Below are 72,089 nucleotides of genomic sequence, written 5' to 3' on the forward strand. Positions count from 1 at the left end.
AGTGGTGTGCATCAAGCAATGGCGCCTTAGCGTCTATAGAGTGTTTGTTGATTTTGACGCCGATATTCTACTTTGAGTTGATTAAAGAACACAACTGCCAGTCTTTTACAAATCAGAATACAAATTAAGATTGGACACATGAACCCACTTCAAGTAAAAAATGTTGCATTGTATGAAGTAATTTGACAAGTTTATTTGTTCAGTATTAAGGGTAGCTTGTATTTGAGAAGGACCACTTGTACCTTCTATACATGATTAGTCAAAATCTATGTGGCCCATTGCTCATCAACAGTCCTAGTTCCTAGCATAAGTCGAGATATTTTAATTTCTTTTGAACAGGCGTTGTTGAGGAGATTCCACATACTATACGCACTTACCCAAGTTCTTGTGATGTGGTCAACTCGACTCCCTTCACTAGTCGATTATGGAACATGTGGGGATTGTGTGTGTGTGCACCCACGGCCGCACATGAGGCGAGTGAAATGAAATGAGATGTTATATTAATTAAAACATTGAAATGAAATGTCTTCTAAAGGCCAAAATGACCTATGAAACCAAAGAGTTACATCATGGAGAATCTGATACAAGGTTTGAATAAACTAAAACACTACTAGACTTGTAAAAGGTGGGTATCAAGAGCTTGAGGAGTACATATAAAAAAAGGTGGGTAGGTACCTCAAAGAAAGTTACAAAATGGTAGATGTGTGTATCAGAATCATCTAGAGGCCGAAATCAGCCTGAGACAAATCTAAAGTATATGTGGTGGCTGTGCTCTATGCAGAGAGAGAGAGAGAGAGAGAGAGAGAGAAGCTTTGGTGGAACATTCACAGTAAACCTGTTGTGCTTGTGCTTGAAGAAAAAGGAGATGAGGGGGAAGCTCTTTGATTTTGTACAAGTATAAGCTAGTTTTGTGTTATGTTTGCAGAACTAGCACCACGGATCAGGGTGCCATTTTCATCATAAACATCAAGAGAATCACAAGGACGTGGGTAGGTCTTTCCGATCACCTTCCCATGCACATAGTGACATTGGAAAATGTGCTTTTTCTTGTTCGTTACTCCCACAACAAGATCTTTAAACTCAAGTCCAATCACAGGCACTTTTGCACTCCCATAAATGCGTACCGGAATTCTTATACCCGTTCCATGTACACCCACAAATGAGATATCATGCACACGAGGCAAAGCCTTTGGATCATATCGTTTGTCAGGATGCTCGTTGTAATCAGTTTTGATTACAATCCCCACCCTTACTACATCCAGCATTACATTTCTGAAAATTATATTGGAAACATAACCACCTCTACCTTCCGCTGTCTTGATCCTCACACCACGCTTCGAATGCCACACATATAAATTTTCCACGGTCACGTTGCTGACACCCCCAGACATTTCACTTCCAATGGAGACTCCTGCACTGAAAGCATGAAAAAAAGGGGTAATAAATAGTAAGGACCCCATTGGACATCATTTCTCAATACCAATCAAAACAAACTCTAGTTCAATGCGAACATTATTGAAAATTGGCACGACTTGTAACTTCTCTACCAGTTACTAGTAGCAGCCGTTTCTGGGGATATCACTGCTTAGAACTAATGTGCTAAGGCATATATCATGTGTGTTTCTGTTTTGACTCTTCTTGAACTCACAACAACATATAATCATCTACATTACATATCATTGTGTCACTTGGAAAATTATTTTGGCTAAGGTGGCAAGTTAGGCAAGCATACTATCTTCTTAGCCTTCCCATCACTCTGCTCTAGGCTAGATTACTTATGCCACTTATAGTGTCGTATGAAAATGCGTTTGGTCAACAAACGTGAGAAACTACAAATAGCTGAGCAAACTTGAAGAGAAGAGAAGAGAAGAGAAGAGAGAGAGAGAGAGAGAGAGAGAGAGAGAGAGAGAGAGAGAGAGAGTCAACATGGCACGGCGGAGTTCCACACCTAGATGCACTTGGAGATTCCGACCCCAAGGAAACCCTAGGAACACGGGTCCCGCCTCCTTCCAACCCATCCGGTGGGCAACATCGTGGAACGCACCGCCGACAAGTACCTCTACCTCAGGTACGGTCAGGCACAACCACAAGACAACCCTCACTCTCTGATCTGATCCTGGGAGATATTGGAGCCACCACTAGACAAGAATCTAAAACACTTAACACCCCTTCTCAGCTCCTGGACGGAAAACCAATCCAAAGGGAGCTAGCATGAGAGGATAATGTCGCCTGTGGTAGAGGTTTGATGAAGATAGCAACAAGGTTGTCAGACATTAGAATACTCCAGTCAAATAGAGTCATCTTTGATCTTCTCACAAACATAATGGTCCTGTATCTCTATATGCTTGGTCCACGCATGAAGAATTGGGTTCCTCGCAATGGGTATACAATTTGGTTGTCAGAGTAGATCGAGGTGGTCTGTTGACGCAAACCAATCTTTGAAAGTAGCCTCCATAACCACACAGACTCACATATAGCAATGCAAACAGCCCTATACTCTATCTTTGTGGATGATAAGGCAAACGTAGGCTGTTTCTTACTACTCCTAAGACAAAAGAAAAGGTGTAGACTCTTGATCGTCGTCCATTTGGGTTTCCCTCCCAATTTGAGTCATCCATTCTCAAAGAACCTTGGAGTTGTTACCTCCAGTTAAGATTCACCAATCCTGCCTCATTGAAAATATACAAATCTTGGTCTGCAGAAGAACGACGAAAGGAGCGCCTTAGAAAAAATGAGTCTATCTTCTGGTACCATGCTCGAGAGATTTGTTTCAGGCCATGGAGAGCCTTCTACAACTAGCAAACCATGTCATTGAAATCTGGATCCAAGAACCCTTGAGGTTCCTCCACATACAACTCCTCTAAGCCACCGTTGAGAAAAGCCGCGACGACAACCACCTCATAAGCGGGCCACCTGACAAAGGCAGCAAGGGCACAAACTGTCCGAAGGGTCGCCGTGCAAAGGTCTCTCGTTGTAGTCCACACCATGAATTTGAGAGAAGCCCTTGGCAACAAGGTCGTGCCTTGTGCTCATCCAAAGAACCAACAGACTTGTACTTGGTCTTTATCATCTGCATCATTTGAAATGGGTGCATTCTCCTTTGGAGCCTGAAGGACAAATCTAGAGAAGAGGGTTCATAGGAACATCATCATCGCATCTCCAAGTATCGACAAATCTAGGGTTGTCATGGAAGACTTGGGAGCGGAAGCCTTCTTAAAGGAATATGCTCGTCGAAGACCACATTGCAACTTAGTTCAACATCCTTCTTCAGTAGATCATAGAGTCGATATCCCTCGGAAAGACTATTGTAGCTGACAAAGAACATTCTGTTAGACTTGGGGGTCAAACTTCCCCCTTTGCTTCTTTGGTACATGGACGTATGCATCGCTCCCAAATGAGAGACGTTCTGCTTTCTACCAAAGTAAGCCTCAAACGGATCCTTCCCTGGAATTGAAGTGGTCAGAGATCGGTTTATAGTGTGAACTATCGTCCCAACTATCTCCACCCATGAAGACTTCGGCAAATCTCGATGCTCAAGCATAGTCCACCCCATCTCAACCATTGTCCTATTTTTCCACTCCACAACTCCATTCTTCGAGGACGATCCGGTATTTGCAAGCTCCCGCTTGATGCCATGGTCCGCACAAAATTGAATGAAACTTTAAAAGTAAACGTCCCACCTTTGTCTGATCGAATTGTCTTCAGCACTTCATTGTTCTCCTTCTCTACAAGAGAACGCCAATCCTTGAAAGGATCAAATGCCTCTACCTTGTGTTGTAGAGAATATACCCAAGTAAGGCAGTTGAAATCATGCACCAACAACATGAAGCAAAGAACTCTACCCAAAAACGGAGTCTGCATAGGTGCACAAAGGTCGGTGTGAACCAACTCCAAAACCGCAGTAGCTCGGCCTGTAGAGTTCTTCTGAATAGCCTCTCTATTGTTGATTCCCACAAATGCAAGTAATGCGTTTCCCTTGCTTACCCCTAGCATCTAGTAAGCCTTCAATCATCTGTTTGCAAAAAGCACGACAAAGAGCATCAATGTTCAAATGGCCAAACATGTAATGCCATAGATTACCTGAGGGAGTATCAAATCACTAAAGAAAGAGCATGGAGCCTGTGGAGACCATTCTCTACCATGCCCCCTCTGACCTTCTTGCGGCCAGAGTCTCAATCCCAAACGAACACCACATCCTCTGTGAAAATCACCTCCATGCCTCCTAGCTTGCACACCTTGTGCATAGACATAAGATGAAAACCCAACTTCAAAGCATAAAGATAGCCCCTCTGCCATCTCGGATCTACTCCGTGGAACCCTCATTGTGAATAGGAATTTCAGATTTGTCGCCAATGAAAATAGTACCATGGTGTCGCCGCCTATTGGACAAAAGATCCTTTGAAGGTTTCATGTGCCGTGAAGCACCACTATCACAAATCCAATCATGACCGTCTTGAACCACAAGAGTTGTCTCAACCTCTGATATCCCTTGAGAGTCCTCTAAGGGTAGAATCTCCAAATGAGCAAAAGGCTCGTGATTGTACTGCCGCAAAGAAGTCAAAGCATCGCCAACTTGCTTTGGACACTCTCGCCAATAATGGCCTTTTCCCCTCGATGATTGCTGTAAGGTGCAGCGGAATGAATGTTTTCGCTTTGCTCAAGATGAGTGCTCCGAACTGTGCTCAAGATTCCTTTTGTTCTTATGGAAGGGAGAGCCTTCCGTTCTTAATGAGAGAATGCTATGATCACAAACAAAGTGAATGGACATTGTGTGTGCAAGTGTATGAGACTGAGAGATAGAGAGAGAAAAGAGATACGACACCAGAGACGTTGAAAAACCCTCCTCCGAAGGCCCCAATCTCGTCGGCGAGAGTGGTCTACTTATGATTGCACAATATGGTACAATGGTGATGCATGAATGTCGACGATGATGACGGTGATGACGAAGTCGACCTAAGGGCTGAAATTTGCAATCTTTCTACTGCTGTCCAAAAACGCTATGGACTGAAATCTGCGACTAGTCCAAAAATGCTGATTTGGGGGCTGTTTTCTATGGGTCTTTGTCGCTGAAAAACTGAGGTCTCTTTAGGCTAAAAACTGATGGTCTTTCCGGTCTGAATCTGCTACTTCTTTAGGGCTGAATCTTGATGGTCTTCTACTGCTGAAAATCACCAGGGCTGAATGCTTGTAAAGGCTGGAATCTGCAAACGCTAGAAGATGCAAAACGCTATCTGATGGGGGTTCTGGCGATGGTATCTGGATGTGAAAACGCTAGCTGATGGGATCTCTGTGGCGATGATGCGGAGGCAAAAATGCCAGGCTGATGCAGCTTTCCAAAAACGCTAGTGTAAGGGATCTTCAAAAACGCTAGGGGATGTTGCTTCTTCTTGCTTGGAGGGGAAAACCGCCAAGGGGTCTTGTTGAGAAGTTGCCTGCTGAGCTTGGCTCCTGTTGCCTCTTCTGCCAGAAAGTGCTAACTTTGGTTTGCTTATATATTATCTTAGCAAAATTGCCCTACCTACTTTCCAACAAAAGTCACTTAAACATAATAAGTGAAAAATGTCAAAAATAGGTAAAATAGGCTAAATGCACTGGAAAATTCCCCTGAAGGATTCTGATGGGAATGCTTATGATCATGCTGTGTGCAACCAGAGGATATGCATCTACACTAAGTGACTGGACATGCACGGTCTGCTAACAGACTCACAAAAGTGCCGGATCACTTTCTATTCTAGACTGACTTCACTGAATTGAACCCTGGTCATGTTGTAGCTTGTCCACGGACACATAGGGTTGGATGTGTCACGTGACAATTGCATTGCCGATCTGCATTCAAAGCATCCTTTTCAGCAGTGCTCTTCTTTGAATTGGTGTTGCTTTTCATCTTACGCTTCTGCTTCTTGTTGTTGTTGTTGTTGTTGGGAGAACCGGCCAAGGCTTTGGAGCTTGACTTCTTCCCCGCATTGAACCGCTCCTCTTGGTCCAACACATTGGAACAATCTCGTCCCAAGAAATAGTCTTCAACCTGCCACTCGCAATAAATGAAGAATAGAAATTGGAATATTGAGGAAGTGACAGGGCCAAAAGTTGGATGGTTATGTCCTTTGAACTGATCAGCTTTCCCATACGAAGTATCTCATGTTGGCGGTCCTGCATCTTGTTGATGTGATCCCTCATGGATGATTGCTTGGTATCCACGGTCCTCAATTGCACCTCCAGAGCAATCTGCTTCATCGGATAAACTCGATCATATAAAGATGAAAGTCGACCCCAAGAGTACATCATAAATCGCATGTGACCAATGACCAATGGTGTACTACTGAGGATAATAAATGATTGGATTTGAGCAATGACATGCTCTTATAGCTTCATTCCTACGGAATCCTTTCGCCTTTGAAAGTTACTGTTGACAAAACCTCCAAGTTCGCAAGAGTCGAAGACCACAGCCTGGTCACTTTCCAATGGCATAATTCTCGCCATTCAATGAGCGATCCGAGGAAAAGGTAGGAAGGGTAGGTATTTTGATTGGTTGATCACCCGCCGGAGTAGAACTCGGACCAATCTCCCCACTCCTCATTGACAAAGGCTCCATCATGAGCTTCCTATTGTTGTAGTTCTTTATCATGGACCGAGTTAAATCAGAATCAGCATCCCTCCCCATTGTATGGGAGAACTTAGGCATGTGATAAGGCTAGATCGAGGTGGATGAAGGAAAACCTACTAAAAGCAGCCCCAAATGAGTAAAACACAACAGCAAAACAACGAACTGTCTCTTTTCATAACGAAATTTTAGCACCAAAAAGTCGCACAGATCACCAATCCGACTTGAGAGCACGCCGTGGCTCTAATACCATGTCAAAGATGAAGCAAAAAAGGGTGAATCGGGTGACGACCTCGTCTACAACCACGAGAAAACTTCCTCTCGGGACGAATCAGCCAATGGATCTCGGATCTATCGTGATAGATCTCCTTGAAAAACGTCCTCCACTCATGTACCGCCAATCGAGTGGGCACGGATAGCAAACCTGCAGTAAAACCTACAACAAAGGTTACCAACACAGAGGATAGAGGAAGCGCTAGAGAGACAAAGGAGATCGCTGGCAAAACACGAGAGAAACAATGGTGAGAGAAAACGCTAGAGAGAGGAGGTCTGACACACGCAACAGCTAGACAGAGAAAACACTAAGAGAGGGTGTGACTCAAAACGTTGGCAAGCTCTGCTATACACTAATATATGCTCATAAATGGGGGGAGGGTCTCCCTATATAGGGAAACCCAAACTATGCCCTACCTACAGCTTTAAAACACCACGACCCACAAATATGAGAGAGGCCCTAATAAATGTTCAAAGTCACAAGAAAGTGACATACTGCACACATTTAATATGGAATATGCAAAACATTGGAGACTCTCACCTCGAGAAACCCTAGGAACAGGGGCCCGCCTCATGCCAACCTATAGGGTGGACAACATTGTGGATGCACCGCCAAGAAAGTACGTCTACCTTAAGTACGGTCGGGGCCCGAGCATAGCCACATAAAGCAACCCTCACTCCCTAATCTACTCCTGGGAGATACTGGAGCCACCACCTTTGGCCTCACCTCAAGAAGGAAGTGATTGATTTTGTGCATACTTAGATGGTATGTCAAAAAGTGAAGTACGACACACACAAAGCGAAAGGACCCTAGAGCCTTTACCAATTCTAGATCAACCATGAGAGAGTTTTGCTATGAATTTTGATCTTCGATCTCTTGAAGCCTTGAGGCGGACATGCTGGTATCTTGACCAGCTCATTAAGCAGGCTCACTTTGTACTAGTGAAGATGGCAATGAAGGCCGATCATTTGGCTAAGCTGTTCATTTGACCTATCTTTCGAATACGTGGGATGCTTAAGCCTACTCTGTCAGACAAAGACCGTAGATTATGAATTTGTTTTGGAAAGCAATGTGCAAGAATTTGGGTACGACACTCCAGCTCTCGTCGTCGTTTCATCCACTCATTGTGTGGGCAGTGGGCAGTGGCCAATCAGAGATTACCAACTCAATGGTGTTAGACCTGATCCAAAGCCTCATAGGGACGAGTATTTTCCATTGGTGGAGTTTCACATATCGCATGTTGACTAGGAAGGTGTCAAAGTTATGCATCTCAAGTCTATGTCCAATGCGATCCTATTTATTTAGTTCATCACTATTGGGTATTTATTTTACTTATTTGACATGAGTCTGGGTTGTGCAATTTATGTGAGAGATATATAAGACCCTGGAGGGGTATATAAGTACTCTTTGTCCCCATTGTAATAATGCATTGCCTACTTGGTTGGTTTGACTCTCTTTATCTCTCTCTAGTATTCTCCCTCTATCTCTATGCTTCCGCAACGGGAACTTCGATATGATATCATAACAGGCGGCTCTGTTATCACAAGAGCAAAAGGGAACTGGTGCTTTGCGATCTTCCAGCCAGCTACGCTCAGTTTGTTTATTTATGCAACATCTTATTAACACTACGTGTGCAGTTGGGTTGTTCAACTATCTATCTACGATTCCTAAGAGAATCCTCTAGGTAGCGAAAACTAGGTCCTTGAGATGGCTCTCCCGTGTTCGAATGCCAACCACAAGCTCACTGGAGACATCAAAAATTGATCGTGCTCCTATGAAAAAGCTTGTGGGACATCATCAAGGGCGTAAAGACAAGCTCTGTGAGGTCTAGCATCAATAGGTAGACTCGACTTCAAGATGACGAGTTTATTCAATCATGTGTTGATTGCGACACAAATAATGAGAAGACCAGTCTTTGCAAACTACCAGCAAAATGTGGTCAACGTTTGGAGATATGTTTGATCGAGACTCTATGATATGAGCGGTCACCCTTCTTGAACAAGTACAGGTCATCCATGATCAACTCTTGGCTCCAAAAAGTACTCAGTTAGCTGTCTTGGTACTTACAAAGTTGCTTCTAGAATAGGAGATGGTGGCACGCTTATCACGTAGCTAAAGATGGAATTTGATGATCTCAGCTCTTTCCTCATTAAGGAGGAGGTCGTCTTAGTCTCCCAAGGCAAGGTTGGAGTTTTGATATAGGTAATATCTTACGCACATTCTTGCACATCTCTTGCCAAAGAAATTGTGGCCGATTGATGATAATCCCTAGATCTACATACATTAGGAAGAGAATGGAGTCTAGGAGGGCCTCTTTATTTGCCACTTTATCGAAGTCAAACCTCTAGTCTTAAGAAAGAAATCAAAGGATAGCTTTTGAATTCAAACAGGCTAAACGGCTAGTTTATTTCAATTCAAAATTTCCCCCCAAAATGAAATTAAAATCTAGCAAGCAAAACCATGTCATGTAACATGTCTACGGAAAGAGCTCGGCATGTAGATTATAGATCTTTAACCTCTGCTCAAATCGGAGATCATATGTAGGAGTTATGGAAGGCCGAAAATCACAAAGTTGTCCACCCCCTTTTTGGGGGGAAAAGTGCATCCTTTGACCAATCTTACACCTCTCTTACATACCCACCATTCTTGCACACATGGCATACATCTATTTGTCAAAATGTTAGTCACCTCCTCAATCTCAGGGCAAATAAAGAGGCCCTCCTAGACTCCATCCTCTTCCTAATGCTTGGTAGCAAACCCCACTGGCTCCCCACTAAAGTAAGGTGATATGCAAACCTTGTTACAACTTACGACACAGCTGAGATGCTGAAACCCAGAGCCCTTGTTTTTGGAAATTGTTTGTGCAAAAGGCTTGTAATGCAGATTGCATTCGGATGGATTTGTAACCCCTTGGGTGAGTCTGATGAAAGTACTATTCCGCATATTACAATATCAATATCAATAGCAGACACCCTAGCTAGGCTAGATCCAGCCCCTCCTCTCTCGATATTTCTCAGAGCTCAAAGCCTTGTATATGAGTGTGCGTAGCAATAAGACTTTTACACTTACTCTTCTCTGATTAGAAGGGCACCATGCGCTATTCAAAACTAACAACTGGAACAAACTTTAATCCTTGAGACACTTGAACTGAAAAAAAAAAACACTTCACTGTTGAGATGTGGCAGAGTTCCACTTCCAGATGCATTGGTCCCTCACTAGGCACCCCTTGCGGTATTTCTTTATTATTGATCTTCACAAGTGCAACTGTCGGTGCGAATTTCGCTCCACCTTGATGCCTAGAACTCGCACAAGGCTTCTCTTTTATACGAACTTGGCCTCTTCTTTTTCAAGAAAAAAGGCCTAGAATCAACTATTATCAAAAGCTGGCACTCCAAAAATTCAAATGCTTTATTATTGGCGCCCAAAAGGTCGAGAGTCTACACTACCACATCATCATCCATCCGTACGGATGCCCTGTCAGCATCGGGAAAACGCGTCGCCAATTGCACCAGATGATCATCACAATTTCCATGTTACTAGACTCAAATTTGGCTATCAGGTCACACTCCAGCTAGGCTCTAGCTTCTCTACGAATCGGATCAAATGCCACACCTCCAAGTTGTACCATAACCCCCCCCCCCCCCCCCCAAAAAAAAAAAAAAGTTAATTGTTCCCAATTATACTTGCAAAAAGAAATTTGATTCTTGAATAGACATCGACTTCATGCATACATGCAAATGACTATTTCTGCTAGATCGTACATTCATCCACACAAAATCCAGTTCCACAATTTCATCCTTTCTAGTCATCTCATCCTTTTCGGAATTCTTAATATTCCGAAATGATGATTTGTCTAGTCATTTCATCCATGCGCTACTCTCTATGAACTAATTTTACTATACATCCAAGCAACAACTCTTGATTCACTAGAGCTAAAGTTCCATTTAGTATGCTTCACAAATGCAACACAATACCTTGCCATGTCATGCAAATCATAGTTACCCGGAACGGGAACGGGGAACAGGAACGGGAGGGTCCGGAACGGGATGGGAACGGGGAGGAGGAGGGGAGTTGGAACGGGAACGGGGCCGGAACGGTCGACTAAGGTAAGGCTTGAATTACCTCCATTCAGCTTAGTCCCAAATCAACTCCTAAACAACCCCAAAACTGCTCCCAAATCTGCCCCGAAACCTGCCCTCAAACTGCCCCAAATATGTCCCTCAAACAACCCCAAATCTGTCCCCAAATGCCTACTTTTGCCCATTTCGCCCCGCGTTCCGCCATTCCGCTTCACGTGCCGCCCTGGTTCCCCCCCCCCCGGTTCCGGAACACCGTTCCGGTTACACCCTGTTCCGGAACGGTGTTCCTTTCCCGACTCCGTTTCGGGAACAACACTCGTCCGGAATGTCATTTCGGAACGTTTAAGCTGTGTTCCGCCCGTTCCCTGTTACACTGATGCAAATGCCTTAGATGCAAAACTTATGGATGCATTCACATAAACATGAATACATAAAGTCCATCCACTCGAGGCGGGTCAACTGGTTGGAGCCTAGACTCTTGTTTGACCACACAAGAAAAATCAGTTGCTCAAGTGTCAGAGCTTTACGCTCACCTTCTAGATGCTTTCACTCCTGCTTACAGCTTTTCTCACATGCACTGAGGTCCTTGGTTGTGGGTTGGCCACCCTTTCACCCTTCAAATTTGGATTTTAGGCACATATAGGGTTTGCACCAGACATTTTGCCCATTTTTATTTTTTTTTCCAAAAGTGTGGAATTCTGTGTTGGTTATTTTTAGAGGTTTCGCTTGACCCAAAGTTGGCTCACTATTTCAATACAGCCCTAGTCCATTTACTAATCATCTTGTATCATTTTGCCTCTGGAGTTATCCCAGCTTCACCTCTCTCTCTCTCTCTCTCTCTCTCTCTCTCTCTCGGGTTCTCACATGTTCCCATGTTCGTGTTTCTCTTCCACTACACACTCTGTTGGTATTAAAGCGCTAGGCTCACTCCTGCAGATCTGCCATCACTTGTGCCAATCGCTTCTCTCGCGTGCTTCTCCCTCTCCTCGATTGCCTTGCATCAGCACTTTTCCTCACCAGCGTTTTATTAATCTACGCTCAACGTTTGCTTAAAAGAAATTCTGTGTTTCACCATGTACATACTGGTAGCTCTTACAATATATCCGATTCATGCTGAGATACCTCAGAAATCTCTTTCTTGCCCCTTAGGTAGGGATTTGTACAATTTCAAAAGGGAGGGCAGGGCTCGAACCCACACCACTAGAGCGACGAGTATTCAATTTGCTCCTCTAACCACTCGAGCAGGCCCTGTTCAGGCTTCAGCTGATGCAAATAGCAAGCCATGCAATATAAAAAAAATTACCTCCACGTCTCCTACTCCTCTGCCTGTTGCCCTCAATCTCTGCGCGCATCGCGCTCATTTGCCCGTCGCCTCGCCCGCACCTGCTCGTCCTCTGTTGCTCTCTGCCTGCTGCATTGTCCGACAGCTTCCATTCCCCTTCGAAAGAGACCTCACTTGATTCCCAATTTTTTCCGAATTATCTCCGACCAGTACCCCCTGCTCGCTTCCTTCTTAGCGTTTCTTTTTAAAAAACTGGCCAATTCGCATTTTTTTCACAAACGCTGGTTACAATATTTTTTCTCTTCCACACTGATTGCTGGTTTTCTGTAGTGCTTCCTACTGGCTAGACACTCCCTCCACCCCATGCTACCCGTTTGTCCCCCTCCCGTGTCGGTTCTCTGAACTTCAGCATCAATCCCTTGCAGCCTCCAGCGCAGGCTCTCCCTTCGCTCAGCTTTAGTGAGTTCCTTTGCGGTTGCTCCATCCGTGCGACCTCGTCATCATCTTCAGATCCCTTTGAATTTGCATTTTTCAACCGGGTATTCTCTCTCCTTACTCATCAGTTTGGTTTTCGGAATTGCTTTATCATCTGTTTCGACTTGTGCTACTAGCCCCCATTGTGTGGACATTGGACGGATACCCTTGCTCTCTCAGAGATTTCCTGGACCTTGTGACTCAATTCCAATCACTTCTCTATCCTTGTATCGACTTCACTGATTTTCGGGCACGGCTTTCAGATATACTTCGAACATGTGCTTCTACTTCGCAAGACTTCGAGATTTTTTGGTGCACTTACTTTTCCTTGCAGTTATGTCAGCATTCAGCAACGGGATGCCAATGTTTCACCCATCGGAGAAGCTGGATAGCTCCAACTTTACGATTTGTAAGATGAAGATCATCTTTATTCTTATGGTGACCAATGGGCTTATCGATATCAAGAACGCGTCTTGTCCTTCCATTTCGGCTTCCTCGACTACTGCATTTGCATTGGCCACTCCTACCTATCTCCGTAACTGGCGTATTATTTACTAGATCTAGTACTTCACCATCAGTTGTTATGCAAGCCATGGTTGATACTTGGAAGGAAACCAACCGCAAGGTGTTTATATTGTGAAAACAAGTTGTCAGTTACAAATGCAAGTATGAACCCACTCACATATCTTAGTGCTAATGGCACTCTGGCCTCATACTTGTAGGCATGTGACCCCAAAAGCAACCCACTTAATCAGTTATCTTTATAAGAGTGCTAAAAAGCACTAAAAGTGATCTGCTATCCATAACTGGCACCCAAAAAGCAATCCAACGTCAAAATATGCCACATCAGCAGCATCCGTAGAATCTGCTACTCAATCATGCCACATCGGCATCGTCAGTACAATCCCTTGAATCACGCCATGGTTTATGGGCCGGCCTGCTCGGACTTAGGCATCAGATTCCGAAGTGTCTATAAACTGCACAAGTTCATTGAAACACACACTCCAGCATTCAAATCTTCAGAAACTTACAGGCTCCTAGGCTTTGATTAAAAGGTCCTAGCATGAAGTCTATAATCATGGCACATAAGGATGCTTCACAATAAGTGCACTGAGTACTGACAAGTGAAGACACTGCGGAAGATAATCAAAATTAGACAAGAAAACAGTGTTCCCCAGAAAGGGTAAGAACAGAAGAATCTGTGCAAACCTGACAGGTGAGTGAGCTGTTATGTTTCTTATGAATATGTTGCTTGATGCCCGCCCATACTCGATGCCATACTGATCCCACCCACTCTTAATCGCAATGCAATCATCTCCAACACTAATGTAGCAGTTCTCTATTAGCACATCCCTACAAGAATCTGAAAAACAAAAAGTCAAATAAATTTGTTTCCAAAAAACTGACAGAATGAGAACCCCTGTTCCATTAAAGAATTGCAATGGAGGTGGATGAATGAATAAACTGCATTAAGCTTCTTGAGAGTCTCCTACCTGGATCAATCCCATCTGTATTGGGAGAATCAACAGGGTTTACAATTGTTATTCCTTGGATAACTACATCATCACAATCATATGGGTGGAGCGTCCAGAAAGGAGAATTCCTCAAAGTAATGTTCGTAATTCTAAGGTGCTTAGACCACATGAACTGGATCAAGCGACCTCTTGTGTATTTAAGTTTTCCTGACTTCTGCTTCTGCCACCAGACTTTGCCTTGCCCATCAATGGTGCCATTGTGTCCTGCATGTCCAAATAATCAACTAGAAGAGTTTGCCAGCCCAAAACTCATATGCAAATTCTAACACTATTCAGCAAATAAAGCAGCTAAGACACCAATATATCCAGAAGAAAACAGAAGTATCCTACCTGTGATAACAACGTCTTCCAAATGCTGGCCATGAAGTAAACTTCCATACCGTGGGCCTGGATACTCTCTACCTCGTCCATACGATGGCAAAGGAGGCATGAGTGGCCAGTAAGATTCTTCCTAGTACACTTTTCTCTCAAAATCTCAATCTCAATATCTCTCTCTCTCTCTCTCTCTCTCTCTCTCTTCGCTTTGCTTTAATTTTCCTTGCGGAAAGCACTGCCCACCAAAAAGCAAAAAGAAAAATCACAAAAATCAGAAAGGCCGATTCTCCTACAGGTGCTAGAACAGGAGCAGACCCAGGGCTGCTTTGGTTGTGTGGGACAGCTTGGACAGGTTCGGATTTGTGGTGTATGCAGGACAGCGTTAGACAGGTTTGGGTTCAGGACATTGGGCGCAAGGCCCCTCCATTATTTTGGCTTTAAGGCTGACGCCCGCAGTGGGCTGTGGTTGTACCTTTACCCGCCGTGGAATGCTTGATGCGGATGTATGCTTGATGCGGGAGACAATGTATGCATAGTGTGGATGTATATGTGCGCTTAGTGGCTCTTTTCCGGACAGTGATTAAGCATGAGAAAGCTGAGTGATAAAGCCGACCCCCTAGAGGATGCCATTCAAAAGTGCAAAGAGGAAATGACGGAGACTATTACCAAGATGAACCGCAATCTATTGGGCACAATAAAAATGCTAGAAGGACGCGTCCTGATCCAAGAAAGCAAGATAAACGCACTGGAAGACTGAGTCACGACTCAGGACGAAGAGATTGCGTCACTCAAGAGAGATCTCGCCGAAGCACGATCAAACAACACACTGGAAGAGGGCGAATTGCAACCTTCAGTAATCGAAGAAATCAACACTATCAAGGAGCAAGTATGGGCCATCAAAGAGGGAGAAGAGCAACACAAAGAGATGATGACTTCTTGGGCGGATGTTCTTACAAATACTCAACAGAAGGCGGATGATGCCAAGAAATGGATCGAGGTGGCCAAGAAAGGAAAAGGCAAGGAGATAACGTCCACGTCCACACCCACTATCATTAATTAGACACTAGAGGAGGAGCAAAGAAGACGTGAGCGCGCTTTACATGTGAGAATTTGCGGTCTTAAAGACAAAGGCAATGTGGACGAAGAGGTAAAAGAACTCATGGCCTTGATGGGGGTTCATGAGCCGACGCACACAAGAGCTTGGAGAATGGGCAACATAAAGAAAAATGGAAGCAGTGGGGAAACCTCAAAAGAAAGGGCACTCATCCTCCGTTTTCCCTCCATGGAAGCGAAGAAGTCCTTGAAGAAAAGGCCAACTCTTAAAGAGACAGGCATATTTCTCGGGGATGATCTTACCCTATCGCAGATCACTCATATGCAGGAAGTAATGCCGGAGATTAGAGCGGCAAGGGAAAAAGGCAAGATTGCCTTTTACTGAGATGGAAGAGTAGTAATACTGGATCGACACTCCACATGAAGGTGCGAGACTTATGGGACCACACTCAAAGTGGCGGCCTAGAACTGTAATGGATCCATGCGTCTTGATGTGGGTGCTTTTGAGGATAGCTTTACTGGAAGAGACATCATCTTTTACTTTGAGACACACTAGGCCCCTGGGCAATCCATGCCTCACATCAGTGGATACAGATGGGAGACAGCTTACAGACAAGAGACACGCTCAGAGCACAGAGGACGGGGCTCGGGGGAAGTGGAAGTGTTATTTAGAGAGGATTTGCAGCCATTGATACATATAGCCCGCAGGGATGAGCAGGCTAGGTACATGTGGGTGAGATTGAAAGCAGAGACAGGCAGATATCTCTACATTACTAATTGCTACTTTCCCCCGAGTACGTTGGTCTATGCATCACCCAGAGGACAGTCCCCCTTTTCTATTTTGGATGATGACATATGGGAGTTCTCTAGAGATGGTGATGTTATCATCTAGGGGACTTCAATGCTAGGACTGCCCATCACCAGACACATTGCTATTTGCTACTTTCCCCCGAGTACGTCGGTCTATGCATCACCCGAAGGACAGTCCCCTTTTTCTATTTTGGATGATGACATATGGGAGTTCTCTAGAGATGGTGACATTATCATTCTAGGGGACTTCAATGCTAGGACTGCCCGTCACCAGACCTGTTGGTGTGGCAGTGGATCATGCTCTTGTATCACTGACCATTTCTTTTCAGTTTAGTGTAGCACACAGGCTATGGGGAGCAGCCCCACTCACTACACCTTCACGCGGGAAACGGACTTTGTATACATAGATGGGATCTACAGACGCCTGTGCACAGAGGAGCCAGGGCGACCTCTTGAGGAGCTTACTACTATACTGACACAGACACTACGTGATGCAGCAGCAGAGGCATACCCACATACCCAGCCTGAGCAGAGATGCCGTTCAGGGACACTAGAGCTAGACTTCAGAGGGAGGTGCTTTTGGGGAACATCACTCATAGGCAGTCACAGATTGACTTCCGACGCCTAGTGCGGCGGAAGAAGAGGGCATTTTTGGCTCGCCTAGAGCAGGATCTATACCAGCTATTCTTGAGTCAAGACTCACGTGAGGCGTGGAGGCTCTTTCATGAGCACTTCCCCCCCCCCCCCCCCTGCCATCACTTCTACAGAGGCCTAGGGCCAGTATGCATCATCTTTGTACACAATTCCTGAGCAACCCCCCCTTCCCGACCCCCCCGATCCATGCCTGCACACATGTGTTTTTTTCACCGCTGAGATGGTGAGGAAGGCCATTGATGACAGGATGAAGACTGGGAGAGCATATGATCATGATGGCTTAGTAGCTGAGCATTTCATGCATGCCAGAGACTTACTAGCAGAGCTTCTAGCAGTTATGTTTAACCGTGCCATGTGTAAGGGGTTACATGATACCTGGAGCCTATCTACTATTGTACCTATCTTCAAGTCGGGAGACCCTATGGAGTCTGGGAACTATCGCACTATCATGATTGGACACACATTGGCACGGTTGTACGCATCTATTCTTGAGCAGCAACTGAGTAGACGGGCAGGTAGGTTTCAGGAGGGGTTTTACTACTCTTGACCATATCTTGACACTCAGAGCCATCATTGAGGAAGGCAGATCGCGTGGGAGACGGAGCTATTGCAGCTTTGTGGATTTCCGTAAAGCATTTGACACAGTGCCCAGAGCGAGATTGATGCGTAGATTACAACAGATGGGAGTACCCACAAAGCTCATTTGGGGGGTCATGGCATTATACAGGTTAGTAGTGGGGCATGTACGCACCCCATAGGGTCTATCCACACTGGTTTACTCCACTATTGGGGTGAAGCAGGGCTGCCCGCTCTCTCCTACTCTATTTGGTATGTATGTAGATGAGGTTTCTAAATACATTGAGAGAGATGGTGATAGAGGTGCACAGCTGGCGGGGACATGGATTCCACTATTGTTATATGCTGATGATATTGTTTTGATTTCTGACTCTCCGGAGGGGATGCAACGTCACATGGGGATGCTTTGCATAGGTTTGCCCAAGAAAGTGGTTTGTCCGTCAACCTTGCTAAAACCAAGGTCATGGTATTTAATACCACCCCACAGTGGATCAGGAGGTCAGCGCCCGCCTTCACATACGGACAGGAGAAGGTGGAGTATACAGATGCTTACACTTACCTTGGAGTGGTTTTTAGTGGGCCAGCATTTTCATTGAGGAGGGCAGTAGAGACTAGATTGACCAGAGCCCATGCAGCATTGGGTAAATTGGAAAGGATGTGTTCACAGGTTCACTTTCAGGAGCCTCGGACGAAGCTCTGGCTCTTTGACACTTTGGTGGCCTCTGTATTGCTCTATGGAGCTGAGATTTGGGGACCTTCACTGGACCATCACGGGAGGATAGGCCGAGTGATGGATGGGGGGACATGGAGAAGCCTCTGGTCTCTATGATCTCGTGGCTCATTAGGGCCAAGACTTCAGTACCACGTGCTATTATACAAGCAGAGCTAGCTGCCTCCCCACTGGTGCTTGAAGCGCTCACCACATCTGTCTCCTTCATACACCGCATGTGGGAACTTCCCAGAGACAGATATGCATGCCTTGTACTTGAGTCCTCTTGACAGTTAGCCGTGCAGGGGGATACAACATGCTGGTATGGGGAGATGACGTCATGGTTTCAAGCGCATGGGTTAAGCATAGACAGATTGCCTCCTTTCCAGTACTCACTGGATGCGCCCTTTGTGACTCTTACACAGTCCGAGATCACCAAGCTCATTCGCTAGGACTTGACTCAGCTAGATACCAAGAGGACATGGATACAGCCAGTACAGGAGCTAGGCACAAAAATGGCTTTCTACAGAGAGCATCTCCTCCAGCTTAAGGAGGATGGTTTTGTGACGAGGCCCAGATACATGGACACTCACCTGTCTTATGGGATACGATGTGCTATTGGCCAGATATGCACATCTTCACACCAGTTGCGGATCGAGACTGTGAGATACAGCGGAATACCAGCAGAGGTCAGAACATGCCCCCTGTGTGACATCGAGCCTGAGATAGAGTTGCACTACACATGCCACTGCCCCGTCTACTACGAGATACGAGGCCGCTTCCATTGCTTGTTCAGAGAGGGCTTTGGACCATTATCTAGAGTCATGCCGTACGAGGATCAGAGATGCCTGGGTTTGTTTTTGCTCGAGCTGTGCAGACACAGAGAGAGATTGATGAGAGGAAAGACCAGCAAGTCTCAGAGACAGATCACAGACTTCTTTAGAGCTGCCACTAGACACCCGAAGGAGTTACTACCACAGCAGAGCTCGTCGCTTTACACCAGAGGCATACTGATCAACCGAGCGACTGAGCTGGGGAGATCCAGACGCCCACGACTGCAGAGGACTACACAACATCGACAGAGGTTGCATCAGAGGATCCGGGTTACTTTGGCTCGACATGCACGACGCCCGGTCAGACTACTGACCATGGAGGAGATTGATGAGATCCGCCAGCGATCGATGTTCGATCTCCTGTGATCTAGCTATCCCAGCTACCTGTTTTAGCTGCTTAGTCCACACCCAGCAGTCTAGGATTCCATAGTATTTTATTTTGTCATTTTGTCATTTTGTCAAAACAGCTGCTTAGTCCACACCCAGCAGTCTAGGATTCCATAGTATTTTATTTTGTCATTTTTTCATCTTGTTACTCTGACTTTGTATCAGATCCACCACATTGTAACTTTCTAGTCTCATAGGTCACTTTGGCCTTTTGAAGACGTTAATCTAACATTTCATTTCATTTTCATCTCTCTCTCTCTCTCTCTCTCTCTCTCTCTCTCTCTCTCTCTCTCTCTCTCTCTCTCTCTCTCTCTCTCTCTCTCTCTCTCTCTCTCTCTCTCTCTCTCTCTTTTTTGTTATATGCGGACGATATTGTGTTGATCTCCGAATCCCCAGAGGGAATGCAACGCCAATTGGATGCTTTGCATACGTTTGCCCACGAAAGTGGTTTGTCAGTCAACCTTGGTAAAACCAAGGTTATGGTGTTTAATACCACCCCACAATGGATCAGGAGATCGGCACCTACATTCACATACGGCCAGGAGATTGTGGAGTACACAGACGCTTACACTTACCTTGGAGTGGTTTTTACTGGACCCACATTCTCACTCAGAAGAGCAGCAGAGACCAGACTGACTAGAGCCCACGCAGCATTGGGTAGATTGGAGAGGATGTGTTCACAGGTTTAGTTTCAGGAACCCCGGACGAAGCTTTGGCTCTTTGACACCTTGGTGGCCTCAGCATTGCTCTATGGGGCTGAGATATGGGGACCTTCATTGGATCACCACGGGAGGCCGGGTCGCACAGACGGATGGGGGAAGATGGAGAAGCCTCTCGTCTCTATGATCTCGCGGCTCATTAGAGCCAAGGCATCAGTACCACGGGCCATTATCCGAGCAGAGCTGGCGGCCCCCCCACTAGTGGTAGAGGCGCTCACCAGATCAGTCTCCTTCATAAACCGCACATGGGAACTTCCCAGAGACAGATACGCTCGCATTGCACTTGAGTCCTCCCGACAGTTAGCCATACAAGGAGATACAACATGCTGGTATGGGGAGATGACATCATGGTTTCAGGCGCATGGGTTCAGCATAGACAGGCTGCCACCATTCCAGTACTCATTGGACGCACCATCTCTCATTCTCACACAGTCGGAGATCACCAAGCTCATCCGCCAAGACCTGACCCAGCTAGACACCAGGAGGACATGGATACAACCAGCACAAGAACTGGGCACGAAGATGGCTTTCTACAGAGACCACCTTCTCCAGCTTACGGAAGATGGTTTTGTGATGAGACCCAGATACATGGATACCCACCTGTCTCATGGGATACGGTGTGCTATTGGCCAGTTACGCACATCGTCTCACCAGCTGCAGATTGAAACCGGGAGATATAGCGGAGTACCAGCAGAGGCCAGGACATGCCCCTTGTGTGACATGGAACCTGAGACAGAGCTGCATTATACATGCCCATTGCCGCTGCCCCGTCTACTACGAGATACGAGGCCGCTTCCATTGCTTGTTCAGAGAGGGTTTTGGACCACTCTCAAGAGTAATGAGATACGAAGATCAAAGATGCCTAGGTTTGTTCTTGCTCGAGCTGCGCAGACACAGAGAGAGCCTGATGAATGGCGAGGCTAACCAGTCTCAAAGACGGATTACAGACTTCTTCAGAGCAGACACGGGACAGCCGCAAGAGCCACTCCCACAGCAAAGCTCCCCCCCGTCTCACACCAGAGGCACATTGATTGACCGAGCGATTGAACTAGGGAAATCTAGGCGCCCACGACTGCGCAGGACTACACAGCATCGACGAAGGTTATGTCAAAAGATTCAGAGCACGTTGGCCAGGCATGCACGACGCCCGGTCAGACTACTAACCATGGAGGAAATTGATGAGATCCGCCAACGACCGATGCTAGATCTTTTGTGATTCAGCTATCCCAACTAGCCGCCCATTTTTTCTTAGTTTTTCGGCTTAGCTCACATCGACCTATCTAGAATCCCATAATATATATCTTTGTTTTGTATTGTTGATTAGGTTATTTTGTTACTCTGACTTTGTATCAGATCCACCACCTTGTAACTTTCTGGTCTCATAGGTCACTATGGCCTTTTGAAGACGTTAATATAACATTTCATTTCATTTCATTTCTCTCTCTCTATCTCTCTCTCTCTCTCTCTCTCTCTCTCTCTTCAAGTGAAGGAGGGGGAGAATCTTCAAGGGAAAGAGCACTCATTTTACGTTTCCCAACTATGGAGGCAAAGAAAGAATTTTTTAAGAAGAGACCCACTCTCAAGATCTTCCTTGGAGATGACCTCATGCTAGCACAACTCGCACACATGAAGGAGGTCATGCCAGAGATAAAAGCGGCAAGAGAGAAGGGAAAGATTGCTTTCTATAGAGATGGGAGAGTAGTGATTTTAGAGCGCCGCTCCGCATGATGGTGCAAGACCTATGGGACCACTCTTCATATGGCAGCATGGAAGTGCAATGGATCATTTCGGTTGGATGTGGGTGCGTTTCAGGACAGCTATTTTGGGAGAGACATTGTTTTTTACTCAGAGACACACCAGGCTCCGGGACAGCTTATGCCACATGTATCTGGATATAGGTGGGAGACGACATGCAGAGCAGGAACTAGATCTGAGCTTAGAGGACGGGGATCTGGAGGAGTAGCTGTCTTATTCAGGGAGGAGCTCCAACCACTCATACACATTGTTCGCAGAGATGAGCAGGCCAGGTATATGTGGGTGAGGCTGAGGGCAGAGACTGGCCATTTTCTTTACATTGCCATATGCTACTTTCCTCCTAGTACTTCAGCCTATGCTACGTCCAGAGGACAGTCCCCCTTCTCGGTCTTAGATGATGATATCCGGGAGTTCTCTAGAGATGGTGACATTATCTTGTCGGGTGACTTCAATGCTAGGACAGCTCAGATGCAGACAGCTTTCTATGATACTTCAGAGGAGATGATGAGGGAGTTGGAGACCAGCAACTTGGGCTTGTCTAGGACTTCACAGGACTTGGAGCACACAGAGTACGGGAGATTCTTAGTAGAAATGGGAACTTCACATGGTCTTGCCATTTTGAATGGCTTGCAGAGATTTCCAGAGGCAGGGGGGTTTACTTGCTTCCCACATAGGCATGGCGCCAGTACAGTGGACTATGCTATGACCCAGCCCAGTTTCATATCTTCTATTCATGACTTCACGGTCGGCTCCAGACCTATTGGTATAGCGGTGGACCACGCACTCCTGACTTTCACCATATCATTTCGTTTCAGTTCAGCATCTCTGGCACGGCCACCCACACATGCCCGTTACACCTTTACACGAGAGACTGACTCAATTTATATGGATGGGATCTACAGGCGTCTATGTACAGAGGAGCCAAGCCGCCCTCTAGACGAGCTCACTCAGATCTTGACAGATACACTACATGCTGCAGCAGTCGAGGCATACCCTCACACCCAGCCTGAGTCAAGACATTGCACTGGGAGTATGCCCCAGAATAGCTGGTATGATGATGAGTGCAGAGAGATGCGAGCTACACTTCAGAGGGAGGTACTTTTAGGGATTATCACACACAGACAGTCGTCGCAGGTTCTCTTTCGACGCCTAGTACGGCGAAAGAAGAGAGCTTATCTTACTCAGCTCGAGGAGTTGTTATATCAGCTTTTCTTGAGCCAGGACTCAAGGGAGGCGTGGAGGCGTTTTCACGAGTATTCTTCTACACTTGCCATTACATCTACAGAGACTTGGGGTACATATGCAACCTCTCTCTACTCGATCCCAAGGCACCAGTCCTTACCTGATCCCCCAGAGCCTTGTCCACAGACTTGCACTTTCTTCACTGCTGAGATGGTAAAGAAAGCCCTTGACAGGATGAAAACTGGGAGAGCTTATGACCATGATGGTTTGGTGGCCGAACACTTTATACATGCTAGAGATATGCTTGCAGAGCTGATTGCAGTGATGTTCAACCGAGCCATGTGTGAGGGATTTCCTAGCACTTGGAGCTTATCCACTGTTGTGCCTATCTTCAAGGCAGGAGACCCTATGGAGCCAGGGAACTACCGTACCATCATGATTAGACACACTTTGGCTAGGTTGTATGCATCTATTATCGAGCATCACCTTAGTAGATGGGCAGAGAGACAGGGCATACGGGCTTTAGGACAAGCTGGCTTCAGGAAGGGACTCTCTACTCTTGATCATATACTGACGCTCAGAGCTATCATTGAGGAGGGTAGAGCGCACGGCAGGAGGATCTACTGTAGCTTTGTGGATTTCCGCAAAGCCTTTGACACGGTCCCTAGAGCCAGGTTGATGCACAGATTACATGAGCTGGGTGTGCCCACAAAGCTGATTTGGGGGATTATGGCCCTGTACAGCACAGTAGTGGGACAGGTACGCACTCCAGAGGGTATGTCTGGTCTAGTTCACTCCACCATTGGGGTGAAACAAGGATGCCCACTCTCCCCTACTCTCTTTGGGATGTACATTGATGAGGTTTCAGACTACATAGAGAGGGACGGTGGAAGCGGAGCACAGTTGGCGGGCACATGGATTTCCTTGCTGTTATATGCGGATGATATTGTCTTGATCTCTGACTCTCCAGAGGGGATGCAGCGTCATCTGGATGCTTTACATAATTTTGCTCACGATAGTGATATGTCTGTAAACCTTAGCAAGACTAAGGTTATGGTGTTTAACACCACACCGCAGTGGGTCAGACGGTCAGCTCCTGCATTTACTTATGGCCATCAGCCAGTGGAGTATACAGATGCATACACATACCTGGGGGTGGTCTTTAGCGGCCCAAGGTTTTCTTTGAGAAGAGCAGCAGAGATGAGACTGACAAGAGCGCATACAGCTTTGGGGAGATTAGAGAGGATGTGTTCACAGATCCAATTTCAAGAACCTCGTACAAAGCTTTGGCTCTTCGATACCTTAGTGACCTCAGCCATGCTATATGGAGTTCAGATATGGGGCCCTTCTGTGGCTCATAGCAGTCGCCCTAGTAGTACTGATGGGTGGAGATGCATGGAGAGACCTCTGGTTTCCATGATTTCGCGGATGATTAGAGCCAAAGCCTCAGTACCACATGAGATTATCCGCGCAGAGCTGGCTGCCCCCCCGCTGATGGTAGAGGCACTAACTAGATCAGTCTCCTTTTTACATAGCATCTGGGAGCTCCCCAGAGACAGGTATGCACGTTTAGCACTGGAGTCTTCTCGGCAGCTGGCTTCACAAGGAGATTCAGCATGTTTGTATGCACAGATGACCTCTTGGTTCCAAATTCATGGTTTTAGCATAGACAGGCTACCACCCTTCCAGTATTCGTTGGATGCACCCTCCTTGTCCCTTACTCGGACAGAGGTTAGCAAACTCATCAGACAGGATGTGACTCAGCTGGATACCAGGAGGACTTGGATAGAGCCGACCCATGAGCTAGGCACGAAGATGTATTTCTACAGGGAGCATCTTCTCCAGCTCACAGAGGACGGTTTTGTGACTAGACCTAGCTACATGGACACACACCTGTCATATGGCTTACGATGTGCCATTGGTCAGATACGCACATCTTCCTCATCAGCTGGAGATTGAGGTGGGTAGATTTAGCAAAGTACCAGCAGAGGCCAGGATATGTCAGTTATGCCATTTGGAGCCAGAGACAGAGCTGCACTATATATGCCATTGCCCAGTTTACTATGAGATACAAGGCCGTTTTCATTGCCTCTTTAGGGATGGTTTTGGGCCACTATCTCGAGTTATGAGGTACCAGGATCAGAGATGCCTTGGGCTATTCTTGCTAGAGCTGCGCAGACACAGAGAGAGCCTTTTGAGGAGATCAGATAGGGGGAGACAGTCCCAGAGAGAGATCATTGATTTCTTTCATGTGGAGACGCGCCAGTCAGAGGAGCAGGATCCAGGGCAGCCTCCAGGACCTACCTGCACTAGAGGTATACTGATTGATAGGGCCATGATTGACAGGGCCATGGAGCTTGGGAGATCTAGACGCCCGCGATTGCGAGGATCATCACTGCATCGACGGAGGATTCATCAGAGGATCAAGATCATTCTAGCACGATATGGGAGATGCCCAGCTAGAGTGCTTACTATGGAGGACATTGATGAGATTCGCCAGCGGCCGATGCTGGACATCTTGGGACCTTGATGTGCAGATGCTCCCTCACCCTCAGTTTCTTCATGTGCATGAGTTTGTATCATTGGATTATTGTACTGGCTAGAGAGTCTCTAGTCAATGCCGCCCGCCCCCCCCCCCCCCCCCCTAGCTTGTCACTATAGCTTTCAGTCTAGTTTTTATTTCATAGTTTTTTCATCTTTTTAGTTCTACAGACAGTGTATCAGATACACCATTTTGTAACCGTGATGGTCTCATAGGTCATTTTGGCCTTTTGTAGACGTAAATATATCATTTCATTTTCTCTCTCTCTCTCTCTCTCTCTCTCTCTCTCTCTCTCTCTCTCTCTCTCTCTCTCTCTCTCTCTCTCAGCAAGGAGGCTTGATTCTATTACTTGAAAATCTCCCAGAACGCCCAAATGGTGCCTATTCTGAGAGCAAGTACATCATTGTTTACATAGCAGGCCCGTAGGCATCAAACTGAAAACTGAAAAACGAAATACAACTAGGCATGTGGCCAAACGGAAAAAACGGAAGGCCAGGGTAAAAAACCTCTCCTAAAAAGAGTAAAAAGTGCCTTGGCAAGCTAAGTGGAGAGAGGATGTAAGGAGCCTTTGATAAATATGCACTTCGACCAAAAGCCCATTCAGCAATCGTAAGTCAAGAAGCAGAGCCACAAAGGCCACCAGCGGTGAAGATGACATTGAGCAGCGGCGAGAAGCTCGGTGTCGGGCTGCTCACCAACTGGTAAAATTTGACAGCAAGAGGCAATGGATTAACAAAAGGGGAAGAGCACTTGGGACGAAGATGAGGGAGAAGAGGAAGCTGACATCACCACCAGACTTCAAGAAGATGGCGCAAGGTTGGTAACAAAGCACTACACTGGAGCTGACAAGGAGCTTTCATCCAGAAGGGCGAGCAGTCCACTTGTTGAAGGTGGCTCTTGAAGACCGTAGTTGGAAAGGGAGCTTCAAGGAGACAATGTAGGGGGCTCTGACACCGCATCCAAGAGAAAACTGACTGAAGAAGCTTGTAGAGAGAGCGCAGAGATGAGAGCAGCAAGCCAACCCCAAACAAACCAACTGCTAACAAGAAACAACAATAACTAAAACTCAAACAAACAAACCCAACGAACCAAAAGAAGAGGAAAGAAAACAAAACAAACAAAAACAACAGAAGTGAAGAAGCAGACAAGACAAACCTCAAGGACAAGCTTCCACGCACACGCACTTGCATATGCACACCCCCGAAAGCAAGCCCTAAGACACACACACACGCACACACACACACACTCACTCTAAGGACAAGCTTCCACGCGCGCGCACCCGCATGCACTCATACCCACACACCCAGAAGCAAGCCACCAAAGGGACACACTGACATACACTCACATAAACACAAAAGAAAAAACAAAAAAGGAACCAAAGGGAAAAACCAAACCCAAAACTGGCAGGGCACCAACGATCCAACAGGATCAACATAGGGAGAAATGCCCGAACAAGTACGAGGGAGTCTGCAACGCCAGGAGGGGAAGCTGGTGTGGGAGGCAAGGGCATTGAGGCAGCCTTCTCCAAGCAGAGGCAATCGTCCTGACAGGCTCCATGTTGGGGAAGGTAGGCGGTAGCTTGGGAATCGGGCAGGAAGACGAAGAAGCCGAGGGAGAAGCCCACGAAGCGAAGCCATGCAAAGGCCATCGGCATCGCAACAAAGCTGATAGGACAGTGTTGAAGGTTGAATTGTCGCGAAGCCGTGTTCTGTTAGGCAGGCACGGGCAGGCTTCGCTAAACAAATGAAGGCAGAGCAGGACAACGGCCAAAGCAAAGTGGCAGCAAGTGGGGGCAGGTCGCGCACAGGCTACAGCTGTTTGCACACACAAGCATGGCTAGGCGACCCTCAGATGCAGCAAGCAGGGGTCGCGGCATGTAGCCCCATCTCTAGGGCTCGCTCTCTCTCTCTCTCTCTCTCTCTCTCTCTCTCTCTTTTTTTTTTTTTGGGAAAAATCAGGGCTGTATATTACTGAGTACAATAGAATCCCCAACGGATGCAAAAATAGCCTGTCACGTGGGGTGTACAAGCTGAATGTAAGGATGAGAGCCACTATAGTGACAACTCGACTAGTACAATCTCATGGTGGTCTGTGTGATGAGTGGAGGAGAAACCACTGAGGAGGCGCATAATGCCATGTAATCTGTCCACCTGTAAGTGTGAAGAAGAGTGGAGATCTTGCCCAACGCTGAAGGAAATCAAATCGACAAGCCTCGGCTGCTCTAGATGTGCCTGAGGAAGAATCCCACTGCCAATTGAGGGAGATCTCCCACTCTCTCTCTCTCTCTCTCTCTCTCTCTCTCTCTCTCTCTCTTCTGATTTGGTTCACTCCACTATTGGGGTGAAACAGGGTTGCCCGCTTTCTACTACACTATTTGGCATGTATGTGGATGAGGTTGCTGACTACATTGAGAGGGATGGTGATAGAGGAGCACAGTTGGCAGACATGGATCCACTATTGTTATATGCTGATGATATTGTGTTGATTTCCAACTCCTCAGAGGGGATGCAACGTCATTTAGATGCTTTGTACACATTTGCCCACGATAGTGGATTGTCTGTTAACCTGGGGAAAACCAAGGTTAACACCACGCCACAATGGGTCAGGAGGTCAGCACCTACTTTTGCATATGGCCATGAGACGGTGGGGTATACAGATGCATACACCTATCTTGGGGAAGTCTTCAGTGGACCGGCATTTTCATTGAGGAGAGCAGCACAGACTAGATTGACGAGAGCTTATGCAACCTTGGGAGGTTTGGAGAAGATGTGTTCACAGGGTCAGTTTTAGGAACCTCGAACAAAGCTGAGGCTTTGACACTCTAGTGGCCTCGGCTATGCTCTATGGGGTTCAGATTTGGGGGCCCTCAATGGACCACCAGGGCAGATCTGGTAGCACTGATGGATGGAGATGTATGGAGAGGCAACAATTGATGGGACATGCAAAGCAAGGGTTTGCAATGCATGGGGGCACTCTTACGTACTCCACAGATAGATTGGTCACAGCTCGGACCGGCCAAGATACGAACAATAATAACAAAAGGAAGGGAAAGCAACAAAAGAAGAGACCTTCAGGCCGTCGACTATCGACGATAGAGCAACGAGCCAAATACTTCAAGGAGGGTAAATATTACGGTTGTGGTGTACACGGGCATGTTTTAGCCAGATGCCCTAACAAGGCGCCAAAAGAACAGCTGGAGGACAAGCTTGAGAGTTCTAGAGCAGCGGAGGAGCGAGCAAAGAAGGGAAAGACAAAAGCTTGACTGATAGCATCCCTTGGTTCCACAAGAACAATGTGGTGGTCGACCATAGGGCGAGAAAAGCAACATCGAAGAATGAAAAGGGTAGAGAGATAGTACTTGATGTAAAATTGAAGGGCAAGTCAGTCCCAGTTGCATCGGCTTCGGCCATTTCCAGAATAATGAAATTCAGTATGTTTGCTCGATCTTCTGAAACGAGACAGATGACAAGAAAATGTCAAATTTGTCCAACCTTGAGAAGGAACGGCAGAAAGTTTTGCAAGCTCAGTTGACTGTTCTTCGAAGGCTTACCAAGAGAGTTACCTCCTCAATGTCTTGAAGATCACACGATTGATTTGATTCCGGGCAGTACGCCGCCGAACCGGCCACCTTACAGATTCTGAAGAAAGATGGATCTTGGAGGATGTGCATTGACTACAGGGCTCTCAATAAAATCACCATCAAGAACAGGTTTCCAATACCCAGGATCGATGATATACTGGATAGGTTACAAGGTTCTACTTGTTTTAGTAGAATCGACCTGAAAAGTGGCTATCATCAAATCAGGATCGCTCCTGGAGATGTATACAAGACCGCGTTTAGAACGTCCTTTGGATTGTATGAGTATTTGGTGATGCCTTTTGGTCTCACAAATGCTCTTGCAATGTTCAACAGGATGATGGACAGGACTTTTCAAGAGTATAGGTCATTTGTGGGCACCTTTTTCGACGACATCATCGTATTCTCCAAGAATGAGGCAAAGCATCGACACCACCTGCTATAGGTTTTCCAGGCACTAAGGCAACATCGGTTGGTGGTGAATGGGAAGAAGAGTGAGTTTTTCTTACCAAAGATTCACTTTATGGGACACATCATCTCTGCGGAGGGTGTCAAAATGGATCTGGCCAAGGTTGAGACCATCAGAGATTGGCTAGACTTTAGGAATCTTCATGAGGTTTGCAGCTTTTTGGGTTTGTGTTCTTACTATCAGCGGTTCATTCGGAAGTTTGCGGAGATTGCTTCTCCTCTACACACTTTGACACGGAAGGGGTTCCTTTCACTTGGGGACCATCTGAGATTGCAGCCTTTAAGACTCTCAAGGAGAAGTTGACGACTACCCAAGTATTCGTTTTGCCAAACTTTTTTTTTCCCCGAGAAAGAGATCCTTCTATTAGTTAATAAAACTGCCCATATGGCTACAACCACCTCTACTAGAGAGGGCTACAACAATCATAAGGGGAGACTCTCCCAATGAAAAAACAGCATATGTACAATGAGGGCTAAATCAGGAGATGGGAGGAGGGAAAAGCCACACAGGTGGACGGTAGTGCCATGGCCAGGGGGCTCATCACGATGACCTTGGACACCATCTCAGGAGTCTCAAACTCTATTTGGTAGTAGCCACGTACGAGAAGCTGAACATCGAGGAACTTGCCCACATCTCCGAGAATGCGGGCCTGAAGGAGATCAAGCACCTCCCCTCTGTTGGATCTGGTGCCGAGAATCTTGCAGATAATAGAGGTGGCCTCAAGGCGCGCCACCTCTGCCTCTAAGCTCGCTTGCTCTGTCGGTGAAAGAGCAAGTCGGAGGGTGGGTTCGGGGTCGGGCGAGGGGGCTTCAGTGGAGTCCCTCTGTGGCGGAGCAGAATCCTCCATCTGTGTCTGTTCCTACGAAGGCGAGCAAAGGGGAGTCAAGGGCGTCGATGCGAACGAAGCAAGTCAATGCCGCTGTGAACCAACACCGAAAGAAACACGAGGTGGGAGTGGGGGAATGTGGGCAAGCTACAGGCAGTGCGAGGAAGGTAGGGGGGCTGGCAAGGTCAGGGCAGCACCAGGGAGCTGAGGGGATAGAAGCGATGGCGAGCGCGAAGCAGTTGTTTGATATGCCAGAAGGTCAAGTGTGACAGGCATAAGGCACCGGGTCTTTTGCAACCTTTACCTATACCTAGCCGACTTGGGAACTGATAGGCTGATAGGCTGACAGTATTCTGTTGTATGCCTTGAAGAAAAGAAGTAGTTTGAAATCGGAATTTCTTAAATGAATTTGATATATGTGCTCTCTCATGTGTGTAATGTTTGAGTGCATGATTGAAAGACGAAATGGCTGCAACATTTCAGTCTTGTTCACCTGAGGGGTGATGTGAATATGATAGTAACATGTAACAAGCTTGGACACTCCAAGCGAGAAATTAATAACAACACACGAACAGAAACTTCAAAATCACTGATTTTTAATAGAGAGAGAGAGAGAGAGTGTCGACACGGCACGACGGAGTTCCGCGCCCAAAAGCATTGGCCCCAAAGACTGGCGCCCCATTCGGTATTTCTTTATTTATTGATCACAACAAGGTACAACTCCAAAAGGGTCCTCTGCTCTCAAACTCTGTCCAGATGCTTTGCAAAGTGAGGCCCCAAGGTCTCTTTTATTCTTACAAGGGATGCCCCAAAAGCAATCTATTCAAAAGGAATTTCCCCCAAAAGCATCTGCTCTCAAAAGCTAGCCCAAAAACAACCAGCGTAATTTCCAAAAATCTGTACAACCTGCCACATCAACACAGGAACGCAAAATTCAAAAAATCCGTACAGTCAGGCCACGTCACCATGTCAGCGCATTTTACAAAAATCTCCTTCAAGGTTCAAGCTTCTTTTAGTGTTTCGGGCCCCACGGCTGGTGCTTCATCCATTCAGTTTCTCTGGGACTTGTCCGACCAAATGCCATGTCATCACTTTGTGACAAACAACATTTAGTCAATCCCGACATTTGCTAGAGATCGGTGAGATCTGGATGTGATTGCTAAATACGTTACGATGATCATGATTCTCATCAAAGATCTCGGCGGGGATAGAGATGTGAATGTTCAATGAGTGTCATCTTCATACAAGTACTGGATATGTGTTGTCCAGTGCCTTGGTACTTAGACACAGTGTTAACTGAATTGGTTGTTGCCTTATGTTGGTTTTGTGGGCATAATCGAGGGCGATTACGGTTCTTTCAAGAGGAGGGTATGTCACAAAGTGATGATGTGGCATGACCTAAATGATGGACTCCGGACAAAAAAAGAGGTCAGAGCCCTGTTGAAAGATACAAAAGAAGTGGTACTAGCTTGCAAAACCAAGCTAAGAAGCCAAAAATGGAAGGACTTTCACTTTTATAAGTTGTACCAACTTACAAATTCTGTCCGATGGGGCCCAAAAGGACTAAAGACTAAAAAGAAGCGTTAAAAAAAAGGGTTGATGACGTGGCGGATGTACGGACCCTCGAACATTGTACTTTGTGAGGCATTAATAATAAAGAAATACCGAAAGGGGCGCCAGTCTTTGGGGCCAATCTCTTTGGGCGCGAAACTTCGTTGTGCCAGGTCGTTTCTCTCTATTTTGTTCAATTCTTTCAGTTTACTCACGTGTGTTGAGGTAGACTCCCGACTTGGAGTGTCCAAGTCTATTACATTTTGTAGCATAAGTGCCGAATACACGAGAATATGATCCAGCTACACCCTAGGAACTAAGGTCTCACCTCATGCTAGCCTATCAAGTGGGCAACATCGTGGAGTGCATCGCCGAGAAAAGGTACGTCTACCTCAGATACGGCCAGGCATAGCCACAAAACAGCCCTCAATCCCTAATCTACTCTTGAAAGATACTGGAGCCACCACCAAATAGGAATTTGAACTCTAACAAAGCCAGTGTATTTGGACAACAACTAAATGCAAATGCGGGCGAGTGAAATCAAAAGGTGTATGCTAAAGGTGCTTTTCAAGCTAAAATGCTTGATTTTGGTGCTATATGGTTGGAATGCTTGGAGCTGATCAAAGTGCATATTTTGGATTGTTTTATGTGGCATTCGATGCACTCTCCGACCTTGTCTTTACAACTTATCAAATGGAGCTACGGACATCAAGTTATGGCAAGGGAAGGGTTTTGCACTTTGGACTCGGACTTTTGCAGCAGACAATAATCTTGTATCTCTTTAGGTAAACCACAACAAAATCTCTCTATCTGCTGCTTGAACTAGAAAGTGACCCAAAATCTCTCACAGTAAGTATCTAGGGTATCTTCCTTGGTCATCCTCATTCCAAGCTGTGATCACATCACGTTCGTATTCTTGAGTGAGCCATGAGAAAGTAAATACTCTTTTGAGCTGAAGCCACTTTGTTGGTGCCTCCCTCCGTAGAAGCAGGGTAGACCACCAAGTCTAAGCATTTCCTTTGAGGTAGGATGCCGCCCTCCGGACTTTGGAGTGCTCTAAATAGGATCCTCCGGAGTATGCAATATCAAACTGTTGGATAACAAAGAGGGCATTGTGAGTATCCTTAAAGCTAGAAAAAGTGTCAAACTTTATTGCTGCCTGCCCTCCTTAAAATCTTTAGGTTTCTTCTTCTTGCCCTTGAGAAAATCATACTAGTTGGCTCTGTAAAAATGCTTCCTCTTTGCAAACATCGGCTCATAAGACTCTGAACTGTCCGAGGAAGAGGAATCCTCGTCTGAACCATTGAAATACTTCCGAGATCTTCTATGGGATCGACTCTTCTTTGCCTACTTCTTGCCTCTGCTATGTCTTTGCATCTTTCTCCTCTTCTTGCCCTTTCTTCCCTCATCGTTGGACTAGGAGGTCGAACTATCAGACCTATCAGAAGAAGATGAGGACGACTCGGACCATCCTCAGATCTAGCTCGATTCTTTGCCTTCTTGGCGTTTTCAAAAGTAAATCTCCGACCCAAGTAGCTTGGATAGTCTGTTGCTCGACTCTGCTTTTCGGGCCACTTCTTGGTCTTCATGAGTTTGCTGACTGCCAGACTAAAGAGTCTGCACTGTAGAAGCTACCGTAAGCTACAGCAGTCACCGATAGACCGCACGGACCACCACCGGATGGTGTCCTTTCAGAAGGTAGGGTAATCCAAGATGAGGGGAAAGCCAGACTCAACAGTCTGCGCTGTGAAGGGCCTCTGAGAAGAGGTGTGGTCAGACCAATCTCTCTGCACCGTAATCATATTGTATGAAGAAGGGAAGCAAGACTGAGCAGTCTGCGCTGTGAATAACCTCTGGGAAGAGGAAAGGCCAGACCAATCTGTCTGCGCCCTTTTGCCTGTATCTCCTGCCTCCAATCCTTCGGTGTCAACCAAAACAGAATCCACGCCAACAACGACACCAAACCGCAATTCGGTGTGGTTCTCAATGTGAATGAGCTGGGAGTGGCCTACTGCCCAGGTCGGGGGATAAGTCTGCTGCTGTAAGGTTACCGAGGGTGAGTGTAAGCAACTCTGAAGGTAGCAATCCAAATGATCAGGAGTGTAGAAGAGCAGCTGCACTACCATCCAAGCCAAGCTCTGGGTGACCCCGGATGTAGTCGCGTGATGATGCCTGATCTCGCGCATCTCGCACGTAAACTCTCCAAGAGAGTCCAAAGCATTGAAGTCCCACTCCAGTCTGTAGATCCAAGCAATGAACCTGTCCAAGAAGAGATCTAAGATCCTCTCCCTAAGTCCATGTAGATGCTCCTGTGTAAGCAAGTCGTCTGACGTGTCGAGGTCAAATGGTAAGTGTCTGTCCACCCAAGATGGTGGTGTCGAAGATACCGTGTACCGCAGCAGTCACTGAGAGACCACACTGACCATGACCGGATGGTGTCCTGGCAGGAGGTAACTTCATCCTCTGTGAAAAACACAAGCCATGTGGCTGCTGTCCACCCAAGAATGCAACTGCGAGGTGATGAAAACGCTGCTGTCCATTGATTTTCAGCGTGCTCGTACGCTCCCGGTAGGATTCCGAGCGGTGCAAAGGGTATGAGGAGGATGGCACAACCCCAAGTGGGCTGGAAACAGAGAAAACAGCAGTGGTATATGGCTGAAATCTGGTAGAAATGGAGAGGATACGGGCTGGCAAGGCACTGGATGCCAAGCCGGTGTGGAAGGCAAGATCCAGTGGGTGAGAAGCTGAGTGCTGCCCCTCCATGCTGAAAACGCAGCAGATCCCAAAAAACGCAAGTGCTCCCCAAAAATGCAAGAGGCAGCAAAAACGCTGATGGATTGGAGGGGTTTTCCGGCGACGAAATTGCACAAAAAGTGTAGCGCTGGCAGCCAGAGGCAAAAACGCTGGTTTGATCTGAAAAAAACGCAGGTGGAGGGGGGTCCTCCAAAGCGCCAAAGTCCATCGCATGCCTGGCTTTTGCAGAACGCGGATGCTTTCCAAAAATGCTGGCTGATCTGATCTTCTTGGGAGAGAACCTGATGTGGATGGTGAAGCGTCCCTAACCATGAAGAGCCTAAAGCTACTGATACCATGTGATGCCTGAGCTCTCGTATTATGTGAGAGCGCGCGTGTGCGGAAGCGTGAGAGAGAGAGATAGATAGATAGATTGAATTATTGTCCTCGGAGGTCATATATGACCCATGGGACCAAAAACACAAAACATTACAATGGTTCCATCTAAGCAGAATGACGATACATATCAGTTAAGGACTAAGGGTCCATCATGAGGGTAAAAAAGAAAAAGGGAAAACAAAACCTAGGGAGGGTTAGCTATGGGGAGAGCCGATTTGAGATTTCGAAACTCTTGGACGATGGCTTTTCCGCCTTGGTAGACCGCCCATTTACCTTGTTTCCAGGCTTCATGTACCTTCTTGAGCTCGCTTGCTTTTTCTTTGAGTTGATTTGTAGTCAACTCTTCAGTGATCCAAAAAGTTTTGCCCTTGAGGAGGCGGGACTAGCGTAGTAGCTTTATCCGTTCTTCTTTGTCCTTGAAGATGAGAATACAATGCTCGGTGGCACACGTTTGTGTGTGTCGTTGATCCAAGAAACGGTTTCAGGCTTAATGTTGACAGGTTGAAGAATGTCATGAAGCTTGTCGATTGCCTCTTCAAGGGTATCCTCGCTGGTGCACCATGGTGGATGGAGTCCTCCAATCCTAACCTTAAGGCTAAGGGAGTCTTGTAGTCGGTACTCTTGCAAGACTGCCTGTATTTTGGTGTCAATCTTCTTGTGTGCCTCTTCATGTGAGGGAAAGGGGGCGATCAGCCCCTCATTGACCTACATCATTAAAACGCTACTCCATCAAAGAGAGAGAGCGTGGGATACAACTGTCAGATGATCTACGATGGGTAACCCCCTGGCTCCATATATAGGAGTGCCCAAGGCAGGCGAGGCAGCCCGGAAGTAGGCGGCCGGACAATGCAGCCTATATGCATGTGCAAAGGGTGGCCAGCCCGGAGGCACACTAGCCGTACATGCATGCCCTAGACCTTATGTTGCTTCACACAAGTCTAAGGAACTTCCTTGTACGGCTAGTGTCTCCGCGCTGGCCACCCATAGCATAGGTTGTACCTTGGCTGGCCGCCCGAGTTTGGGGTCGGCCACCCACTTGAGTTGGCCGCCCCACCTTGGGCACTCATATAAATGGGGCCAGGGGGGTACACGTTTCATTTATCATATGATCATTGTATAGGGTCTCTTGCTCTGATACCATGTGAGTGCGCGCGTGTGCAGAAGCGTGAGAGAGAGAGAGAGAGAGAGAGAGAGAGAGAGAGAGTAGACCACAACACCTGTGAGGGAACGGGGGCGATCAGCCCTCCATTGACCTACAGCATAAAAACGCTACTCCATCAGAGAGAGAGAGAGAGAGAGAGTGGGATACAACTGTCAAATGATCTATGATGGATACCCCCTTGCCTCCATATATAGGAGTGCCCAAGGCGGGCGGCCGGCCCAAAAGTGGGCGGCTGGACAATGCAGCCTATATGCATATGCAAAGGGTGGCCAGCCCGGAGGCACACTAGCCGTACATGCATGCCCTAGACCTGTGAAGCAACAAAGTGATGTAAGTAACATTTATTTATAGGCCTTGGGCCTTCCAAAAGCAGTGTACATGAAAAGCTTCAAGTCTAAAAGCATATGGGTCCCAAAAGTTAGCGCTCCAATATTCAACGCAAATCGCGGAAATCCGTACGATCAGCCACGTCAGCAGCGTGAATCGTGGATCTTCCTCACATTCGCCACATCATTGACTTTTTTTTTCAACGCTTCTTTTAAGTCTTTAGTCCTTTTGGGCCCTATCGAACAGGACCTATAAGTTGGTACAACTTGTAAAAATGAAAGTCCTTCCATTTTTGGCTTCTCAGCTTGGTTCTGCAAGCTGGTACCATATCTTTCAGCGGGGCTCCAAGATCTTTTTTTGTCCGGAGTCCATCCTTTAGGTCATGCCATGTCATCACTTTGTGACACACAATGTGTCCCTGGTCACTTTAGTGAGTTTGCACATTTTTTGCATTATATTAGCCTTTTTCAGGATCGTGGGGTTTTGGCCTAAGTAGGGCAAAAGTCAATTGCCCTACATATGCACGTCCCCCCTCGCCTTGTACTTTTGGTATGTTGTATCAGTGCATAGCATCCAACATTTAGACAAGCACTCTCTCTCTCTAGTGTTTTTCTCTTGCTAGCGTTTTCTGTGTGTGCAGCACCTCTCTCTCTCTAGCGTTTTTCTCACCAGCTCTCTCTCTCTCTCTCTCTCTCTCTCTCTCTCTCTCTCTCTCTCTCTCTCTCTCTTTGCCATGCCTGCCCGCCTTGCCAACCCTGCCCCACCGCGCAACCCCCGCACTCCCTGTATAGCTGCCCACGCGCCACCCCTGCCCCACCGCGCAACCCCCGCACTCCCTGTATAGCTGCCCACGCGCCACCCTGTTGAGGCTTGCGCTGCTGCTATTTCACCCCTTGTGCGCCACTGCTGCTGCACAATGCAGTGAAAAACGCCACAAGGGGCCCGCCTTGCCAACCCTGCCCCACCGCGCAACCCCCGCACTCCCTGTATAGCTGCCCACGCGCCACCCTGTTGAGGCTTGCGCTGCTGCTATTTCACCCCTTGTGCGCCACTGCTGCTGCACAATGCAGTGAAAAACGCCACAAGGGGCCCGCCTTGCCAACCCTGCCCCACCGCGCAACCCCCGCACTCCCTGTATAGCTGCCCACGCGCCACCCCTGCCCCACCGCGCAACCCCCACACTCCCTGTATAGCTGCCCACGCGCCACCCCTGTTGAGGCCTGCGTTGCTGCTATTTCACCCCTTGTGCACCACTGCTGCTGCACAATGCAGTGAAAAACGCCACAAGGGGAGAGAGAGAGAGAGAGATGGTGAGCAAAAAACGCTACAAAGAGGGTGAGGCCGCACTGCAAAAACGTTGGCAATAGAAAACGCTAGAGAGAGAGAGAGAGAGTGTGTGCCCAAACGTTGGAGCTCTGCAATGATCACAACATGCCAAAAGTACAAGGGGGTGGGTTGCATATATAGGCAATTCCCAGAATTGCCCTACCTATTGCAAAACCCCACGATCCTGATAAATGGCTAAAAATGCTCATAAATATGTAAACTCACTGAAAGTGTCCTGACAAACATATTTAGTCGCAGAATTGTAGAACACTCAAGACTCTGACCCCGAGAAACCCCAGGAACTGGGGTCCCGCCTCAAGCCAACCTATCGGATGAACAACATCATGGAGTGCATCGTCGAGAACAAGTACGTCTACCTCAAATACGGTCAGGCACATCCACAAAACAACCCTCACTCCCTAACCTACTCCTGGGAGATACTAGAACCACCACCGGACAGGAATCTTGACTCTAATTCTGAGCACATCAAGAGTTCCAAAAGGATGAGATGGCCAAAAGCGGATCTAGGTGCATCAAGAGTTTTGGACTAGATGAGATGGCTAGATTGAAGGATTGAAACACAATGTTCAGTGTGAACTAAGTGTAGGATTTTGTGAACCGTATGCTCTATGAATGTATTGTCTTGTCGAGATGGTCAAGGGCATGGTTTGCTTGAAATGTGAAGAGAACGGATATGAATCCGATAGTAGATCAAGATATCCGTGAAAGATCGGTGCAGCCTCGATGTGATTGCTAAATATGTTACAATGATCATGATTTGTATCTGAGACCCTCCACGGAAAAGTGATTTGATCAGTGCCTGGTGTCTTTGTGAAAGTGTTGGATTTATGGAGTCTTGTGCCTGAGTACATAGAGTCAGTGTCTACTCAAAAAACTTTCCATCCTTTGGCTGTTTTTGCAGGCATAATCGAGGGCGATTACAATTCTTTCAGGAGGGGGGAATGTCACAAGTTGGTGACATGGGACGACCAACTTGAAGGACTAGCTGAGAGGCATAATCGAGGGCGATTACAATTCTTTCAGGAGGGGGAAATCTCACAAGTTGGTGACATGGCACGCCCAGCTCGAAGGACTAGCCGAGAGGACAAGGGGTTAGAGTTAAAAACTCTGGCCGAAAGAGCCAAGGGGGTTAGGATTTTAAAAACCTAACCCCTACCAACTTAAAGAGCACCGACCGAGCGGCCTAACTAAAAAAAGCCACGTCAATTGCAGAATTTCGTAAATTGCGGTGACATGCAAGCATGGCACACTATACGGAATTTTACAAATTGCGCTGGTAGCTTTTGGACCAAAGCTTTGGGGCTCTGCTTTTGCTTTTGTACTGCTTAAAAGTACCCAGAGGGCCCCGCCTTCAGAGAGCTTCTAGACGCAGAGTCTCGGAGACAACTGGACCCTTAAAGAGTTATACTTTGCGAAGCAATAATAAAGAAATACCGGAAGGGGTGCCAGTCTTTGGGGCCAACGCATCTAGGGAAAGAACTCCGCCGTTCCGTGTCTCCTCTCTCTCTCTCTATTCAAGTTCCCTTCAGTTATTTGCAGTTTTTGTCGTGTGTTGCTGTTGATTTCTCGCTTGGAGTGTCCAAGCCTGTAGCAAGAACTATAACAACCGATGTCATCTATAAACACCCTTAATAGGGACCAAACACTTCATTTCACAATTGGAAAGTGGCATAAGCATTCACCAAACCAAAGGGCATATTCTGGTAGGTAAAGCACCCCTGCAGAGTAATAAATGTCATCTTCACCTGGTCTTCTAGAGCTACGAAAATCTGAAAGTATCCTGAAAAGCCGTCCATAATAGAATACCCTTCATGACCTGCAACCTAGTTCAAAATCTCATCTTGAAATGGCAAAGGGTAATGATTTCTCTGCATAGCTGCATTGAGGGGTTTGCAGGCGACACGTACCCTTCACTTATCATTCTTCTTAGGCATGATAACAAGAGGGGGAACCCACTCAAACTAATGCACTAGATAAATGAAACCGGCTTCAAGTAATTTGTTTACTTTCTGCCATAATCTTTGTCAAGCCACTGAAGAACTGAGCCAACCCTGCAGATCCCGATCTAGGGGCAGTAGAAAAAGCAATTCTCACCAACTTGCAAAGTATAAAAGGGGTATTTGTCAACTTAAAGGACCTCGTCCCATAGGGCCCAAGTTCATAGGGTTAATAATAAAATAAATCAGGATCCACACACACACATAAAAATCATTGCGTGGAGAATTGATGACGTGGCAACACCTATACTAACTTTCTGCAATTCACGCTGATATGCCATGTGGCAACGGTACGGATTTCCGCATTTGCGCTGCAGATTCTCATCGAGTGGAGCAAAGTATAGAAGAGATTTTTACCAGCTTATAGGACCCCATCCAATGGGGCCCAAGTTCCAAGGGTTAATAATAAAATAAAGCAAGATCGACACACACACACACACACACACACACACACAAAACGTGGAGAATGGATGATGTGGCAGCAATTGTACAGACTTTCCGCAATTCGCGCTAACATGCCACGTGACAGCAGTACGGATTTCCGCGTTTTGCGCTAAAGGTTGATGACGTGGCAAACTATACAGATTTCCACGCCGGGATCTTTTGGGTCAGATGCTTTTAGACTCACCGCTTTTCATGTAAACTGCTTTCGGGCCTAGGTCCTTTAAATATGTGCCATGGGCTAATTCTTTGGCGCGTTTCCGCGTGGAAGTGCAGAGGACGAAGTACCAGCGCTGTACTGAGTTGAAGCAATATAAAGAAATATCGAAACGGGCGCCAAATTTTGGGGCCAATGCTCTCTCTTAGGGTGGAACTCCGCCACTCCGCGTCTCGTGTGCCGCACATCTCCTAGGCCTTGGCAACCTTTGAAGAAATTTTTGCTTGAAGTTACATGCCATCTAACATCATTCTTTGGGGTGTTGCTTCTAGCACAGTGGGGTATCGTGAAATGCTTGACACGGAAACCCTTGCAAATTACAATTTGACATTTCTAGACATCTCTTATCAGGTGTCTCTTCTCAACCCGATCACCTTGGAGGCCCAATATTGACTGCCATCACAGTGACGGGCACACAATCTGTCCAAGCGAGTTGTGACCATTCAAGAGCTTATGGACCATACTGCGGCCGGCTACAACCTTCTTGAAGAAACCTAATCCTAATTTTTGTGGTGTAGGTCTCATAATGGAACACCAGTCGTCTTTTCAAGCTCAATTGACGTCGAGAATGCTTTTTCAATTGATTTAGCAATTTTTTGAATTTTTGATAACCTGTTTGAAAAATTGTTTGGCGATCCTCTTAGGAATTTGTTTAAAATGGATGGTATCTATTTTGAACCTGTCTGGGTGGCGATTTGAATTGTTTGACTCTAATTTCACTACTGGTTTCAATGATTAGTAATTTCCTCCCATGTGGAGTAGTGAAAATATTGTTTAATAATGTCTGAACCTCAAAACGATGCAAACAGGATGTCTCGGAAGCGTTTCATTGTAGGCTTGAAAACCTTAGAACGACGCAAACGGGATGTCTGAGGAGCGTTTTGTACCTTGGAAAACCTTTGAACGACGCAGACAGGATGTCTAGGCAACGTTTAGTTGTATGCTCGAAGCCTCCAAGCGACGCAAGCTGCAATCTGGGGAGCGTTTGGTTTTGTCAGTCCTATGAGCTCATGGCCCGAACCTTTTTAGGTTATTTGCAAGAAGAGTGACAAGGTAGTCATTGAGTAGCTTCGTGCCTCATACCGTCTGTCTTGGGGGAGTGCTTAGCGGCGTTGCTCGTTGTGTCTTGTAACATGCATATGCGAGCATTTGTGTTGCATTGTGATGTGCCAACCACTGAATATTCCTAATTGGGTGAGATTGCTTGGGTATGTAATTTTAGTGCATCGAGACACCCGTTAACGGATCAACAAGATCTAGGTGTGATGGCTAATTTTGCTACGCTGGAATATCAAGAGCTTGAATCTAGAATGAGAAAACTGAACGTCCCTTGGGATGACCCTCGGATATTTTTTGCTTATTTGAGTTGTTTTGCAAATATACTATAATCGCAGCACACAAGTACTCTTCTTTCAAAAAGGGGAGATGTCACAAATTGCTGACGTATCAAGCCACTGAAGAACTCAGCCAACCTACAGATCCCAGCCGAGGGGCCTAAACCCTAGAAATAGTAGAAGAAGCAAAAGTTCAAACCAACTTGCAGATTCTCGCCGAGTGGGGCAAAGTATAAAAGGGGCTTTTACCAACTTATGGAACCCCAAGTTCCATAAGTTCCTAGGGTTAATAATAAAATAAATCAGGATCCACACACACACAAAAATCATTGCGTGAAGAACTAATGATGTGGCAACAGCTGTATGGACTTACCGCAATTCGCACTGCAAGCCACGTGGCAACAGTATGGATTTTTGCATTTTATACTGTAGGCTTATGACGTGGCGGCAGACTGTACGGATTTCCGTGCTTGCAGATTTTGGGTCAGATGCTTTTAGACTTACCACTTTTCACGTAAACTGCTTTTGGCCCTAGGGCCTTTAAATATGTGCCATGGGCTCATTCTTTGGCACGTTTCCGCATGGAAGTACAGAGGACAGAGTACCGGCGTTGTACTGAGTTGAAGCAATATAAAGAAATACCAAAAGGGACACTAGGTTTTGAGGCCAATGCTCTCTCTTGGGGTGGAACACCGCCACTCCACATCTCGTGTACAGTGTCATGCATCTCTTTCAGTTCAGATGTTTTAAAGTGCTAAAAGTCTATTCAGTTTGTTCTTTCTATTGACACATGGTGCCCTCCCGTTACATGTCTGTCGTTGAATCTCCATCATCTTCAGCTACCATTGGATAAAAATGGCTCTCTTTGGTCTTCAAATCCAACACAACTTCCCTTTATTAGGCAAGATGAACATGCCGCTTCCCCAGTCTTGCTTGGCTCCAAGGTAGTTAGGTACGTAGTGTTTGGTACAAATTCGGTTCGTAAGGTACGTAGTACAGCATGGATTGAGTTTTTAGGTGCGTAAAAATTTGTACTTTTTTTCACAAAGCCTAAACTGAGAGTACTTCATATATATATTCAACAAGACTTCAAATAAAGACTAGCAAATCAACAATAGACCATTACAAATGCCAAAAACTAGAGTCCACGACTCTAACCGAACAATGAAAACACAAAGCTGAGCTTAGCTAACCAATGTCTACAACCAAATAGTGTCAGATGTCTGATGTCATGGTCACATAAAACTAAATAGCAGCTAAATAAATACATAATGAATCATGATAATCCAAGACTTAAGTCTGAAGTCCTGACTCTAATAAGTAGTAAGTACTACAAACCGCACACTGCACTCAAAGCTGACACCTGCAAGAGAGGAGCACACATTGCACAGTACCTGTATCTCTGCTAAAACTAGTCGCTCTCAGCCGCAGCAAGCCGTTTTTCGAAAATCGGCTGAAATCGAGCAGCCTCTCAAAAAAAACCAAAAAAAAAACGGTACGGATCCTATCTGTACGTATGGAACCGTACTGTACGGCTGTACTATACGGATAAAATCCATACGTGCATACGGATGCAACCTTGCTTGGCTCCCATGGCAAGTAGCCACGACCTCCCTAGATTGATTGGGTATGCATTGTCGCCTCCTTTCATAGCAAAAAAATCAACAAGACATTCAATTTCCACAACTTTAACCTTCACATCTTGAGCTATGCCCAAGCATCTGGCCATCAGGGCCCCTTTCGCATCACCACCACCGAGTAAAAACTGCAAAACACTTTTTCTTCCCACTATCATAACTTGATGATCGTGGCTCCGTTTGATGAGTTGATAAGACAGTTGACCTCAAAACCACCGGTAGCATACACCTTCCGATCTCCCTTGCCCACATTTGCGCTTAATCGTTGTCCAAACACATTGGTTTTTCCCTGCTTGCATCCATAGCCACATTTCCCACCTCTTCTAGCATCGACAGCCTTTGATTGTGCCAATGTGGCAGTACCTATACTAAACCTGAGATGAATAGGTGGAGCTAAGGCCAACTAGCCAACATACACACACAACAAATGCTGATCTATTGGTATATTCGATACATGCTATATCTTTGATGAAGAGCATTGGCAACACTTACAAGTTACAAGTTGAACTTTGAAAACACGAGCTTCAAGTCGGCTCTAAGAAGAGTAAATGCTTACTCTTTTGTAATTCACAACTTGGGTCACATCATCTCTCACAATCAAGTGAGGATGGATCCAACAAAGATTTAAGCCATTGTTGTATTGCACCAACCCAATATAGTGCATAAAATGGTCATTGGCATGTCTACATACAGTCAATATCTCCTCAAGTAGTGATTCAGGGGTGATTACTCCTCTCTTTCGGGGCGGGGGCAAGGGGGGCTGTATGTCACAACTTGGTGGCATGGCATTAGCCGAACAAGACCAGAGAGAAAGACGTGAGTCGAGGCCAACCAACCAACACACACATACCAGGTGTCAAATCCTAATGTAAATGGTATATTCAATATCCTTGATACATTTAGTATAGTAATATCTCTGAAACATCTGAGATCCACAATAGATTTGATATCCGCGATATGCAAGATCTTTAGGAAAGCATTGACTTTTTGTGAACTTTTGGACCAGTTATTAAAAGTAGCCTATTTCTAGGCTTTATAAAAGCAAAATGCCAAGGAATATATATATGTGCCAAGGGGGAGCATTATCCACGGTGCCTAGTTGAGGAGCCAATGCATCTAGGAGTGGAACTCCGCCATGTTGTGTCTTGTCTCAAGTGTTAAGTTCTCTTTTACTTCAAGTGTTTACAAATTTGTTTCGCTTGTGTTAAGTCTATTCCAGTGAATCTTTCCCGCCACCACGTGGTGCCCTCCAGTTTATGAAGTCAAGGGGACTCCAAGGTGGAAAGGTATGTAGTGTACAGTACATAATCAATATGTAAGGTGCGTACTTTTGTCGCGATAAAATTTTAAGGTCATATCAGTACATATGATTTTTTTAGAAACCCAAATCATAATATGTGTCAACATTTTCATACCAAATACTAGTGCTATACCCATTGAATTGGATGTGATTCAAAGTTACACACTTTTAAAATCCCCCCTTACCACATTAAAAGCATCAAAACCCTTGCCCAACCCTATATAGCCAGCTGCCTACAAATTTTCATTCTCAAAGTGATCGCTCATTGATCCCTATAGTACATACTCATTCGTACTACACAGATGTACCACATACTATATGGATCAATACGTATGTACCGATAAACCGGAGAGACACGTGTGCAAAAAGTTGCACCATCCCTTGCTAATTGGATAAGTGTTCCTTCGAAAAAAAATCCAATACAGCTAGCCAAATGTCGAAGTTCTATCTACCTCACCTAAATGTCAGTCATGAAGCTCCTTTAACCATTTTGATCGAGATTGCCACCCTCCAAACAATCTGTCTAATGCTAAGACATATGCCTCGTAACCCATGGTCGTCCAATGAGCTCTCTTTGAAAAGCACGTACATTAACATGAGTTTGGCTTGCAAGGGATCTTGCCCGTGAGCACTCGAATGAACCATCCTCCTAATTGAATGACTAATTTGGAATACTATGAAATTGATGCCATCTCCCTGCAAAGCCTTTAACTTTTTACCTTGATTATGCAATACCATTTTAGGGAATGCTGGCTATAGAGCTATGCCACTTGGCACATCGCTATTGGCAGAGTTAATATTAAAGAGGAGATAATAAAAAGGGCAACGCTTTGCTTTGCTAAAAATAAGCAGAAAAGCAGCCATCACCTTAGAAAAGCAGCCGCAGACCCAGCGTTGCTTTGCTAAAAATAAGCAGAAAAGCAGCCATCACCTTAGAAAAACAGACGCAGACCCAGCTTATATAGCAGCCGCAGCCACCACAGAGCGCGCGCACAGAGAGAGAGAGCACAGAGAGAGAGAGAGAGAGAGAGAGAGAGAGAGAGAGAGCAATTGACACATAGTGCAGAAGAAGGTTGACGGAGAGTGCATAAGACGAAGCACAGAGAGGTAATACTCCAGTCTGCGTTACTGCTTTTCCATGACGTTTTCTTGGTGACAATGATAAAGAGTCTCTGCTGAGAGAGAGAGAGAGAGAGAGAGAGAGAGAGAGAGCGCTGCATCTCTGCTGAGAGAGATGCAGCTTACTGAGAGCCTCAATAACAGCTTCCCCCTTCATGCCAATGCCATGTAGCTGCTTACGGCCTTCTATAGTGGCCTCTCGCAACCCCTCTTGCATCGGGTAGGGATTGGACTCACAGCCCTTCCTTCAAATGATGCCAACCCCTGGCATCCCCTCTTGGCCCTGCATCTCTCGGCTCTGTACATATGCCACTTTGGGTCCCCTTTCCCATGCAGCCACTCCTCTCTACCCTCTGGAGAGCTTTCCTCTACAGGATTCCGACTCTTGCTAAGTCCTCCCCATGGCACAGCCCACTAACCTGGCTATAGCGCTGCCATCTCCCTCCTACTACATGTATCGTGCAGCCCTTTGTTCTCTAGCACAAGCCCGTCTCTAGTCTTTGACTGCCGGCTCTTCTCCCACCTGGCTACCAAGCAGTGCTCTTATCTGCTGCCCTTGGCACTTCTCCACTCACCGTAGCTCCCGACCCTCTCTCCTGTTGCATACAGCGGCCAGCCCAAGTTACAACTCCTACCCCTTCCAACTCTGCAACCACCAACCATATCGATCCCCTTTGAGTACTCAGTTCCGTGCAGGTTGCCGCTTCCCTCCTCCCCTCCAGTGCTCGTAACACTTTTCATTTCATTTAAACATCACAATGTCAAACATGCCCAGTGCCAAAAAAAAAAAAAGAGAGAGAGAGAGAGAGAAAGAACAAGAGAGTTTTATTGTCGTAGGAAACTATCCCAAGAGACCTTAAAGACCTAGCCGACGAACAATTGAGAGAGAGAGAGAGAGAGAGAGAGAGAGAGAGAGAGAGAGAGAGAAAGCGAGATGCTAATATAGAACAAAAAAAAAAAAAACGATGATATTGGTAGTCTAACGTCGTAAGAGACTATCCCAAGAGACCTTAAACATCTAGCCGCCGAGGAGCTGTTGAACGAGAGAGAGAGAGAGAGAGAGAGAGAGAGAGAGAGAGAGAGAGAGAGAGAGAGAGATGCTACTGTAGACAAAAAAATTAAATTTTTAGTGATATTGTTAGTCTAAGAGAGTTTTAACATCGTAGGAAACTATCCCAAGAGACCTTAAAGACCTAGCCGACGAGGAGTTGAACTCAAGAGAGAGAGAGAGAGAGAGAGAGAGGGTGACAAAGTGTAGCCTGCAAAAAATCGCAAGATGCTAATATAGACAAAAAAATAAAATTCACGATGATATTGTTAGTCTAAGAGACTCTTAACGTCGTAAGAAACTATCCCAAGAGACCTTAAACATCTAGCCGCTAAGGAGCTGTTGAACGAGAGAGAGAGAGAGAGAGAGAGAGAGAGAGTGCAGTCTGCAATCGCAAGATGCTAATATAGACAAAAAGGAAAAATCACAATGGTAGTGTTAGTCTAGGGCTTTTCGATTATACTGTTGAGCAGTAGCCAATTACTTTTTTGAAGTATAATTCACGAAGATATTGTTAGTCGAAGGATTTTCGATTTTCTAGCTACCTCCAAGTGAGAGAGAGAGAGAGAGAGAGAGAGAGAGAGAGAGGGAGGGAGTCTACGTGCATCTTGCGTAATTCATGATCATATTGTTAGTCTAAGGCTTTTCGATTATACTATTGCCAATTACTTTTTGAAGTATTTCACGATGATATTGTTAGTGGCCATGCTAGTCCTTTCTTAAAAATTACTGCGTGCATGCTTGTTCCTTGAATCAAATGTAAGAAAACAAAGCTAACAAACTATCGTCATTTTTAAAAAAAAAAGATTTTACTTAAAAAACTAGCCCCTCTAACACTAGAGGAAAAGCATAAGCCCCCCTTTAACACTGGAGGGGATAAAAGTGGAGGGGGAAGGGCACATTCCTTACGGTATTATAAAAAATGTAGAGAATTGTGCCAACTCCACACCATACTTATGTATGGTTTTTTTTCCACAACACACCAGCATTCTGTGCACGATGTTTGCACAAAAAACACTAGCATTTTGAACGTGCATGTTGCTGAATTGTACGGTTTACTGCAACAAATAATTCCATGTTGTCAATTAACGTAAAACTTCTGCATTGCCTTTTTAATTGAGAAACCATATTTCCTTTAGTGATGAAGGTTGCTCATCTATTATGCAGTACTATGATGTTGTTGATGAAAATCTAGGGATCAATTGATTTCTAGTATATTGTTTACTATCATCAACTTATCGTTCCAAGTTTAGAGGTCGTTTTTTTTGTGTGCATATCAATTTAGGGTATGAAGAAGAAGAGTAAACTTTTTTTTTTTTTTTTTGCATGTCTATTTAGCGTCTTAAGAAGAAAACCGAATTTCATTTCTGTTGTTGAGTAGATGTGAAGGACTGTATCACTCTCCAAAAGCCTGATCACTTCGACATCAATCGTCCTCTCGATTGCAAATGTTGTACTCTCCCATTCCTATATGGCACTCCAAAACCTGATCTCGTCGACATCAATTGTCTTATTGATTGCAAATGTCGTCATCTCCCATTTGTGTACGTCCACGTGCATGTTGATGTATTGTACGGTTTACTGCAACAAATAATTCCATGCTATCAACTAATGCAAAACTTCTGCATTGCCTTTTTTTTATTGAGAAAAAACCATATTTCCTTAACACTCTGCCATTGGTTGGTGATTTAGTGAACAAGGTTGCTCATCTATTGTACAATACTATCATGATGCTGCTAAAAATCCAAAGATCAATTGATAGCTAGTATATTTTTTAGTGTTATCAATTTATCGTTCCAAGTTCAGAGATCGTTTTTCTGTACATATCAATTTAGAGTTTTTTCTTGTACATATCAATTTAAGGTATTAAGAAGAAAACTGAATTTTACTTCTGTTGTTGGGTAAATCTGAAGGACTGTATGACTCTCCAAAAGCCTGATCACTTCGACATCAATCGTCCTCTCGGTTGCAAATGTCGTGCTCTCCCATTCACACACTATAGTCACCATCTCATTTGTGCACCTCCCCGTCTTAAACTATAAAATTAAGCTTAGTTCTGCTGTGGCGTAAATATAGGGACCTATATGACACTCTAAAAGCATGATCACTTCGACATCAACTATCTTATTGATTGCAAATATCAGCATCCCTCATTTATGTACATCCCCGTCTTTAACTGTAAAATTTACCGCACACCAAAAGCATGATTACTTCGACACCAATTGTCCTCTCGATTGCAAATGTCGTTGTCTCCCATCCAAACACACTGTGGTGATTGCGTCCTTTTAACACACCCCCCAATTTAAACTGTAAAGTTGCAATTAGTTATAGAACTCCATTGTTTAACTTGGCGACTACAAAGATCCGATCCCGTTCTACAACATTGGCTATCATTTTGATCCCCCACATGTCGTTCCGCCTAACCGAACCACTTTTTGTTAGTTCCCATTGTAGGAGCACAATTCCCATTAGTTGTTACCCTCAGCACGCCATCCAATGTGAAACAATTGCACTTCCTATTAGTTTGTACGTGGAGGGCCCGTCCTAGGTTACGAGCATCGATCTTGCCCAAACATATTGCACTGCTTTATCAACTATTTGATGTCATTTACAAAATTCATTTATACACACTAATTTATTCAATACAATATTGGTCATTGATGCAAGAAATGTCGCTCCCCTTTTGAGCTATGAAGTGATAAATTCTCTCGCCAATACATCATAATGTCGTTTGAATGGTTGTAGGTAAAATGCTTCCCGATCAAGCAGTGCAATTGAAAAAGAGATTACGCACACAATTAGTGCGTGTAGTGGATGCCCTCACATTAGACGAGATAACAACAACCTTGCGAGATGAGCGGCGCTTGCAGGCCTTGCTCTCTGAAGTGGTCCGCTCAACAGACTCGAAGTTTGAGGGCGCAGATATTAGTGACGTGTAGCATCTTCTCTTTAGTATTGTTGGAGACATGCCAAAATGCGCTATCGACCTGCGAGCTGACTTACCAGAGGACATACAAATGGAGAAATTACAACATTGGTATAACTGCTGGAAGATTGAAAAGGAAAAATCCTCTCGCGCAAGGAATATTGACACACAGAACACCTTCAGCAAGAAATTGCGGAAGGAGACCCTTCAAGATAGCAGAGGATCGATGTCTAGTCTGCACATTCAGAAAACTATACTGAACTCATTCTGCTCTGTCACCTTGGGCATTCCATTTGAGGCTATAAAACGAGGAAGGAAACTAGGATCTGGGTCATATGGAGACACTTATGAATGCAAGATCAAAGGGATTTCTTTCCTTCTGTCCAACAATGTGTACTGCTGTAAGGAATTCAAAGGTCAAGCAAAACAAATCATTCGCAATCGAGAGCAGTGTTGACCTCAATCACCGAGGTATTGTGCGTCCTCTTGCACATACAATTCAATCACCATGGATACTTATATTTCCTTATTTCAATGGATCTTCCCTTGGCGATTTGATGGAGTGTGTGCCTACACCTTTTGGAAGCATCAGTGAAATTGTACTTGCGATGGGTGATCAAAAACACAAAAAACCAACTGAACTGGAGTTGCACCAATGCAGGCTTATCATCAATCATGCTTCGTCTTTGATTCATGCACTAATAAAAGCTTTGGCATTTGCACATGAGAATGGAGTTATTCACAATGACCTTCACCCTAGGAACATTATGCTAGACTTCACTAGAGAGGGAATACCAAGAGTAGGCATTATAGATTGGGGTCTTGCCCTTCGACCACCGTATGAGAGAAGACCAACAAATATTCGTAAGCCAAAAGAGCATGCCAAGAGGCCTTGGCGAGCAGCCGAACTACTCAATACCAGATCTACATGCCCTTGGAGCAAATCAACAGATGTATATACACTTACATGGGTCATCAATCAGCTCGGTATTTTCTGCAACGAATTTTGTGTGTATTACAAACTTGACTTGATGCAAACAAGTACTGCTATAGAGGTTGAAGCCATACAGAATATAATCAACAATGCCTACCTTCTGGAGAATCCGTCTGAAAGAAAGACGCTCGCTGATTTAGATAAAGATCTGGAACATTTGCATATGCACCCCGAACAATGCTTGCGTCCCATCTCTGAAATGTGTATTTCTTTTTTCCATTGATTCTAGAAAATTTAGGGCAACTACCAAGCTCTTTTTATTTATTGAGCTGAAAGTTCCATTATGGTTTGCAATAGTTCTTTGAACATTAATTTGTGCCTACTTCCATTATATTCATCCCTTCTACTTCTTTTTTTGTCGTCCAATTTCATTATATTAGTCCCTTCTAATTTGAATCGGACTAACTTGTATCTATTGTGTTCACAATTGCATTTAAGTGTAGGTCTTCTCAATGGCAATCGCTACTACACTACGTGCTACCCGCAAAAGGCGCCGTGAATACGCCGCTTTTCAAACTATGAATAGACGAAAAGTTCTACTCTGTCCTGTTGCTTCTTCATGGTTTAATGTGCAACATATTTATGAGGCTTGGCAAGAAGAATGCAACATCACAGCTCGCAATATTTCCATTTGCGGAAGTTGTGGCATTTGCAACCTATCAAAAAAAGATACCCACAACGATGGTCTTAATACCACACGCACGAAGCTAGCAAGTGCAACCATACTGCAAACAACTACAATGCATAATCTCAAAGTGAATTGGACTTGCTGTTCTGCTTGCCTGAAAAGTTCACGAGCAAGCAGTGTTGTCATCTTGTAACCTGACTACATACAAGCCATCCTAAACACAAATCAACTAATTGTGCAACTCCTTAGCGTCATCGATGTTACAATCAGCGTTACAAAAACAGCAACTGCGGTTGCAAAAGGCTTACTTGATAGAAGATCGCTACTCGACAATCCACTAATCTGTTGGTCGACAAAGCAAAACATGTCTCGGTCAACTTCGTTACTTGCAAACACGCCACTAGCAGCAGTGCTAGCATACAACATAAAGAATAATCCAATTCTCAAGAAGTACCGGTGCATCGCTGAGCGACCAAACAAAAGGACATCTATTTGTATTCTATCAGCATCGGCTATACAGAATATCGTAAGGGACCACTCAGAGAACAATCCATTTGAACTTATGCAACAAGCAGAAGAACAATGTGAAATTAGCATATTGCAAAATTTGTTCAGCACAACAAAGAGAACTGCATTTACTGCTAAAGACAAACACGAGTTTGGTTCCATACAAATACATGATACCACTTATCTAAGCGAGCGGACAGTCAGTTTTCAATACAATGGACTTCCGTCTCATGAATCTGAAGTGCAGGATATTACATTAGAATCAGGGATATTCCCTTTCCTTTTTCCCACAGAAAAAGGAAACTACCAAGGAGAATTAGACTTCAGTGAATACATTAGAATGAGAATCGGAACTTCCTTCTCTATATACACATTGTACAAGCCATAGTTGCTCATGATGTACCAATTGAAACAAGCTATCATGATTGCAAACTCCACAAACAGTACATTTTTACAAAGGGATATTGATAACTACAAACGAGCACACACCGCGGCATCTACACATGATGCAGTGAAGCATATTATTCGATACAATCTCCCAGCCACAATGCCAAGTACTCCACCGTGGCATCGACGAAACTTGAGAGACCTCATAACAATGGTGGACACATGGGGACTACCACATCTGTTCTTGACATTCACTGCTGATGAGGTTTCCCAAACAAGATGGCAAGAAGTCATCACAATTGAAAAACTTGCTCAAGGCTACAACCAAGACTTCAAGTGGAACGATTGCCCTGTAGAGTGTGCAACACTGTTTCCCTTCGCTTGCATGCTTTCCTGAATAAACACATCATCAATGGAAGCAGCATACTTGGCCATGTAGACCATCACATGATGCGCTACGAAGTGCAAAATCGAGGCTCACTCCATGTACATGTCATACTGTGGATCTCTAACGAAGATTTGTGCCGAGTTACAAATGAGATTGCTACATACATACCAGCAGAATCACAAGACACCTTCACCACCGAGCTGCGAACCCTCGTTACCACAAAACAGATACACAGATGCAGAGACTCTTGCAGAGTCATGGGATCAGCTAGAGTGTGCAAATACAGATTCCCGTTTGAACCACAGTACAGCACGACTTCAACTATGGATGCCTATACTGCTAGATGGCTTTACTACCGCCCTGGGTATGACCATCGAAATGTTGTCCCGTACCATCCCACAATCTTGCTCCTATGGAAGGCACACATGAATATTCAAAGAGTCACAAATTCATCTATATCGCATTACCTTCTCAAATATGCAATGAAACCAGAACCCCTTGGAAAACTTAACCTCTCCACAGACGATGCAGCAAGGCTTGGACTTCACGGCTTGGACAAAGTAAAGCTTCAACTAATTGCAGCCTCTGTATTATCAAAGCCAATATCTGCGACAGAGGCAGCAATCAACTATTTGAAGATTCCAATCATCACAAGGAGTGAACGGGTTGAATACATCGACTCCTCTCTACCATCACTACGGCAAAGGTTGCTATCTCGTAGCCAGACTATAGTCATGCATCCAATTGATTTATATTGTGCAAGGCCCCTTCATTTTGAAAAGATGACATTCTATGACTACCACAGAAGATACAAAATTTTGAAGCCACACGAACATACTCCTGTACTGACTTTCCGTGATGCTTACAACAACAGCATCATAGAGAAACAATGCCTCGTCAGATTTACAGAGTACGATCTTGGCCATCAAACACAGGGATTCTTCTTCAATGTCTTGTTGCAAAAACTTCCCTTTAGGAACGAGATGGAACTTCTATCACCAACCAACACACTCTCTTTTTACTTCCTGGAGTGCAAGATCCATCAGATCATTCTTCATGATGAAGACTTAGAGATGTACATAAATAAGCACACCCAACGTAATATGCTCGTCTCTGAAAATACAGGACACACTTTAAACCTCATAAAACAAAAGTTCATCCTCAATCGTGAAGATCGACTCACTTGTACAGTGAATGACACAGTTGAACCAGGAGTATCTCAAAGTCGTGCTACAATGCTGAAGCTACTGCAAGAGTTCGCTGAGACCAACAATGCAGCTCTGACCTCTCAACAGCAAGAAATCTTCGATCATATATCAGGCCTGAGTAATGGCCTCCATGTCGTTACAGGTGTTCCAGGATGTGGAAAAACATTCCTCATAAAATTCTTCACCTCAAGCTTCATAAAAAATAATAAGACCGTTATCCTGACTGCATCAACTGGAGCAGCGGCCGCTCACCTTAGCAGCCTTGCAACCACAGTCCACTATCAATTCAGGATCCCTTGTTCTAAGCAACATTTCCCACAAGCAATTCATCCCACAGATGAAAGATTTGTCGCTATACATGGTGCCAACGTCATTATCATAGACGAGATATCAATGCTAACGAGTACAATCTTCAATATGGTCGTTCGCCAAATAGTTAACATCACCAACGGAACACTCCTTGATCCATTCAGTCAAAAGCTCATATTGCTTTTTGGGGATTTGGCGCAACTTCCTCCAGTCTGCCATCACCAGGAGCCATTATGCCATGTTTGCAGTATACAAAACTCAACTTACATCGCTGCAGCCACTACCCACAATATGACCTTCTCAGTTCGCCATGCTGCAGACCCCACTTACGTCCAATTCTTGGATACGATCCGTGTCAAGCAACCAACAGAACAACAAATAGCAGAAACGCTGTCACAATGTGTAATTAATGAAACTGAACTCCTGCGAGTAATCGATGACGCTACTACACTAATATGTACTCATAGGAAAGACGTATATAAGTACAACAACTTGATTCTACAAAAGTTTTTCTCGGCATCTGATATTGTTGCCATTCCACTGAAGACCAATGCTCTTGACGAACCATTGCTGCAGGAATGGCTCCAAGACAAGGCATTCCATGAGATGGACAATACTGCAATTGGGGCTAGATGTATGATTACAGAAAACATTAACTTGGTTGTGGGTGCTGCGAATGGATCCACGTGTCGTATACTTTCCTATTCATACGACTGTACCGGTCAAATTGCTGCTATAGAAGGAATGCTACTTTCCACTGATACCACCATGACAATACAAAGGACTAAACATGCTACAAGAGCAATCAATTGCAAATGGTTCCACAAAAGCACATTCCCTTTGTCACTCGCGTACGCAATCACTGGACACAAATCTCAAGGAGCTACGATATCAAAGAAAGCCATCCTCATTATAAAACAAGCCCAGGATTGGCATACGTCATGTTCTCTCGAGTGACAGAAAGACACCATCTCAAAATATTGAACATCCCAACCCCAAGGATGTCCTGGCCGGCCAGTAGAACACTCGCCCAATGGTTAGACATTTCCTCGCTTGTCTTTTAGACATTTCCTCGCTTATTTTTAGACATTTTCTCGCTTTTTTCCACAAACAAGTCCTCTAGCTCTTTCGGTCTTTCATCTCGTAAGGTGCATGGACTACACAATCAATTATTTGACGACAATTTCCTTGACTGCATATTTCTCTTTCTCTATCATTCAGATATTCGATAAATTCATCGACATCGCAGCTGCCTCAAAACCAAAAAACAATTATTCTGCATACCCATCTTCAAATCAAATGCGCCTAGCAAATATGGCTGGCGAGGCTCCGAGTGCATTCATCGAAGGGTTCCGCACAACTCAACTCCTCCACTCATACATCAATAAATGCAGCAATCGAAACAAAGAATATAGAAATAACGAGCTAAAGCTGGCAACAGGTACTTCGAGCTCTTCATATTCTTGTATTGCAAACACTAAAAGTTAACAAATTTGGTTGCCTCTACAACATCTATCCTTCTTTTTCTACAGGGTTACAAAAAGAGATACTGCTATGGTTGGGCATTGACTTCGATGAGTCAAACAAACTACTACTAGACACAGAAGCCCAAGAAATACTGAACACAAAGACTGCTGGTATCACCACCTATGCAATCGAGATGTTACACTACGGTTACAAAATTGTCCTCAACAAATTGGTCGTTCTCGCAAGAATACAGCAAGCCAAGCACTTTCCAACATGGTCAAAGAGTTTGGGAACGAATTCAAAGGGAACGAGAGAGCAATCTTAACTGATGAGAAATTCACATGGCATTTTAATAGAGACCTTTTTCATGCCCGGTTCGGTCAAACAACTGATCCATTTCGAAAGCTTGAACCACTACATGGTAACCATACGCACCCCTTATAGAATATAATTATCTGATTATTATCTGATTACATACTAATTCAGCACATCACTTCAGTGCAGGACATCGACAACGAAACCAACAAGGAGATCCCCAACAACATAACAACTTCACAAGAGGAAGCAGTACGTTCCGACGCTGTTCCAACCCCCAAAAGACAACGACAGATGAAGAGAACTACATAGTTTACTCTATTAGGTGCAAAATCAATAACCGTGTTTACATAGGCATGACATCCGATTTTGAAGCTAGGAAAAGAGCACACATGACAAATCCACCAAAACGGATGAAACATGATGTGTCATCCTTTCCCCCATTTTGTCAAAACTTTGAGTTTCGTGTACTACACAATACACACGATAGAAGAACTGCTATTGCACTGGAAGCACAAGAGATAATTACTCAAGATGCAACGTCCACGAAAGGATACAATAATTTGAAGGGACATCCTCCAAACTGCAAAAAATACTATTATTTAAAACACCAAAGAAAAATATAGCGGCTTCTCTATTATCTGTGAGACTTTCTTTATGCTGTGTTCTGTTCAGGTTATGTTTTGCAAATTTTTCCTCGATATCATATTATGTTTACCTTATGTTCTTGCTTTCCTCTACATGAACATCATTCAGCTTTCAAATTTTAGGATTCAACTGTTACCTAGATGTCTTGCAATAACATCAAGAGAAACAGACAATCCATTCCAGCAACCCCATGTCTAATACTTCTACAAAAAATTATCAGCTAATAAGAGACAAATCATGTAGCAACAACTTATATATTTTACAAAAAAATTATAAATGTACAAATGCTGCACCTTGTCTTCAATATATTAAACAACACAAAACAACAACTGCATTAGGTTATAACACTGTTCTGGACATCCACCAAAGTTGAGAATATATTATTTTTTGAAAAAAAATAAGAAAATATAGTTGCGAACTTATGCCATCTTTATTTAATTGCTTTGTTTAGTGTCTTTGTCATATAACGTTAATCATTGGCTACAACAATGTCTTTTTTTTTCCATTCAGACTATGACAGACTTGACTACTTATCAGCTTCTTTGATTTAAATGCTTTTTCTTTTCATTTCAGTTTACAATGGGTAGGCCGATCCCAGCTGATCTGATTGAACAGCAGCCAGACTTTGAGACTGCAATGTATAAGTTGCAATACTATCTTTACCCACATTTGCAAGAGCAGGTGCTCAGACACTACATGCATAAATGGACTGAGTTCATTCCATGGCCAGTTCAACCACCTACCCCATGGCATCCACATTACATCACTTGGAACACTCGGTCGAGAAATCACCATCGACATCGCCATATCTGGTTGCTCCACAAAACACCATTGTATGTTGTTCGTGCAGATTGCGGACGTGCTCGGCCTAGTCGAAACTATAGAATTGAATTACTCTAACGCGGTCCCCAACCACCTTCAGTCAACTAAACAATTCGTTTCGCGTGATTTTCCTGTCAACCAGTTAGTCACACGCGCAACTTTGAAGATCATCTTACCGATATAGCCCTTACTTCGTGCATCAAAATCTCCCACTAATATGTGTTATTACCTAGTCCTCCTCCTCTTCTCCACAGAAGTTCTTTCCGTTTCATTATGAAGAAGTCATTGCATGCTACATTCAAACTCTTACCAACTCTCGTTTGCTTAGTTCCGTTCTCTCTTTTTTTTAAAAAAAAGGGCTTGCCTCTCTCTCTCTCTCTCTCAAAACAAAACAGTACATAAATTCCTGTATATATGAGTGACTTCTACTAACTAACGCTCACAAGATTTGTCGACATTAAAATAAGCGCACTCACACACTCCCTCCCTCTCTCTCTCTCTCTCAGCTTTCATTTCTATGTTCTTTTTACTAATGTATACTCTTCTTCAACGCTTCGATGCGAACAAAATAGTATTTACAATGGTGCCCTTGCTCTCTCTAATTGCAATAGTATTCCTTCAAACACTCTCCAACTTCATGCCTTCTCCTCCAAAGGTTGGCAATCAAGGCATACTAGTTAGTTAAGGGATCAGTAGCAGAAAGGGTAATATGAAAAATCAAATTACTTGCTAGGCCTCAGCGATCACAATGCAATGTGAAATGGGTCTAGCTCAACTTGAAACAAAAGCAGGACATACTAACTAAATGTACTCACTTGGGTCCCAAGAATAACCGAGCCGGCAGCAAGGAAGAGCGTCATGTGACTGGTTAGGTTGAAAGGTGCAGTGAGCCAGACGCCTGGAGGCACATTGAGCTGCCCACCTCCAAGTGAAGCAACGTCAGTAATGGTGGAGACAGCGAGCTCAAAGGCATGCGTGTTGAGGGTCTTGCCATCACCCACAGCTCCAAATTGAGTAAGGTTGAACACATGAGGGCGAAGCACTGGTATAGCCCGAACGCTCTCATCAAATGCTGCTTGTGTTGAGTTGTGGGCAGAAGCAAGGCGCACAATGAGGTTCCTCTGCCATAAGGCTACAGAGATGAAGGCAAAAATCCAGAGCGCAAAGCCCCACGTGCGATGAGAAGAACGTATGCTCGTTACCCATCTTCTAATTTGCGACCTCTGATGGCTGAAGTGAGCCATCAGTGTGTGTTTTGCTTGCTGAGCATGCTTGCTGTTTCATGTTCTGATTAGGACCAAAACACTGTATTTATATGTGTGTGTGTGTGTGTGTGTGAGAGAGAGAGAGAGAGAGAGAGAGTGTGTGTGTGATACCGGTCTCCACAAAAGCAGCGATAAAGTGAAGCCGAAAAACCTGCAGGCCGGAGAGAGATATGTCCTCGGAGGTCAATAATGACCTATGGGACCAAAGTTACATGTGATGTAGTGTGTGTGGGGTTGATGAGTGATTCTCCATGCTCCAAAATTATGGTGATGAGTCACAATGGAGAGCCCACACTGTGGTTGAGAGAGGAAAGTGTGTAGATCTAAGTCATGGCTAAAAATGTGAGGGAAGCAAGTTTGGATATGATCAAAAGTTGAGCACTCTATTACTGTGTGGTACTCAGACTCTCGAACTTGCATTGAGCATAATGTGCACGATCGAGTTGACTCTTCTCCATTGCCTCAATGTCGTGTCTTACATCGAAGGGAGTGGGAGCTAGAATGGCTGCGATAGTGCGTATCGTTAACAAAGGGATAAGCTCAAGCATATAAGGGTGAGTACAGTTTCCTTTTTCAGCGACAAAGAACTTTTGGGGGCAATATGGGTGGTGTGATGTATGAAGCGTGACCCACCGGATTCCTCTCAAGTCGTAATACATTGGCGTTGTAGAAAAGCTTCATTCACTTGGGAGTCTATTGAGACATCATGTAGCAAGTGTAATGCATCCCATCTTTCAAACCACTTCTTCAGGTTTGTATACATCCCATGCTCAAGATCTTGCTTGTATGCGTCTTTTGAACTTTTTTGCTTGCTTCCCATGCAATTGTAGGAAGTCGATGTAAGAGGTTTTGACGCATTTTTATCATGTACTCCACAACCCTTTCCATATCCATAACCTCCATTGGAAGAGATCCCTACTTAAAAAGTAAGAGCATATATGGTGTTTGTGTCTTAACTTTGAGAAAGTTTGTAGGAAAATGCTATTGGACATTCTCATCTTTCTGAGTGAACTTTGAGATGCTCCCATCCCACACTTTGTAAAGTGTGAGCTTTGTCCTAAGGTGTGAGTCAAGGAGAGGAGAGTGGATTTATCCCACATACTGTGGAGCAAGGCTGTAAAGCTACTTAAAGTTCATTTCTTGAATCAATAAACAACAACTCATTTTGCACTACATGCTTGTTTATGATGAGCTTGTGCTAAGCTAAGTCAATACTCAAGATTGTGTTTATGAGTCCAAACTAATCTATCTTGGAACCTAATTCACTTGAGTGATAACCTTGCTTACACACACTCACACACTTGCATCATGTTTCTCTTTCATCCACCATAGCTAGCACGATCCAAATCCTAACATTTGGTATCAGAGCTATGGTGTGCTAGCTAGGATTTTTATTATGCATTAGTGTGTGTTAATCATTAACATCTCCATTAGATGGATTAGCATTTCATCATCACGACCCATTAACATTCTTCATGACTAGTTGCATCTCACTAATTAGCCTTAATCTAGTTGTGTGTGGGCATGTCCTTGGCACACCCAAGAGGCCACTATCCTCCATGGCTAAATAGGCTTGATTAGGGAGAAGATTAGCATTCAATTTTTGCATTTGTAAGCCATTCTTGTGTCAATTTTCTAGTGATTTGCACCTCCAATTAATCTCTCCACCTTTGCAATCGCCTAACAACATTGACCTCATCTCGAAGTGCTCGACGCAAGCTCTCCGTAGAGCCTTCAAGCCCTGCAATCCGAGCTCAAAAGCTTCTCAAACTCCATCTTCAAGATTGCTTATATTTAGGTGTGTGTGTGTGTGTGTGAAAAAGGGCCTGCCGATTTGGCTTAAGAACGTATTCTTTGGAGGTACTTCACAAGGAAGCACCTTGGCTTGTTGGCTAGCCCAATTTGGGGAGTCTAAACTTGGCCTAGAGGTCGTGGGGTCAATTTCCATAGCCTTATTGTGAGGGAGGGGGGAGTGGGCGGATTCGAAAGTTCAATTCAGATTTGGCTTTTACAGCCCTGGCGGGTCCGCAAGAGAGTTTTCCCATGCACGCGCCGCCTTGACTTTTTCTACCCGCTGCCCGGCGCTCCTGCCCACCTGCCCGAGAGCACTGTCCGCAGCTCGGCCTGCCCTCGCCTGCCCGGTGTCGCTGCCCGATTGCCCGAGCTGCCCGGACCACAAAAAGGCAATTGCCTGCTTGCCTTGCCCATTGGCCCTAAGCACCTGGTCTTGCCTGCCTATTGCATCCGAGCCTCAAAGCTACAAGGCAAGGCTTTCTTAAGCCCCTACTCCCATAGCCTGCTACCTCAAGCCTCCGAGCACTTCAAGAGCCCCGACCTCAAGAGCTCACCAAGGAATACATTCCCGTAAGCTTGCTGCCATCAAGCCGCCGAGACCCCTTTAAGGGCTTGCTCCCACCAAAGCTGCAGCAAGGTTTTCAAGGCCTTCCAAAAGACATTCAAAGGCGGATATTATCGCGCTTCAAAAGGCATCTCCAGGCCAAATACGTCAAGGTAAAACAAAGTTGTGAAGGGTGACTTCACCTCGAGTGAAGAGGTACTTCACATTTTATTAAGAAGACATTAAAATTGGAATCTTGCAGCCAAGCACAATACTTTCTTGCAATGTATGTAATTATGTTTGTCTACATGGATGACATTATGTGTTTTTGTAATGGGATAGACATTGGCATTGGAGAGTCTCCAAATTGCTAAAATCCCTCCATGTGTGAAGATTTTGTGACAAAGTGTATGAGAAACACCGCATGCTTGGGCTCTCGGAGTATAACCAAGATGGAAGAGAGCATTAATTTCTGCATCAACCTTTTCATAGGATATTTTAGCATATTATTGCATGTCATTATGACGCATGGATAAAGCCTTATTGTACCACAAAAAGGGGGACAGAAGTACTTATTCGAGGGGAGGATACGAAGTCAGACCATGAAGCAGCAGTAGAAGCAACATTAGAAGCAACGAAGTCAAGAGATCTGACAGAGGATCGGCTCACATAGTAGAAGACAAAAAGGACGAAGACGAAGGTAGCGTTTGGGAAGACCCATTTTGAAGATGCAGTCTCTCTACTTGTAGGGGAGGACTTTTTCCTGTGTGGATACCAGCTTATCATCCTATGTGGACATCACCATCCTTTGTGGATTGTTCTTGTGTGGATTTTACCATCTTGTGTGGATATCACCATCCTTTGTGGACTTTAATTTCCTGTGTGGATATCACCATCCTGTGTGGATTTTATTAGCATGTGTGGATCGTGCATCTTTAGTATCTTGTCTTAGTCCAAACCTCAAGGGGAGGATTGTAAAGTGTGAGCTTTGTCCTAAGGTGTGAGTCAAGGAGAGGAGAGTGGATTTATCCCACATACTGTGGAGCAAAGCTGTAGAGCTACTTAAAGCTCATTTCTTGAATCAATAAACAACAACTCATTTTGCACTACATGCTTGTCTATGGTGAGCTTGTGCTAAGCTAAGTCAATACTCAATATTGTGTTTATGAGTCCAAGTTAATCTATCTTGGAACCTAATTCACTTGAGTGATAGCCTTGCTTACACACACTCACACACTCACACACTTGCACCATGTTTCTCTTTCATCCACCATAGCTAGCACGATCCAAATCCTAACACACTTCAACTCCATCAAGAGGAACCGGTGTCACCTATGTGTCGAAAAAATACTTCTTGAGAATCCAACATTTGATATTTCCCACATTACACATGTTCTCAAATGTATAGTACGCTCTCTTCTCGGCTTCCAAACGACGCATAGCATACTCATGCCACTTGTGATTGGCCGGAACCTCAAGGCCAAGGTACTTATAGCTCTCAACAACTTCAAGTGTCTCATTGTTGTACACAGTGCATGGCTTTTCCTTATGGTTGGTTTTCACAAGCATAAACTTTGTTTTGGATTCATTCACAATCAACCCACTATCAAGAAAAAGTTCTCAAGGAAAACAATAAGCTTTTGTGCATCCTCCAAAGTGTGTACGGCAAGCACTACATCATATGCATACAACATAGTCATGATTACTGCATTGCAAAAAGTGGCCTCTTCAATGTCTTCTTCTTACATAAATTCAAGTACCATTTGTTCCAATTGATCAATACATAGAAAAAGAGAGTTGGTGAAAATGGGGTCCTTGTTTAACCCCAATGGTGCTTGCAAAAAATTTCGAAATTCCTCGTCCCATGCACAATTAACACACCACCTTCTCATAGATTCGAGAAACCGCAAGCATAAACTCACTTGGCACTTCCATCATTCTCCACGAATTCTTACGTGGAATCATATCAAAGGCTTTCTTAAAATCCACAAAGCAATAATACAATTGCTTGCCTTTCAACCGACTTTCCTCCATGAGAACACAAAGAGTAACAAGATGATCAATGGTGTTATAGCGTCGACAAAAATCCGCTTGTCCTTTTGCATGTTTGTCATTCTCTTCAATCCAATCACCATGGTTCAATGTCCCATGATACATCATAGCGGTTCTCAATGGATTCATTGCTATGGTTCACAAGTGCGACTCAGCAGGTTCATTAGTAGTCCTAGGTAGTACAAAATTGTTCATTCATTCATTCTTTTGTGTGAAGAGTTTGTCATGTGTGTCCTCTTCAAAAATTGTTTTCATTTTGTCGTCATTGGCTTCATTTGATGTTGTCATCTTCATGTTGCCATTTGTCATCCTTCATCTTGATCTTCATTGATCCATTGTGTTGAGAATAAATCTCCATCTTCAATAGTGCAAAACACACATACACTTCATTTTGTGCACTTGTGTGTGTGCTCATGCTTGTGCTCATGATCCACTGGAGGAAGGTCTTACCATTTAAAATGACAGTGTCTAGTCCTTGTACATCTTGGGAAGATAGATTTGACATACATAACATAAAGTAATTCTTTTTACCGATGATGTTCATCATGCCTTGAACACACTCAAAAATAAAATGCATGTTGCGGAAGAATATGTGCAAGGCTCAACAAGAAGGGTGATATGCTTTTTGCTTTGTTTGAAAAGGACCTACATATGGTAGTTTGTCGATGAGGCAATTTCTTACTGCTTGCTAGCTCTGGGAAGAGCCCCTTGGCTTTTGTCGATTTTCTACTATCCGCTAGCTATTGGAGCCTTTGCTTGTAAGAACTTTGAGGCCTTTGAAGCCTTTGTGTGAAATGGCCCTAAGCTTGGGCCTTTGTGAAACCATTGGGAAGCTCCTCCAAGTGGGGAGGGAGCTCAAATCTCATTCACTTTATAGGTTGTAGCTGTGAGACGGGGGGGCTTTATAAGGGTGGACCCAAAAAGATTTCAGATTGTAGTTTATCTCCTAGTCTTGGCATCCACCGATCGGAGGGAGTTAAGATGCAGTGCCGGTCACAACCGGTCGTGAGCGATAGCTTGGCGGAGGGTCACGCTAGTGTACAGGTGGTGGATCATGATAGTTTGGACCCGAAATGTCAATGACGTGAAGTTTACCACCGTATTGAAATCCACCCACTAGGCGTGCAAGGTTGCAAGTGTGGGCACCCTTGTAAGGGTTTGACTCTCCTCCCAAAAACCAGGGAGTCCCCACCACAGGTTGCTCAAAGATAGTGTGATGTAAAGAAAAAAAAATGTCAAGCATTTAATGTGCAAAAAAGGGCCACACACACAAGACCTTTGATCTATTTTAGAAAAAAACCAGAGAGTGAAGGAGAGGAGCCAGGAGCACAGTGAAACCGGAAGATGATACACACACACACCACCATAGCCACACACACAGGTTGGAGGGGGAGAGCCAACACACACTGTGTGCCTCCTTTCTTTCTTCTCTATCTTATGCACTAAGGCACAATACACATTGTACTTAGTGTTAGTGGTCACACAAATGTATAGTTGTACATTAGGGTTAGTAAAAGTTAGTGATGGGCGGTCGCCCACATGGCCATTAAACCTAACACTCCCACTTGATGGCCAATGTGGGAAACCAAAGAATGGAAGAGAAGCACTCTTCACCCAATGCCCATCAACTCACGATAGTGTTGAAACTGATGGCTGGAGAGACTTTTAGTGAGTGCATCTGCTGTGTTTTTTGACGTAGGAATCTTCACTAAATCAAGGCTCTTGTTTGCCAGACATTCACGACTGAAACACCGGATTGTTAGCCAAGCCAATAGCACTCTGCATATCACAAACGAAGAACTGGTGTACATTGATCCAATCCAAGATCTTTCACTAGGAAAGCAGCCAAATAGCTTCTTTGCATGCCTCACTCAATGCAACGTACTACCTCTGTGGTAGAAATGGATGTACAGTCTTGAAGAACGGATCTCCATGAAATAGTAGACTCATCAAATGTGTAAATCCAACCTGTTGTTGATTTACAATTATCAACACAGCCTGCATAATCATTGTCTACAAATCCCTGAATGGATGACTCTCCACAACCATAGCATAATTGTCTATCTACAGTGCCACTCAAGTATTTGAAAATTGACTTGACAACATCCCAATGCATTTTACCAGGGTTAGACATAAATCTGCTGACAACTCCCACTGCATGTGCAATGTCAGGTCTTGTAGCCACCATGGCATACATGAGAGTACCACAAGCCGAAGCATAAGGAACCATAGCCATTGCAGCTTTTTCCTTAGCAGATTTCGGACTATCGTTCTTGCTAAGTTTCAAATATGCAAGCAATGGAGTACTCAAAGCCTTCCCCTTTTGCATGTTGAAACGATCAAGAACCTTTTGCACATACTCTTTTCGAGAAAGGTAAAACAACCTCTTCTTACGGTCACGAGTAATGCGCATACCCAAAATGTGATCGGCTTCACCCCAGTATTTCATGTCAAATTGACTTTTCAGCTTGGTTTTCAAGTCAGCAATGTCCTTCTTAGGATGACCAGTAAAAGCATGTCATCTACATAAAAGATAAGCATAATAAGCTGTCCATTGGGTTGTCTTTTCACGTAAAGACATGGGTCCTCATTACTGAGTGCTTAGAGCCTAGAGAATGCATTAATGCATCAAACTTTTGATACCATTGTCTGGATGATTGCTTCAAACCATAGAGACTTTTTAGAAGCTTACAGACCAAATGTTCCTTGCCCTTTAGCACAAACCCTTCAAGTTGCAGTATATAAATCTCTTCCTCGAGATCACCATGTAAGAAAGTTGTAATGACATCTATTTGATCAAGCTCCATATCTTTAGTGGCAACCAAAGTAGGCAAAATTCTCAGTGTGGTCATCTTGACCACTGGGAAAATATTTCCTGGAAATCGACACCATATTCTTGCTTCAAACCTTTGGCCACTAAATGAGCTTTGTAATTGTCAATCTTCTTCTTGTAAACCCATTTACAAGGAAATGTTTTCCTACCTTTTGGCAACGAAACAAGTTCCATGTTTTGTTCTTTGCAAATACTAGACAGCTCCCTCTTCATAGCATGTTCCCTATGAACCTTATCATTGGCTAGCATAGCCTCTTTGTAACAAGGAGGCTCACCACTATCTGTTAGCAAAACACAATCCACGCCTGGAACAAAACGTCGTGTCATATGTGAGACTCTTTAAGGTCTCCATGGTTGATCAGAACTCGTACTAGCCTGTGTAGTAAGTGGCTCGCGAGCTGTCTGGACAGGAGGTGATACATCAAAAAATGTCACTTTTCAAAATTCAACCTCTTTCACTGGATGTCAATGCATCTTAGTCTCATTAAAGACAACATCACTGCTACAGATCACTGATCGACTTTTTGGATCCCATGAACGATAGCCAAATTGACCATCTACACCATAGCCGATGAAGATGCATTTCCTGGACTTAGGATCTATCTTAGCACGCAACTCCTTGGGTACATGTGCATAAGCTTCACAGCCAAATGTGCGAAATTTTTTATAAGACAATTTATGTCCTGAAAATAACTCCAATGGTACACGAAACTGTAATGAAGCATGTGGTGATCTATTGATCAAGTACATGACTGTGTATAATGCTTCAGCCCCAAAAGCTTGAGCTAAATTAGCCTGTGATAGCATAGACATAATACGCTCTTGGATTGTCCTATTCATTCATTCCCCAACACCATTTTGTGCAGGGGTATAAGGAGTTGTAAACTCACGCTTAATTCCCCTACTTGAACAGAAGTCTGTAAACTCTTTGGAGACATATTCTTCACCATTATCTGAGCGCAAAGCTTTCAACTTATGTTCAGACTAAGTTTAAACACTAGATAATAACTTCTTGAAGCAAGAAAAGGTCTCACCTTTAGACTTCATGGTGTAGACCCAAACATGCCGTGTTGCATCCTCAATGAATGTAACGTAATAGGACGCACCACCATGGGATTTAGAAGGCATAAGCCCACATAAATCACTATGCACAAGCTCTAAGGGTTTTGTTTCTTTGTCAAAAGAATATGTACGATGTGTCCGTGTTTGCTTTCCATATTGATAGTGCTCACAAAAGGAAAAATAAAAAAATGACAAAGACGGTAAGTAGCCCAAACGAGAGAGTCTCTCTATTCCCTTCTTTGACATATGTCCTAATCGGCTATGCCACAACGCAACGGTTGGCAACTCGGTTACAGAAAGAACACAGTTTTTATCAGATTCATAAAGAGGATAAAGTGAACCAACTTTAGAACCATGGGCTATAAAAAGATGACCCTTTGCCACACGCCAAGACTGCTGATGAAAAGCGACTTTGTAACCCAAGTCATCAAGACGTCCAACCAAAATCAGATTGTGTGTCAAGGCTGGAACATGACGCACATTATGGATGATAAACTTCACCCCATTTTCCATAACCATGGCAATATCTTCTACGCCAACAATGTTACAAAAGTAACTATCACCAAGTGTAATAGAGGCAATGGTTTCCTCATGTAGTAAACCAATGCCTATCAGTTGTGACATGCAACAAATCACTTGAATCAAGAATCCATGTATGGGATACTCCACCACTAACAACGAGTTCAGCTAGCATAGGACTCTGCAAAGATAGAGTTTCTTGTGCATCATAAAAGACATCATTAATTTCAGTCAACATATTATTTTCTTGTGCATCACTGTCATCCTGAACTATGTTCAATTCTTCAATCTTAGCCGAACTCTTTGGTTTCTCCGCTTTGTCATCATGATCTTTGCCTTTACCTTTGCCCTTCTCTTTGTCACGCTTCCAAGCGTAACAATCCTTCTTTATGTGACCAAACTTATCACAATAATGACATTGAACATTGCGGAAATCACAAGACTTTGATCTACCCTTGATGCATCTCTATTGCCTTCTTTCTTGGACTCACATTGTGAAGAACGGCCCTTACGTTGCTTATCATCCCTTTGCACATAATGAGCTTCGCCATGATGCGAGCTAGTCCTAGTCTTCCGATGCATCTCCTCTAACAGAAGTGCACTAGTAACATCATCGTACTTTAGCGTACTATTAAGAGCAGAGTTACTAACAGTTGTGCAAAAGATATCCCAAGAGGGATGGCAACAAAAAAGCAAAGAGATTGCTTTCATCTCATCATCAATGGTCATACGATGTGCACAAATCTCGGCAAAAAGAGAATCCAAATCATTGATATGGTGGCAACGCTAGTTGACTCCTTCACACGAAGGTTGAAAAGTTTTTGCATTAGGAAAACCTTATTGCTAGCTGTATCCTTTTTGTAAGTGTCACATAATTTTTGCCATAAAGCATGAGCAATCTCGCATTCTAACATTGAAAAGTACACCAACTCACCAAAGTGCAGTCTAATCGTAGAACTGCATAGCTCATCAAGCTCCTCCCACTAAAACTAAGTCATGTGCATATCTTCAGTTCTAGCCGCATAGGCAATAGGCAACTTTTGCTTCTTTTGAACAAGCACATCATGAATTTGGTACTTCCAAAGCTGAAAATTAGTGCCATCAAACTTCTTTATGTCATAAATGTCACGGTCTTTACTAGTAGACATGGTGACAAAACTACCAAAAGATTCTGGGAAAATTTCGGCAGAGTTTCCTTTGTATTTGGGACTATGTCAACCAAAATACGAGACAAAGTGACCAAGTATGTCACTCACAAAGCATAAGAGATGGCAATGCCTCTCAAAAGCACACTGAATAGAGACCAAATGAGGCACATAAACTGTCAAACTAACCATAGACCGCCAACTTGGTGTCAAAAGCACCTATATCACTCTATACATGTCCTATGGCGAGGCGTCGTAAGGGATGCTCTAGCTAACTGTATCACCGAAGGTATCTCCATATTTGAGAATACCCAGCTCAATGAAAACCTTACGTTATCGACCCTCAACAACATAGGTTATGCAACAAAATGTATAGCCAAGTCTCAGAAATGGCTATCATCCGGACCAAGTCTCAGAAATGGTCAGGACTGTCGTACTAGCCAAAAGATGGCTCCACAAAAGCGTACAATGGCAATATCCACAAAGACGTACAAGTCTATCACAATGCTCAAACATGCACCAAAAGCATGCGCATGCAAAGAAATATCCTTGCAGGGAGTCAAACCGCTCTCAAAAGAGCTCAAACACTGTCAAAAGTGCCAACATATGCATGTATGCATAAAAGACTGCTCCCATTGGAACCAGAATATCGCAAGCACTGAAACCTATAGCCTGTGAGTCGATGTGGATGCAGTAGCCAAAGCCAAAATCGAGGCCGAGAAGCACAGAGAAATCTAACCAAACTGCTCTATGTACCTGTACTTGTATCTGTACCTGTAGTCAAAGAAGACAATGCCATCAAATTCCCACTCTATGTGTGTGTATGACGCCACTTTGAAAGAGGCTACACACTCCCGAATGAGCCGGGGGCTCTCGTAGGTGGAAGAGATTGCAACAATGGTACTTGTAATGGCTATGGAAGCTCTGTAGCACAAGCTACCAATAGAGGGGGGCTAAAAAATGCAGCTCCCGAACCGTAGCTTGAACCGTAGCTTGAATGAGGTTTCTGATGGCACGAATGGCTCCAAAAGGGGGGTAAAACTCCACGATGCCCTATGGAAACGCTCTCAGAATGCTAAATCTGCTGATGCCGAAGTCAAAACCCTGTTTGCACTCTTGAAAGTGCACACGAGCGGAATTAGCGATTTCGGGAATGAAACCGCTTTGATTCCAGATGAAGGAGAGGAGCCGGGAGCACACAACGGAAGATGAATACGCACACACACACACACACACACACACACACACACACACACACACACACACACACACCACCATCGCCACACACATAGGTTGGAGGGGGAGAGCCAACACACATTGTGTGCCCCCTTCTTTTCTTCTCTATCTTATGCACTAAGACACAATACACACTCTACTTAGTGTTAGTGGTTCACACAAGTGTATAGCTGTACACTTAGGGTTAGTAGCAGTTAGTGATGGGCGGTTGGCCACATGGCCATTAAACCTAACAGAGAGCAGAGCTTGACAATCTTAGAGTTTATTCAAGGCTTTAATCAACAAAGCTTAGCTCCAAAGTGAGTTGATGAGCTTGATTGAAAGCACTTGACAATGGCCTCAAACACACATAAACTGCAAAAGCAAATGCACAATACGATGAGAGAAATGCTAATGCAAAATGGGCTCTCGACAATGGCTTCACACACATAAACTGTAAAAGCAAATGCACAATACGATGAGAGCAATGCTAATGCAAAATGGGCTCATAATAAACACAATAAAACGAAGAAAATTGCACACACAACCAATGCAAGAGGCCAATGCTACATGCAAGTTCCTCCTCACCTAATCACCAAAGGGTTGTGGATCATGCTCATGCCCAAGTGGTGATTAGGGATCATAATTATTAAGAATACCAATGCAATATAGATTAGTAGAGTGATAGGCCTAGGTACGAAACTGCCGGCTCTGATACCACTTGTTGGGTTAGATGCGAGAGAATACTCCCTAATCACCAATGGCTTAGCATTAGGCTATGGAGGATGGAGCCTTAGCTTAACCATGGTGTTAAGGTTAGGGTTAAAGAGATGGAGATTAGGGTTAGACTATGCCAAGAGCTAGAGCACAAAGAGAGAGAGTATAGACACAATGATAGAGTCAAAGTGCAATGATTCATTAGAAAATAGCCTCTTAAATAGGCTTAATGATTTACAATCATTGGCTAGATAGTTGCATCATTTTTCCAGTGGACCACGTCATCATTTATCTTTTCCTACGTGGCTAGAGGGCTTTCCCATATGGTGCCACAATATATTTAGATTAGTGTAAGCCAGTACAACAATGTGAGCCAAGTCTGCTATGAGCTTGATTAGAGTTACAAGAGCATAAAGAGCTCCAAAATACACGACAATGATAGTGAGGATTCTAGTGATTCAAGATAGATCCCCCATAAAACTGAGTACTGGAAAAAAAAATGTTGATATGCAATAGTACTAAGGTGTAAGGAGTTGATATGTAAGGAGTACTGCATATCAACTCAGTGCCTTACAATTGAGTACTGCATATCAACTCCTTACATAATTCCATATGCATTCAAGGCACCATTGATGTGCCATTATCATCACCATTAGTGCATAGCATCAAGTCTCTCTTATGCTTGAGCATTGTTGTTTTTTTCTCATGTATTGGTAGAGTTAATAGTTTCTTAAGAGCAATTTGCAAGGTGCCATCAAGGCTTTTAAAAATGCTCATTAACCCTTTGTCACTATAGTTCATTCAAGGGTTTTCATATTTTCACATTCCATCTACTCTTCATTCTCCTCAAACCCTCAACACATCACCACGTAGGACAGACAATAAAAAACAAAGGAAATGAGAGAGAGAGAGAGAGAGAGAGAGAGAGAGATTCTCTTTCTCATAAGTACGCATTGGCTAGTCAAGTATAGATGGTTAATGTGAGAGCTTTACTCACTATGGGCAAGAAAACCCTAAGGTTATTCCATTCTCATGCCTTAAGAATCAAGGGGCATGACACCTCTTCACATCATACACAAC

At 44.6% G+C, this 72,089-nt stretch overlaps 2 protein-coding genes and 1 pseudogene across 4 annotated transcripts; 2 read left to right on the plus strand and 1 right to left on the minus strand.

Moving 5' to 3' along the window:
* Positions 1–525: 525 nt before the first annotated feature.
* Positions 526–59,248, minus strand: LOC147461365 (putative polygalacturonase). Of its 3 annotated transcripts, none has more exons than XM_086508936.1 (5): positions 58,679–59,248; positions 14,576–14,696; positions 14,204–14,449; positions 13,920–14,073; positions 526–1,416 (listed from the first exon to the last, which is right to left on the minus strand). In XM_086508936.1, exons 1-5 carry the CDS (start codon positions 59,105–59,107, stop codon positions 903–905), a joined length of 1,464 nt encoding a protein of 487 aa, XP_086365062.1. In that variant the 5' UTR covers positions 59,108–59,248; the 3' UTR covers positions 526–902. The 3 variants fall into 3 exon arrangements, with proteins under 3 accessions (XP_086365062.1, XP_086365063.1, XP_086365064.1); XM_086508937.1 differs by having other exon boundaries at positions 14,576–14,704; positions 58,679–58,817; XM_086508938.1 differs by having other exon boundaries at positions 14,576–14,692; positions 58,679–58,812.
* LOC147461366 (uncharacterized) lies at positions 22,004–50,203 on the plus strand. Its single transcript, XM_086509652.1, has 5 exons — positions 22,004–23,699; positions 23,733–24,148; positions 24,209–24,969; positions 27,500–27,596; positions 50,010–50,203. Exons 1-5 carry the CDS (start codon positions 22,060–22,062, stop codon positions 50,201–50,203), a joined length of 3,108 nt encoding a protein of 1,035 aa, XP_086365778.1. The 5' UTR covers positions 22,004–22,059.
* On the plus strand, positions 54,330–55,350 carry LOC147461367 (uncharacterized; annotated as a pseudogene).
* Positions 59,249–72,089: the final 12,841 nt, after the last annotated feature.

The sequence above is a fragment of the Adiantum capillus-veneris genome, chromosome 3 (assembly GCF_014529385.1).
Source record: "Adiantum capillus-veneris isolate H3 chromosome 3, ASM1452938v2, whole genome shotgun sequence".
NCBI lineage: Eukaryota > Viridiplantae > Streptophyta > Polypodiopsida > Polypodiales > Pteridaceae > Adiantum > Adiantum capillus-veneris.

Bases quoted from the DNA above. Each gene is read 5' to 3' on its own strand.
- LOC147461365 (XM_086508936.1), bottom strand. From the start codon at position 59,107: ATGGCTCACTTCAGCCATCAGAGGTCGCAAATTAGAAGATGGGTAACG. The intron at 14,697-58,678 runs GTGAGTACATTT...AAAGTGTACTAG, and splicing joins CGGTTATTCTTGGGACCCAA to GAAGAATCTTACTGGCCACT. The intron at 14,074-14,203 runs GTAGGAGACTCT...TTTGTTTTTCAG, and splicing joins TACAGATGGGATTGATCCAG to ATTCTTGTAGGGATGTGCTA.
- LOC147461366 (XM_086509652.1), top strand. From the start codon at position 22,060: ATGGCAGCATGGAAGTGCAATGGATCATTTCGGTTGGATGTGGGTGCG. The intron at 23,700-23,732 runs GTATGCATCTAT...TCACCTTAGTAG, and splicing joins AGACACACTTTGGCTAGGTT to ATGGGCAGAGAGACAGGGCA. The intron at 24,149-24,208 runs GCACATGGATTT...CTGACTCTCCAG, and splicing joins AAGCGGAGCACAGTTGGCGG to AGGGGATGCAGCGTCATCTG.